At 53.9% G+C, this 70,369-nt stretch overlaps 3 protein-coding genes across 5 annotated transcripts in view; 2 read left to right on the forward strand and 1 right to left on the reverse strand.

The window, feature by feature from the left end:
- Nucleotides 1-5,181: 5,181 nt before the first annotated feature.
- LOC120747695 (uncharacterized) lies at nucleotides 5,182-13,110 on the forward strand. The gene is made up of 2 exons (XM_040053716.2): nucleotides 5,182-10,944; nucleotides 11,427-13,110. Exons 1-2 carry the CDS (start codon nucleotides 10,900-10,902, stop codon nucleotides 12,459-12,461), a joined length of 1,080 nt encoding a protein of 359 aa, XP_039909650.1. The 5' UTR covers nucleotides 5,182-10,899; the 3' UTR covers nucleotides 12,462-13,110.
- Nucleotides 13,111-16,549: 3,439 nt separating this feature from the next.
- Nucleotides 16,550-30,138, forward strand: LOC120747691 (class I histocompatibility antigen, F10 alpha chain). Of its 3 annotated transcripts, none has more exons than XM_058424326.1 (8): nucleotides 16,550-16,940; nucleotides 24,493-24,756; nucleotides 26,845-27,120; nucleotides 28,202-28,474; nucleotides 28,560-28,664; nucleotides 28,763-28,798; nucleotides 28,918-28,950; nucleotides 29,861-30,138. In XM_058424326.1, coding segments are annotated over exons 2-8 (924 nt in total). In that variant the 5' UTR covers nucleotides 16,550-16,940; nucleotides 24,493-24,557; the 3' UTR covers nucleotides 29,863-30,138. The 3 variants fall into 3 exon arrangements, with proteins under 3 accessions (XP_058280309.1, XP_039909647.1, XP_039909646.1); XM_040053713.2 differs by lacking the exon at nucleotides 16,550-16,940 and adding an exon at nucleotides 18,896-18,986; XM_040053712.2 differs by lacking the exon at nucleotides 16,550-16,940 and adding an exon at nucleotides 21,836-21,930.
- Nucleotides 30,139-58,371: 28,233 nt separating this feature from the next.
- Nucleotides 58,372-70,369, reverse strand: part of LOC120747694 (zinc finger protein 239-like) — a 15,082-nt gene continuing 3,084 nt past the window's right edge. Inside the window, exon 2 of the mRNA XM_058424327.1 lies at nucleotides 58,372-65,192. Coding sequence (XP_058280310.1) covers nucleotides 64,173-65,165 — 993 coding nt within the window. The 5' untranslated portion in view covers nucleotides 65,166-65,192 and the 3' untranslated portion in view covers nucleotides 58,372-64,172. The remainder of the gene's footprint in view (nucleotides 65,193-70,369) is intronic.

Raw genomic sequence — 70,369 nt, forward strand, 5'->3', positions numbered from 1 at the left:
TCTGCCCCACGTCCTGCCTCGCTCCGAGCGATTGAAGCTGGCGGCAAAACCCGACGTCTGTAAAATGCTGCCAAGTTGAAGAGCAGTTTGTCCAGCTCTGAGTCGTAACCACTTTTTCTTCAGCAAAGCTGCAGTTATTATGAGATGTACTCAGGGTTATATTTTCATTTGATGTAAATGTTGATAGAATTACGCACAGCAAAGCTTTATTATACTTAGACGTGAGTTAAGTTTTATTTTAGTGTTTTGTCAGTGTTAAGTTCAAACATGAATAATTCTGTTAAATCTAAGTGTGGTTTAGTTTAAGCAAGGTTCAGTTTAAATATTGCTTCATTTTAATATGTTATTTTAAGTTCTGTTACGTTTGGGCACTGTTACGCTTAGGTTAAATTTAAGTTTAATTTTTATAAAATTCAGATGATATTAGATCTATATCCTATTTATTTAAAGTTCTATTACATGTAAGTTTTATTAAGCTAATTTAATTTAAGATCCTTTTTTGCCAAAATTTATTTCCCGAAGGGTTTTATTGTTTATTAGAACCTCTGCTGTTTTATCTTCCACAGATAACACAGAAGAGTCAGTAACAATTTTATTTTGTGGCCGTTATCTGTTGTAAGCTGTTTTAGTGTTTTTGTTGTTTTACCTCAAGGCCACAAGCACATGAGAGTTTGGAAAGGTGTTACCTCAACTCCCTAAGATGATTGGTGCTGATATATTGATCACACGACGTGAATTTGTTAACTTTCTATATTCATAGTTGACTTCTTACGCGCTTTAACATTTCTTTTCTAATTATCCAAACGACGCGTGTCCTTTCAAGACTCTTCCTTTCATTTCCAAGCTGTTCGAGCATTTCATAACTGCTGTTGTTTAGGTATTGTTTTAAAAATGTGTTAAGGGACATCAGTTGAGAGCTGGAGTCCCGGCCAGGCCCTGGCTCTGCCTGGACAGATGTTTTGCCATCAAGCCCAGATGTTCTCTGCATCCAAACCAGAGTCAAGCCGCTTTGACTTGGCAATTCCACCCTCTAAAACAACGACAGCTGGACCGATTTTTGGAGCGGTCCCGAGCACCTTGTCCAGGACGGGGAATCCGGGCCCTCGCTGAGAAGAGGTTTGTCAGCTGTTTGCAGGCTCTGGGGTGATGAGACAGCGTTTCGGTGATCCATAATCATCCAACTTCACGTGTGCTGTCGTTAGTGGTCATTGATTACGCCAGTCATCTGAGATGTTCTTAGTTGTTGTACCCGAGTTTTCCTGATGGCTGTCAGCTCTTACCGAGAGCCGTGCGTGTTCTCATCGGCATTCCCGCGCGCTCACGCCATGGTTTGTGTTTCCAGGGATCGAGCTCAGGCAATCGTAAATACGTGCCCGGTCTGCCCGCTGGCGCGACGTCCCGCATCCGCAGGAGCCGTCGGCCCGCGAGGATCGCAGAACTCGCGGTCCCAGCGAGCGGATTTTACTGAACGCACGCCTTTTGAGAAATGCGAAAACATCCGTCCGTCATCGGATGTCTCCCTGTTTCTGTCCCATCTGGGGGACGGCGAGTTGTTTCTGCCCATCCCGGAGACGCCAGTTGTCGGGGGCTCTTTTTTTTAGGAGTTTAAATTCCCCGGCATTCAGGTGGTCTTAGAGTCCTGGCCCTCCGCAAAGCTCTGTGCCAAACGCAGGAAAAGACGGAGTCTTGAAGGTTACACGCTTCGTTTATTAGTTCTTATCTTACAATTTTCTCAGTGTCCAAAAGATGTTTGCCGCGGCTCGGACATCTGGTGACTCCCCCCATCTCTGGGCTGTCCTTATCTTTTATACTAATTGCTACGTATTCTTTATTTACTATTTATTACCAATGTCTATCACTGTTACTAAAAAGGTCATCTTTACTCTGACCCAATCCTCACTAACTACTTTGTGCCACCGTCACTGCGGAAATGGAGTGAGGGAACGAGAAGGAAGAAGAAAGGGACAACGCCTTAAATTCCCCATCTTGCCCCATTCACTTCAATGCCAAGAATCCCAAACTCACTGTTTTTTTACCCTGTGATATACTAAACTACTATTTTTACACTCTTGTGGCCTGCAATGCTTCCTGCAGTGCAAGAAGCCTCTCCCACGGACTGAGATCAAAGCCAGTGTCTCTCTGAGCTCTGAGCTCTGGGCTGGGGTCCCAGACCCCCCTGCCCAGGTCCCTGACCCTCCAGGGCAGCCAAAGGAATGCTCTGGACTCCAACATCTCCCTAAGTGCAGTTTTACGCGGGTGCGCCGTCACCGAGACACAAAAAGAAATCACACACAGACAAGGGATTTTCGCAGAGGTCCTTCCGATCCAGCTCACAGCTGAGAGAGTGGAGAGAAGAGAGCCCCTTTGTTTATTTTTACTTTTTATACATTTGTGGGTCTAGCAGAAGATTGGCTTTTGGGGGTTTCCACCCCTCAGCCTCAGTGGCCAGACCAATTGTCAGTTACAGTTGTTTTCAGGTTAGAAATATGCAAACAAAGGACAGAGAATGAAAAACAAAGGATTTGTTTATGTTACATCTGTGGGAAAGGGCAGAAAACGGCTCTAATATTGTACAGTAACTAAAAGATCTGACTCCATTTCAAAAGGCTTTAAAATCTCAGAAAAACCAAGGTAACAGTGCCCGCAGGGAAAATGAAAAGAAGATCCTTCGGCTTTGTCGGGAAACCCAGCGACAGCACAAGCTGAAGGTGCGCTTCCTGCAATTTCTGCAATAAACCCTGCCGATCTCTGCAATCACCTGGCACAAAGGGCTGGCTGGAGTTCCTCCGGGCGCAGGACCCGGGTGGGTTCCAGCGAAGGACGTGGAGCCGTTGTCACGCACAGAAACGCTCCGACAGCTCCGAGGGCAGGGGAGCGAGCGCGCGGACGTGAGCCGCACGCGGACCGCGGCTGGGGGCAGACGTCTTCTGTCCCACGCGCAAGAACTGCGAGCCCTGGGGTTTGTGCCCGTGTAAAAAGGGTGGGAACCGTCGGGATCGTGGAGCTCTGCTGGCACAAGCGTGGTGCGCATCGCGCCGTGATTTAGGATCCCAAACTAACCACAGAGACGTGGAATTTTTAGTTGCGGAGGGTCACGAAGAAGAAAATAGCCGCCGTCTTCCTATTCTTATGGGGGAATGTGGAAGGGAATTTTTGACAGAATCGAAAGAGATTCAGATTTGCAGAGTTGAATGCAAACAAATTCATTTAGTGCCTTATAGTTGGCTAGTCCCAGAAAAAATTAGTGGGGAAAAAACAAAAGGAATGTGCTCAAATATTTGATTGGAAATTAAGAATGAAAGAAAAAGTGCCTTAAATCAAAAAAAAATAACCAAAGAAAAAGCACGACGTTAGATCAGGTATCATGTTTATAACTTATTTTGTTTGCCTCCAGCAACGCAACCTTACCTGTCAACCGACCAAGGACCAAAGCTTGGGGATCAATAAAGTTGTACAATTCCTTTGTCCGATCGCAGTTTAAGGGAAATAACGGGGCTCTATCAAATGTTATGCCGATGCTTTCTGCCTGCTCGCTTTTAGTAGTGCAAATTTGCCAGTCAGCCAACCGAAAACAAATGCCCGGGTGTCTTTAGTGTCCTAGGGTAACTTTATGATGCCTGTATCCCCAATCGTCTGTTCTGTTTGTGCTCTATATTGAGTCCTGTGCCTTTAAGACTGCTTCTAAGAGCAAGGAGAAGCGCGGAGTTTGTTTTGAGAAAACTGCCTGACTCCTCCACGTTCTTCTGCGGACAGCGTGTTCGGCGGAGGCTTGGAGAGACTGCAGGACAGAGATCTTTTTTTTCTTTGCTTTTAGTTAGTTTCAGCTAGCTAGGGCAGAGAAGTTCCCTGGACTGGTTTTTTTTTCCTTTTTCTCGGAACTGTTTAAACCTGCTCTGGACTGGAAACCCAGGGGAGCACTGGGGGCTGCACCTGCAGCCCACCGGGGCCTGGACCTCGGCATTTTCCAGCAGCGCCGGAGGGACTGGGACTGAGGAGAGGCTGAGAGAGAGCCGAGCTACACCCACGGCAAGGACTTTCTCAATTTGCCATCTCACTTCAGAAGGAGAGGTTTTATTGTTTCATACTATTCATTCTTTATACTTGTATGCACTTCATTTGTTTAGTAAAATAGTTTTTTCCACTTTTCTCCAAAGAGGGTTTTGGGGTTTTTTTTCCGGACCGGTTGGAGGGAGGGGCCACGTGGGTTTGCTTCCTTAGAGGGATCCTATACAAGGGTTTTCTCCCAAATTTGTCCCAAACCAGGACATTTAGCTAACGCGTCGGATTTAAATATCGTACGGATTTCCTGTACAACCCCAGAAAAGGCGTTTTCCACCGGTTCAGTCGGCGTGCCGGCGGCTGCTCGGCCAATCCCAGAAGAAATGTGACGGAGCCACTCAAGGGACACCCCCAGGATCATCCACGGGGGATCTTTGGTCCCCATAGAGGCACGGGACTGGTGGGTCGCTCACCTTCCCAAGGCATCTCCTGAACCGGGAGAATCGGACATCCTTGGTTCTGTAAACGCGGTTCTTTTTTCGTGCCAAATTTAACTACACGGGAAAAGATCAATCTTTGGTCAAGGATGTTTCTCCCTGCCGCTCTACATACAAAAATCAGATTAATTGGTGTAATCATACTTCTTTAATTCAATCCGGATTTAATGATTTCTCTTACCAGCACATGGACACGGGCCTGAAGATTTTGAAGGGAGGTGTTGTGTGGATTTGTCTCTCACAATCTCTTTCTAAGAGCGTACCACAACTTAAAGAAGGTGTATCAAAAATGAGAATCGATGATGGGATTTGGATAGATAGTCTGTTAGACAGATGGAATTTAAAATCACAGGTAAAAGAGCTTTAAATAAATTTAAAATCATGGATAAAAGAGCTTTAAAGAAATTTAAAATCACCGGTAAAAGAGCTTTAAAGAAATTTAAAATCACCGGTAAAAGAGCTTTAAAGAAATTTAAAATCATGGATAAAAGAGCTTTAAAGAAATTTAAAATCACGGATAAAAGAGCTTTAAATAAATTTAAAATCATGGATAAAAGAGCTTTAAAGAAATTTAAAATCTCGGGTAAAAGAGCTTTAAAGAAATTTAAAATCACGGATAAAAGAGCTTTAAAGAAATTTAAAATCACGGATAAAAGAGCTTTAAAGAAATTAAAAATCACGGATAAAAGAGCTTTAAAGAAATTAAAAATCACGGGTAAAAGAGCTTTAAAGAAATTTAAAATCATGGATAAAAGACCTTTAAAGAACGGGTCGATACATTTCAGTGATCATAAAAGTTGTGCAAATAACGGCGCCTTGTTTGCTCCAATGCATTCGACAAATTATTGATGAAGCCATCAGGGGAGTCTCTGTGGCTCCAAGAGAAGGGAGAGATGTTGCAGGATGAATCCCCCTGGGCCAAACCCACCCAGGCCCAGGAGCGCCCAGAAATGTGAGGACTGAATTAGAACCTTCGGAGAAACTAAAATCCATAGATGCACGCAGACACGAGGTAGAAATGCAAGTTTAGTCGTAAATAAATAGAGGATTTTAGGTGCCTTAGGAAATAAGAGATGGGATCCGTTAGCAAGAAGAAGCCCTAAAGCCTCGTCTAAAGTTCAAGTAACGTCGCCTTTTGCAAAGTTAGTTCAATTCTAGACGTAACCAAAATAAAGTCGCCTTGCTTAGCGTTCCTAGATAGAACAGATGAGGCTACAGACGTAGAATTTCCGTAAGAAATTACGAATATCGCCGCGCATCGATCTTATCTTAGGACAGGCCCAACAAGGCAATGCTGGGCTCGAGTTTCTACCTGATTGGCCTAAAACAGGATAAAACGCACGGCTTTGGGAACGCCGGCGGGTTCAGGGGAGACCGATCACAAACGGTGCCGTTGTTGCTTCTGCTTGGGACTTAGAGACTGGTGGGAATGCATTTCCACAGCCGGGCAAAAGATTCTGTTGAAGGAAAAACGTTTCGGTTGAGTTTTGAACATAGACTGAAGCCAAGCTAGAAAGTTCCGTGCCCTCGATACATCTTGGATTTCCACACCCGAGCAAATGATTCTGTTGAAGGGAAAATGTTTGGGTTGACTTTTGAACATAGAACGAAGCCGAGCTAGAAAGTTCTGTGCCCTCGATACATCTTGGATTTCCACATCCCACCAAATGATTCTATTGAAGCAAAAACGTTTCGGTTGACTTTTGAACGTGGAATGAAGCCGAGCTAGAAAGTTCCAGCCCTCGATACATCTTGGATTTCTACACCTGAGCAAACGATTCTGTTGAAGAAAAAATGTTCCGGTTGACTTTAGAACGTAGAACGAAGCCGAGCTGGAAAGTTCCATGACCTCGATACATCTTGGATTTCCACACCCGAGCAAACGATTCTATTGAAGGGAAATCGTTTCGGTTGACTTTTGAACGTGGAATGAAGCTGAGCTAGAAAGTTCCATGCCCTCGATACATCTTGGATTTCCACATCCCAGCAAATGATTCTATTGAAGGAAAAATGTTTCGGTTCACCTTGGGACATAGAATGAAGCCAATCTAGGAAGTTCTGTGCCCTTCCCATCGGCATCGGCCCAGTGCCAGCGCAGGGGCTCTGGTTGGGCCTTGGAGATGTTTCTCAGGATCTGTGGCTGCTGCTATTGGCAGCCAGCCAAATCGTCCCCCCTTAATCATCGCACACTCAGGAACGAGCTCAGGGGCGCTCGGGCGCTTTTTAAGGTGTCAGACTCCGACACCTGTGCTCGGCTTTTGTTTCCGTACCGTTTGCTGTTTTATCTTTTATCGAAACCTCGGCTTTACCGAACGCGCTCAAAGAGCTGTCTGGCAAACGTTATCCAGCCGCTGCGGGAGGTTGCTGGCCAAGCCTCAGGCTCGATACATCTTGGATTTCCACACCTGAGCAAACGATTCCGTTGAAGGAAAAACGTTTTGGTTGACTTTAGAACGTAGAACGAAGCCAAGCTAGAAAGTTCCATGCCCTCGATACATCTTGGATTTCCACATCCCAGCAAATGATTCCGTTGAAGGAAAAATGTTTCGGTTGAGTTTTGAACGTGGAATGAAGCTGAGCTAGAAAGTTCCGTGCCCTCGATACATCTTGGATTTCCACATCCCACCAAATGATTCTATTGAAGCAAAAACGTTTCGGTTGACTTTTGAACATAGAACAAAGCCGAGCTAGAAAGTTCTGTGCCCTCGATACATCTTGGATTTCCGCACCTGAGCAAATGATTCTATTGAAGGAAAAATGTTTCGGTTGACTTTTGAACGTGGAATGAAGCCGAGCTAGAAAGTTCTGTGCCCTCGATACATCTTGGATTTCCGCACCTGAGCAAATGATTCTATTGAAGCAAAAATGTTTCGGTTCACCTTGGGACATAGAATGAAGCCAATCTAGAAAGTTCTGTGCCCTTCCCATCGGCATCGGCCCAGTGCCAGCGCAGGGGCTCTGGTTGGGCCTTGGAGATGTTTCTCAGGATCTGTGGCTGCTGCTATTGGCAGCCAGCCAAATCGTCCCCCCTTAATCATCCCACACTCAGGAACGAGCTCAGGGGCGCTCGGGCGCTTTTTAAGGTGTCAGACTCCGACACCTCTGCTCGGCTTTTGTTTCCGTACCGTTTGCTGTTTTATCTTTTATCGAAACCTCGGCTTTACCGAACGCGCTGGAAGAGCCGTCTGGCAAACGTTATCCAGCCGCTGTGGGAGGTTGCTGGCCAAGCCTCAGGCTCGATACATCTTGGATTTCCACACCTGAGCAAACGATTCTCTTGAAGGAAAAATGTTTGGGTTGACTTTAGAACGTAGAACGGAGCAGAGCTAGAAAGTTCTGTGCCCTCAATACATCTTGGATTCCCACATCCCAGCAAATGATTCTGTTGAAGGAAAAACGTTTCGGTTGACTTTAGAACGTAGAACGAAGCCGAGCTAGAAAGTTCCATGCCCTCGATACATCTTGGATTTCCACACCTGAGCAAACGATTCTATTGAAGGGAAATCATTTCAGTTGACTTTTGAACGTAGAACGAAGCCGAGCAAGAAAGTTCTGTGCCCTCGATACATCTTGGATTTCCGCACCTGAGCAAATGATTCTATTGAAGGAAAAATGTTTCGGTTCACCTTGGGACATAGAATGAAGCCAATCTAGAAAGTTCTGTGCCCTTCCCATCGGCATCGGCCCAGTGCCAGGGCAGGGGCTCTGGTTGGGCCTTGGAGATGTTTCTCAGGATCTGTGGCTGCTGCTATTGGCAGCCAGCCAAATCGTCCCTCATTAATCATCCCACACTCAGGAACGAGCTCAGGGGCACTCGGGCACTTTTTAAGGTGTCACACTCCGACACCTGTGCTCGGCTTTTGTTTCCGTACCGTTTGCTGTTTTATCTTTTATCGAAACCTCGGCTTTACCGAACGCGCTCGAAGAGCTGTCTGGCAAATGTTATCCAGCCGCTGCGGGAGGTTGCTGGCCAAGCCTCAGGCTCGCTACATCTTGGATTTCCACACCTGAGCAAACGATTCTGTTGAAGGAAAAACGTTTCGGTTGACTTTTGAAGGTAGAATGAAGCCAAGCTAGAAAGTTCAGCGCCCTCGATACATCTTGGATTTCCACACCCGAGCAAACGATTCTATTGAAGGGAAATTGTTTTGGTTGACTTTTGAACGTAGAATGAAGCCGAGCTAGAAAGTTCCGTGCCCTTGATACATTTTGGATTTCCATACCCAAACAAACGATTCTGTTGAAGGAAAATTGTTTTGGTTGACTTTTGAACATAGAATGAAGCCAGGCTAGAAAGTTCCGCGCCCTCGATACATCTTGGAGGGGCTCATTGCGCACCGGCCACGTGCAGGAATGTATCAGAAACTCGCTGTCAGAAGGGTTCCTGCACACTGCTGCTGATGAGATGCCACCGCTTCTGCTGGGGACACGGGGACTTCACCGGCTCCAGCTGTGACAGCCTCCGTCTCTGTGAGGCCAATTTCACCCTGCAGTAAAGGACTTTGCTTTTACGACCGCGCGTCGCCGTAGGCTTCGATGGAGAAACCCAAAAATTTGGCGCAGGCAGCACCAAAGAGCCATCGAGGACATGCCGAGGCTGCTGCGGGCACAGCGACGTCCCGGCATCGGGGCGGTGACACCGCTGGGGACATCGCTGGTGTCACGGATCCTCTGCCCCCGTTCCCCGTGCAATGGTTGGGACAAATTTGGGGAATTTTCGGGGAATTTTCATTGAAACGGTCCCAAATCCTGATGGGAATTCTTAGGGTGATGTCACTGGGGACACTTGGGGACGCTTTGGGGACACTCAGGGATGCTCAGGGACACGGGGGCAGAGGGTGAATGAGCCCACTCAGTGCCTTTGAAGAGAGGCAGCAGACCCGCGTTATAAATACCAATATAAATGACAATATAAATGACAATATAAATGACAATATAAATGACAATACAATATTGGGTTCTGTATTCATCTATCAGCTTTTGCCCGTTGTTCTTGATCACAACAATTTTGGTGCAATTTATAATTCCTTTCAGCTGCTTTTTGGTATAACGTGATCTATCCGTTTATGCGTGCGCCATTCAGCCGACATAAATGGCAGCGTAATAAATCGATTTTACATCCTAGGTCTCAGTGAAATATTAAAAGAGACTTTGAAAGGCTAAAATGCTTTTCTATCACAACTATTATAACTAATTTTTCTATGATAAGTAATACAGAGAATGGTGTGAGACAATTCTGTTTTTTCCAACGTTTGCAGGCTGTTGATAAGAAAACAGTGACAGAAACCAGAGCGCCGGTGCCTTGGTTTGAAAGACAGGTATCTGCTAGGGAGGGGCGGGGCCTCTCTAGGAATGGAGAAATTCCAATCCCCTCCCTCTGAGTTATTATAATTTAGAAAATTAAAGGAGTTTTTCCAGGCGGAGCTATGGGGAAAGGAATAACAGTTCTTTACTAGTAAATATAACAGGACAAACAACCAGCAACAGCAATAATAATAATAATAAGCAGCACCAAGAACCCCGAGGGGCTTTGCTTCACAAACCCGGGGCAGTCTGATCCCTTGGGACCCCGAGAGCTCCAAGCTGGAGCTGTGGAAAACTCCGGGGCTGGTGGCTGGAAGGGCAGAGGATGTCCCGGCAAAGCGAGCAGCGCCGAAGAAACCGCGACCCCTGGACGGGGCTGGCCCAGCTCCAGCAGGGCAGGAGAAGGGGCTCCGAATTCCTGGGCGCCCCGGCAGATGATGGATGGTGGTGGAATTCCCAGGAGCGGACCCTCCGTTAGCAGCGGACTCCTCACGCAGTGAGCAGCCGCCCGACCGTGCCTCTCCGACCCTCCGCTCCGGGAGCGCTGCGCTTTTCCCTCCCACAAACTGAAGTGATCTTCCCCCACCTTTGGCCGCTTCTTTTGTGTGGGTCAAGCAGCCTCTAAGCGTCAGTGTTTACTCTCTTGGCAACTTACGGGGGACAAAAATTCTATAGGGGGGAAAAAAAGCAAAGAACAAAACCAAAAGTAACCTCCAAACAGGCGGAGAGGAATTTGTTCATTTACCAGGAAGTGTTCAAAGGGAGGGTGAGACGGCGAGAAGAAATAAAATACATGGATGTGAGTACGGGATATGAGTCAGAGGTTGGAACCAAATAAGAGAGACCCTGGAATAGAAATCCCTGCTCACTCCAGGAGAGTGCAGAGAGCTGTGCCCGCTGTCTCAGGTGCGGTGCCGTGCCTGCACACGCTGCCTGTGTCCCCTCTGTCCCCTGTCCCCCCTGGCTGTGACCCCGGCGGTGACAGCGGCGGGCGCGGGGGCCGGACCGGCGGGGGTTGAGGGGCCGCACCCGGACCCGCCCGTTCCTCCAGTGTCACTCGGGCGTGTCCCCCCTGTCCCTCGGAGTGTCCCCAGCGGCCATGGGGCCTCGAAAGATGCGACAGTCCCGGCGAGAGGAGAGAGAGGTGGGAGAGGGGACAGGGGGGACACGGGAGGTGGCCGGAGGGGACATGGGGGGTGGTCAAGGGGACAGGAGGGCGTGGCAGGAAGGGGGAGAGGGGACAGAGGGGACAGAGTGGACCGAAGGTGGCAGGGGGACAGTGGGGGTGGCACAGGGGATGATGAGGGTGGCAAAGGAGCAGTGAAGGGGACAGCAGGGGGTGGCCAAGGGGACAGGGGGGTTCACAAAGGGGACAGGAGGGCGTGGCAGGAAGGGAGGAAGTGACAGAGGAGTGGAGGGGACTGAGGGTGGCGGGCTGGGGGGGACAGGGGGAACAGCAGGTGGTGGCAGGGTGGTGGCAGAGGGGACAGGAGGTGACCAAGAGACAGAGGGGACAGCTGAGCCCTCCAGGGAGGGGACAAAAGGGACCCCGGGAGGGCACAGGGGCCACCCCAGGAGGCCACAAGCCCCAAGAGGTCCCTGCCACCTCCTCTGTCCCTTCCCCAGGCGCTGGAGTGGCCGGTGGCCGTGGTGGCCACCCTGGGCGAGCTGGTGGCCGCCGTGACCGCGCCACGCAGGAGCACGTGGCCACTCCTGTACCCACAGTCCATGCACCAAGACCTGAGGAAATTCATCCGGACCCTCCGGGACACCCTGGACCACGGCGGTGTCACCTCCCTGGGCCAGCGCGGTGTCACCCCCCTGGGCCAGGCTCTGGCCACCCCTGGGGCCACCTGGGCCGATGTGAGAGCCGCGGTCAGAGGCTGGCGGAAGTTGGTGGATGAGCTCGATGAGAACTGGGACAATCTGGTTGACGATGCTGCTGACCTCTTTGATGACTTGAAGGACAAGGCCACCACCAGGGCCACTGCCGAGGACACTGATGAGGAGATGGATGAGACTGACGAGGACACTGATGAGGAGACCGATGAGGAGACCGATGAGGAGACTGATGAGGACACTGCCACCGCCCGGGATGGGGACCTGATGGATGACAGCGCCGGCCAGGGGACATCTGGGGACAACCTGGTGGCCACAGCCCAGCAGACACCGACGGCTCGTGCTAATGATGAGTTTGACTTGATGCTGGAAGAGCACTATGCCCGGGTGGATGCAGCCAAGAAGACCATGATAGAGGCCATGGTGGCCGCCGGCCAGGCAGAGACGGCCACCAGGAGGGAACAGCTGGTGGCCGTGGGACTGCTGGGGCGCTTGGTGTATGAGTGTAAGAAAGCCTCCTGTCTCACCTTGGAGCTGGATGACCGGCTCAAATCCATCAAGACCGCCCTGGAGGGGACACAGGAGGCGTCCCCCAATGTCCCCGAGGCCTTGGTGGCCGCGGTGGCCGAATTCGAGCGGCTGTGGGACGCCAGCGCCCGCCTGACCACGCGTCACCTGCTGGTGACACTTGGGGAAATCGACTTCCTCCTCTCGAGTCCCGACGGCGGCTCCGGTGGCCCTCGTGGCCCCCGTGGCCGTGCGGTGGCCAAACGGTGCCAGAAAGCCATCAAGAGCATCCCGAGGCTTCTGAAGGGAAAGTGACATCACCAATGTGACGTCATAGGGACAGTGACGTCATCGTGGGCATCGCTGGTGTCACTCGTCCCCTCCCCACGTGGGATTTGCGACAGCTTATGTGTGCACGTATAGCCGGCATAAATACAGCGTAATAAATAGAGATTACAGCACAGGCCTTGGCAAAATATTAAAATAGAGACCGCGCAATTCTAAAAGGCTTTTATAACGATTGTAACGAAGTTTTTATTATAACTCCTGTAATCAGCTTTTATATTATAGCTATTATTACTAACTTTCATATTATACCCAGCTCAGGGAATGGGTGGAAACAATCCTGTTGCTTCCCAGATCTGCGGGCTGGTGATAGCAGTGACAGAAACCAGAGCGCCGGAGAAGAATTTATCAATTTCCCAGGGAGTGCGGGACGACAGGACGGGACCAGGAGAAGGAATAAAATACATGGACGTGATCTACGGGACGTCCTGCAGACAAGTCAGAGGTGGGAACCAAACTGGAGAGTTCCTGGAACATCAAAAACTCACAGGAATGTTTGAATGATGTCCAAACTCATGAACGTGTATGTGCCCCAGCACGGAGAACGTTGTTTTAAAACACCCCAGCGCTGGATATTGTCCCCTTTTTTATCCCTGAATAAACTGGTAACAATTTCAAAGAGTGAGCTTTGTTTTTCACACCCGGGTGAGATTTGGGGGGTCGGGGGGGGTCCCGGGCAGTCCCCACCACCCTCGATCACGGCCCCACTGCTCAGCACTGACCCCACCCTGGGGGAATCCCCAAAAATCCACACTCACAACCCTTTCAGTGGAGCTGGTGCCTGGAGAGGCTCCTGGAGCAGAGGCTGGACAGAGTGAAATGAACACAACAGGGATTTATTGGAAGGGTTCAAAGGATTCACCCGGGTCAGCACAAGAGCCCGGCCAGGGCTCCCCCTCAGGGCAGCGCTGATCTCACCAATGTCACCAACCTCACCAATCTCATCCTGCTCCTCCTCGCAGCCCCTCCAGCAGGAGCTGTCCGGCTCCGCTGACTCTGCCGGAATATCAGCTCTGCTCCCAGCAATCGCCATCCCAGAGAGCGCCGAGCCAGCCCGACCGCGCCGGGCGAGCCGGGCTGTGCCCGTGCCCGCCTTCCTGCCCTCATCTCCGGCGGCACCGCCCTGACTGCGGGAAACTCGCGCGGCTGCGAGGGGGAGAATCCCCGCTCCGGCCGTGGGAAGTTCCCTCCGCGCCCTCTGCGCAGAGAGCTGTGCCCGCAGGACGCCTGCACACGCTGCCTGTGTCCCCTCTGTCCCCTGTCCCCCCTGGCTGTGACCCCGGCGGTGACAGCGGCGGGCGCGGGGGCCGGACCGGCGGGGGTTGAGGGGCCGCACCCGGACCCGCCCGTTCCTCCAGTGTCACCCGGGCGTGTCCCCCCTGTCCCTCGGAGTGTCCCCAGCGGCCATGGAGCCTGGAGAGGTGCGACAATCCCGGCGAGGGGTGGGAGAGGGGACAGGGGGGACAAGGGGGGTGGCAGGAGGGGACAGGGGGGTCGAAAAGGGGACAGGAGGGCGTGGCAGGAAGAGGGGGAAGGTGACAGAGGGGACAGAGGGGACCGAAGGTGGCAGGGGGACAGTGGGGGTGGCACAGGGGATGATGAGGGTGGCAAAGGAACGGTGAAGGGGACAGCAGGGGGTGGCCAAGGGGACAGGGGGGTCACAAAGGGGACAGGAGGGCGTGGCAGGAAGGGAGGAAGTGACAGAGGAGTGGAGGGGACTGAGGGTGGCGGGCTGGGGGGGACAGGGGGGACAGCAGGTGGTGGCAGGGTGGTGGCAGAGCAGACAGGAGGTGACCAAGAGACAGAGGGGACAGCTGAGCCCTCCAGGGAGGGGACAAAAGGGACCCCGGGAGGGCACAGGGGCCACCCCAGGAGGCCACAAGCCCCAAGAGGTCCCTGCCACCTCCTCTGTCCCTTCCCCAGGCGCTGGAGTGGCCGGTGGCCGCGGTGGCCACCCTGGGCGAGCTGGACCAAGTCGGTCCCAGCTGTGCTCTGCAGGCTGACACTGCTCTGCCTTCAGAGGCGCAGCCTGTGCAGGAAAGCTCTGCTGGGCCCCCAAAGCTCCAGCCACAGCTCCCAGCAGAGAGGAAAAGCCCTTGACAGCTGCCAGACGTGCTGGGCGTGTTGACATCGACCTGTCCTGCAGTGGCCCTTTATGACACTACTAAAAGCCCTGGAGACAAAACAGTAAAGAAGAAGGAAGCAGCGCTTTAGACAGGCTGTGCACGTGGCAGGGACTCGCCTTCCTTTCCCTGAACTCTGTCATTTCTCGGAAACCTCGGCTGAGGAGCAGCTTTGGCGCTGGGCCCGGCCCGGGCAGGAGGCCAAGGAACCGCTGCCCTGAACCGCCGAGAGCTCGGGGTGAGCGGGACCTGAGAGCGCTGGGGGTGAGGCCGGGATGGAGCAGGGGATGCTGGAAAGAGGCCAAAACCTCTGTGTCACTTCCCTCCTCACCCTGGGGCAGGGAACATCTTATAGATACGGATTATAAAGTTGGCTTTTGGCGAATATTAGAATGAATGCTACACATAAAATGTTGGAGGGCTTTGCTGTATTAATATAGTCTCTTTCATTTCTGCTGTTAACACGGCATAGAAATGGTGGTGTGATAAATATATATTTCTTAGGTTATAGCATAATATTAAAATAGAAACTATGTGATGTAAGATGCTTTTTGTAGCTAACTCCTGAGAATGGTAAAGATAATCAGGAAATTCCCCACATTTTTGGATTATCCTATCTGGATGAAGATAACAGCCACAGACACCAGAACCCCAAAGGAAGAATTTATTGCCTCTCTGTTATCAGAGAGTGAGACGACAGAATAGAGCCACAAAGAGATTCATCTGCAAGGAGTAATAAAATGTTGAATTGATGAAATGGGGGCAGGTGTGAGGGAGGGGTGGGGTTGAAACCAGGAGAACATCTAAAACTCAAAGGAATGTGAATAAAAGGTATTTGAATATATAACATGCTGGTCCTTTTAAAGAAGAGTTCAGAGATGGTAAAGTGTGCTCTTGGCTGGAATGCCAAGTCACCCGGTCATAATTGTGGAACTAATTTGCTTTCTTCTATCTCCTAATTGTCCTTTTCTTAAACTTACACAATTTTACCAAGAAAGCGAACCTCGTTTTTCACAGAACACATAAGGAAAGAAAGGCTCGAGGGTCTGGATAAGGCTGGGGAGAGTTCAATCACTGCTCACGGGCACAGCACACTTGACTCGGGGAAATTAACCGAATTTATTATCAGACAAATCAGAGCAAGAGAACGAGAAGGAAAAGAGTTCCTACCAAAACATCTTTCCCCCCCACCACCTCTCCCTCCTTACCGGGCTTAACTTTATCCTCCATTCCCTCCCCACCCAGAGGCACAGGGGATGGGGGTCACAGTCAGGTCATGTCCCTGCTTCCCCCTCCAAGACAGGAATCCTTGTCCTGCTCCAGCCTGGGGCCCCTCTCACGGGACACAGCCCCTCAGAAACAGGCTGCTCCAGCGGGGATCCCCACGGGCTCACAAGTCCCGCCAGGAGCCACTTCCATGGCTCGGCAGGGGCTCCCCACAGGCTCGGGGCCTCCCTCAGGCATCCCCTGCCCCTGCCGGGGCTCCTGCCGGGGCTGCAGGTGAGTCCCTGCTCCATCCCGGCCTCAGCCGCCGCTCCCAGCGCCTTCAGGTCCCGCTCACCCCGAGCTCCCGGCGGTTCAGGGCAGCAGCGGTTCAGGGCAGCAGCAGTTCCTTGGCCTCCCGCCCGGGCCGGGCCCAGCGCCGAGGCCGCTCCTCAGCCGAGGTTTCCGAGAAATGCCGGGCTTCAGGGAAAGGGAGGCGAGTCCGTGCCGGGTGCACAGCCCGCCACTCGTCGCGATTGGTCGATTCCGCCGTCACTCGTCGTTCTGGCGCGCTGATTGGGCAGAGCGGGGAGAAGCGCGTCCCGCCCCCCGGGCTGCCCTGAGGGGGCAGAGCCGCCATTGGCGGAGCGTCTGTGAGGGCCCGGGAGCGGCGGCAGCGGCCGGAGCCCCGTGAGGCGGCGGCGGAGCTCGGAGGCGGCCCCAGCGCAGCGGGAACGGGGCAGCCGCTTCTGTCCTAGCCGCAGGAAGCGAGACGAGCCGGCGCTGCTCCGGCACCGGCTCCTGCCGAGGCCCCAGCGGCAAGGAGACCGCGGGCAGCCGCTCCCGCAGCGCCCTCAGGCCACGGGCAACACGGGGCGGACACGGCACAAGGAACCCGCCAGAGCCCCCGGACGCCCCCTCGGCCCGCAGCCAGCCCCGAGCCCCGGCACAACCCAGCGCGGCTCCCACGGACTCATTAAAGAAATACGGGTATTGATCTGGTATCGATACCCAACTGTGACGGACAAAAACTCTCTAACAGTTTCAAGTTAGGAAGTGCGTGTTTATTACGGCCGGGCAGCACGGCGGGATATTTCCCTAATTCGCACGGCGAAATTCACAGGTAATTACAAAGCCTTTTGTTTACAAAAGTGTTGAATACCCAAAATACAAATGCATATTCATACCCCTGCCACCTCCCATTCCTCGCTTCATATGCTAATTGGCAAAGAGGCGTAGTTTGTTTCCTGAAATGAGTCGGGGGTCTCTTCTGGAGAGGGGTCACCCAAAATGAGGAAGTAAGATGAGTCTTCCTCGTCCTGACCTTTCTACCTTTTCAATGCATTCGTGACAAATGAATCCGTGGTAGAACTTATAGTTTCCTGTGTTCAGTGGGTTCTCTAAGCAGGAAATCTGCAGCTGTCTTATATCTTATTTACCACATTTTGGTTTTTGTCACAACCACAGCTACATAAACATAAAAGTGACAAGCAGTGAGTTACTAAATGTGGGATAGCTTATCTAAGATTTAACTGCGAACAAAGCTTACCTATCTGCTTCAGCTAATTCAGCAACTTACTATCTTAACTTTCTTAAAAATCCTTAATTCTTTAAAATTAATGTCTCACCACCTGCGTTGGGGCCACCTCCGAGCTCCGCCGCCGCCTCAGCGCTGCTTCCCAGTCACCCCCTGGATGTTCCAAATCGCTCCCAGTAGGATCCCAGTTGCCCCCAACGCGGTCCCAGTGGCTCCCAGTCGTGCCCTGTATGGCTCCTTTCGCTCTCAGTCACTCCCAGTAAGAGTCCAGTGTGGCTCCAGTCAGTTCCAGTATGAGCCCAGTCACACCTTCTGTGGTGCCGTTTGCAGCCACTGTGGTCCCAGTTGGTTCCAGTGCAAGTCCAGTCACCTCCAGCATGATCCCAGTAACCTCCAGATCCTCCCAGTATGAGTCTGGTTTGATCCCAGTCACCCCCAGTATGATCCCAGTAACCTCCAGACACTCCCAGTATGAGTCTGGTTTGATCCCAGTCACCCCCAGTATGATCCCAGTCACCCCCAGCATGATCCCAGTAACATCCAGACAGCCCCAGTATGAGTCTGGTTTGATCCCAATCACTCCCAGTATGATCCCAGTCACCCCCAGTATGATTCCAGTAACCACCAGTCACCCCCAGTATGATCCCAGTCACTCCCAGATACTCCCAGTGTTATTCCAGTCACCCCAATGTGACCCTGCCAGTCCCAGTATGACCCCAGCATGGGCCCAGCTGCTCCCAGTACGATCCCAGTTACCCCCTGCATTATTCCAGTTCCTCCCATTCACCCCTACTACAGATCTGGTCACTCCCAGTATGATTCCAGTCAGTTCCAGTATGATCCAAACCACTCCCAGTCTCTCCCAGTATACCTCACTCATCCCCAGCACGCTCCCAGTAGCCCTCGGTGTGTCCCCAGTATATCCCAGTATGATCTCTGATGCCCCAGTTCTGCTCCCAGTGGGTTCTTCTCCCAGTCCTGGTGTATCCCGGTGTCCCAGCCTGTCCCAGTCCATCCCAGCCTGTCCCAGCACCGCTTCCCAGATCCTGTCCCCTCCTTCCCTGCCCCATTCCCAGGCACTGGGATCCCCCTGCACCCCCTTATCCTGCACCGACACCCCCTGCACCCCCTTTTTCCCGGGGATCCTCCTCTCCCAGCCCCTGGATCCCCTGTTTCCATCACCCCGGGCACCCCCGGACCCCCATTCCCGGCCATCCCGGGGCACCTCACCCCCAGGCCTCCCTTTCCTGGGAAACCCGAACAGGGCACGGGGCTCTCCGGCCGCTCCGGGATTTAGGATCCCCCGAAGGAAAGGAGGAGGGGGAAAAAAAATTGGATCCGCGGATCGCGGGGCTTCCCCCGTTTTGGGCCGGACCAGGGCCCGGGGGTCCCGCAGCGCGGGGCCGTGGAGGATCCCAAATGGATCCCTGAGGGATCCCGAGGGGTTCCAGGAGGGGATCCGGGTGCGCTCCCTGGAATTCCCCTTTTCCCCTCCCGCCCCGCTCCCTCGGGCACTTTCGCTTTCTGCAGCGCGGCTGCGATCGGGGACGGCTGCGATGGCTCCAGCGCTGGCTCTGGGGGTGCTCCTGGGGCTCCTGGGGCTCCTGGGGGAGCCGGGGGGCGCGACCAAAGGTGAGCGGGACCCCTCGAAACAGGGACATCCCTGAACCGCAATTCCCGGGCACCGGGACCCCCCTGAACCCCCTCATCTGGCACCGGCCGCCCCCATTCCCGGGCACCGGCGCTCCCTGAACCGCAATTCCCGGGCACCGGGACCCCTCCCGAACTTCCATGCCCGGGCACCGAGACCCCCCTGAACCCCCAATTTGGGTCCTGTGACCCCCTCGAACTTCCATGCCCGGGCACCGAGACCCCCCTGAACCCCCAGTTTGGGTCCTGTGATCCCCCCGAACTTCCATGCCCGGACACCAGGACCCCTCTGAACCCCCAATTTGGGTCCTGTGTCCCCCCTTCATTCCCTTCCCCAGCATCGAGACCCCCCTGAACCCCCTCATCTGGCACCGGGACCCCCCCTGAGCCCCCATTTCTGGGCACCAGGATCCCCTTGAACCCTGAATTCCGGGAAGGAAGCTCCCTGTTAACACGCATTCCCCGGCACGGGAAGCCCCTGAACCCCCATTTTTGGGCACGGGGACTCCCCTGTACTCCCTTCTCCAGCACCGCGACCCCCTTGCACCCCCTTATCCGGGACTGGGACCCCCCTGCAGCCCCGTCAGTGCTCTGGGACCCCCCTGCACCCGCTTTTCGGCCATCCCGCTTTTCCCAGACCCCAGACCCGCCCTTTTCCTCGGCTTTTGGACCCCCCAGATCTCCCAAATTTCTGCGTCCCCCCCAGTTCTCCATTCCCAGCTCTTCCCGGAAGGGGGTTCCAGGGGGTCCCGGGGGGTCTCAGCGGAGATCCAGTGCTCTCCAGATGAACTCCCTGGAATTCCCCTTTCCTCCCGTCTCGCTTTCGCGTCTCCCAAACTGCGCCTCCGGGATCCGCCCGCCTCTCCCAGCCCCAGACCCCCCCTTTCCTGTGACCCAGGGACCCCCTGGACCCCCATTCCTGCCTTTCCCACCTCCCACACCCCACTGCCCTCAACACCGGGGACCCCGGACCCCCTTTTGTGGGCACAGGGACCCCCCGGATCCCAGATCCCGCCTCTCCCAATCCCTTCCCTGGACCTTGGACCTTTCTCTGCTCTCCCAGTTCTGCTTCCTGACCCTTGGACGCCCCCAGACCCCCCAATCTCTGCATCCCCCCAGTTCTCCACCCCCTGTGCGTCCTGTGGGGGGTCCTGGGGAATTCCCAGGATTTCCTCTGTCCCCTCGCTGCGCTCCCCCGGTCACTTTCGCGTCTCCCGAGCTGCGGCACCGGCCCGGGGAGCGGTGACTGCCCTCGGCACCGGGACCCCCCCTGAACCGCAAATCCTGGGCACGGGGACCCCGCCGCACTTCCACTTCTTGGCGAATTCAGAAATCCTGGGCACAGAGACCCCCATGAACGTTCATTTCGGGGCACCGGGACCCCCCTGTACCCCCTTCCCCGGCCCCGAAAAACCCTGCACCCCCTTATCTGGAACCCGGAACCACCTGAACCCCCATTCCTGGGCACGGAAACCCTCCTGGACCCCCATTTCTGGGCATCGGGACCCCCCTGAACCCCCATTCCCGGCCATGGAAACCCTCCTGGACCCCCATTTCTGGGCATCGGGACCCCCCTGAACCCCCATTCCTGGGCAAGGAAAGGCTCCTGGACCCCCATTTCTGGGCACCGGGACCCCCCTGAACCCCCATTCCTGGGCAAGGAAAGGCTCCTGGACCCCATTTCTGGGCACCGGGACCCCCCTGAACCCCCATTCCTGGGCACGGAAACCCTCCTGAACCCCCATTTCTGGGCACCGGGACCCCCTGAACCCCATTTTCAGGGGTCGGGACCCCTTGAACCCCGGAATCCAGGAAAGGACCCCCCCTTGAACCCCATTTCCAGGCCATCGGGACCCCCCATAACCCCCATTCCCGGGCACGGAAAGGCTCCTGGACCGCCATTTCTGGGCACTGGGACCCCCTGAACCCCATTTTCAGGGGTCGGGACCCCTTGAACTCTGGAATCCAGGAAGAGACCCCCTCCGAACCCCATTTCCCGGGCACCGGGACCCCCCATAACCCCCATTCCCGGGCACGGAAAGGCTCCTGGACCCCCATTTCTGGGCACCGGGACCCCCTGAACCCCATTTTCAGGGGTCGGGACCCCTTGAACTCTGGAATCCAGGAAGGGACCCCCTCCGAACCCCATTTCCCGGGCACCGGGACCCCCCATAAACCCCCATTCCCGGGCACGGAAAGGCTCCTGGACCCCCATTTCTGGGCACCGGGACCCCCCTGAACCCCCATTCCTGTGAACGGGGACCCCCTTCCCAAACTCCCGATCCCCGCCGCGCAATTTTCTGGCACCGGGTCTCCCCTGAACCCCGATTTCCGGGAACGGAACCCCCCCGAACCCCCATTACCGTGAAGGGAACCCCCCTGAACCCCCAATTCCTGGGCACAGGGACCCCCTGGACCCCCATCCCGCCTCTCCCAGTGCCCTCACCCCCCTTTCCTTGACCCCGGGACCCCCCTAAACCTCCGTTCCTGGGCATGGGGAGCCCCCTGCACCCCCTTATCCAGGACCCCCCCAGTTCTCCACTCCCGGCGCATTTCAGGGGGTCCCGGGTGGTTCTCAGAGGGCCCCAGGGTGGTCGCAGCGGGGATCCAGAGGGATCCAGAGGAATTCTCCGGAATTGCCCCGTCCCCTCCCTCGAGCTCTTTCGGCTCCGCGTCCCAACCTGTGAGAGCGGGATCTACCCGGCTACCGGTGATGTCACTTATAGTCGGGTCGCTATTGGTCAGCACAAAATATTCTGGCCAATGGCGGGGCGGGAGGCGGCTCCGGGGGCGGGCCCAGAGCTGGCAGCGGGTCCGGGGCTCGGAGCGCGGCGGGAGCGGAGCAGCGCGATGGCCGCAGCGCTGGGGCTGGGGCTGCTCCTGGGGGTTCTGGGGCTCCTGGGGGAGCCGGGGGGCGCGAACAAAGGTGAGTGGGACCCCCCCCGAAACCGGGACCCCCCTGAACGTCCATTCCCGGGCACAGGGCGCCCCCCCATAGCCTCCAGTTTGGGTCCTGTGACCCCTCTCCATCCTCTTCCCTACCATCGGGACCCCCCTGTACTCTCTTATCTGGCATCGGGACCCTCCTGAACCCCCATTTTGGGTCCTGTGACCCCCCTCCATCCCCTTCCCCACCATCGGGACCCCCTGTACCCCCTTATCTGGTATGGGAACCCTCCTGAACCCCCATTCCTGAGCAGGAAAATCCCCCTGAACCCCAATTCCTTGGCAATGGGACACCCCTGAATCTCCATTTCTGGGCACCGGGAACTCCCTAAACACCTATTTTGGGTTCTGTGACCCCCCTCAATCCCTTTCCCCGCCACCGGGAGCCCCCTGTACCCCCTCATTTGGTACCGGGATCCCCCTTTACCCTCTCATCTGGTATGGGAACCCTCCTGAACCCCCATTCCTGAGGAGGAAAACCCCCCCTGAACCCCAATTCCTTGGCACTGGGACACCCCTAAACCCCCATTTTGGGTCCTGTGACCCCTCTCCATCCCCTTCCCCACCTTCGGGACCCCCCTTTACCCCCTTATCTCGCAGTGGGCCCCCCCCTGCACCCCCTTTTCGGCCATCCCGCTTTTCCCACACCCCAGACCCGCCCTTGTCCTTGACCTTTGGATCCCCCAGATCTCCCCACTTTCCGTGTCCCCCCCTTTTCCTCTCTCGCCACTTCCCTAAACGGGGTCCCAGGGTGTCCCGGGGGTTTCAGGGGCGTCACAGTGAAGATCCAATGGGATCCAGATGAACTCCCTGGAATTCCCCCTTTCCCCCACCGCGTTCCCTCGGTCACTTTCTCTTTCCCGCTGCCCAGGCTGCGCCTCCGGGATCCGCCCGCCTCTCCCAGCCCCAGACCCCCCTTTGCCGTGACCCAGGGACCCCCTGGACCCCCATTCCTGCCTTTCCCACCTCCCACACCCCACTGCCCTCAACACCGGGAACACCTGGACCCCCTTTTCGTGGGCACAGGGACCCCCTGGATCCCAGATCCCGCCTCTCCCAGTCCCTTCCTTGGACCTTTCCCTGCTCTCCCAGTTCTGCTTCCTGACCCTTGGACGCCCCCAGACCCCCCAATCTCTGCATCCCCCCAGTTCTTTACCCTGTGCCTGGGGGGCCCCAGGGGTCTGGGAGGGTCCCTGGGGGGATTCTGGGTTCTGGGCCCCCCTGAATTTCCATCCACGGACACTGGGACCCCCCTGCACCTCCTTATCCTGCACCAATCCCTTTCTGCACCCCTTTATCCTGCACCAATCCCCCCTGCACCCCCTAATCCTGCACCAATTCCCTTTCTGCACCCCTTTATCCTGCACCAATTCCCTTTCTGCACCCCTTTATCCTGCACCAATTTCTCTCTGCAGCCTCTTATCCTGCACCAATTCCCCCTGCACCCCCTTTCCCATCCATCCCACCTTCCCCAATCCTTTTTCCTTGACCCTAAGACCCCCTGGAACCCTGTTCTTGCTTTTCTCAGCCCCCAGCCCCCCCCATCCTCTGCATCAAGGACCCCTGAATCTCCTATTCCCAGGTCTCCCCACCTTGTGACCCCTCTTTCCTTGGCCCTGGGGATACCTGTACCCCCTTTCCTGGGACTGGGGATCCTCTGGAAACCCCATCCCACCTCTCCCAGTCCGTGCAAACCCCATTATTCCATAACCCTGGAACCCCTGAGCCCCCTTTCCTTGAGCTTGGGATCCCCAAACCCTTTCCCAGTTCTCCCAGTCCCTGCAAGCCCCCTTATTCCATAAGCCTGAAACCTCTTGCTCACCCTTTCCTTGAGCTTGGGATCCCCAAACCTCTTCCCAGTTCTCCCAGTCCCTGCAAACCCCTTTTTCCATAACCCTGGAACCCCCTGAGGCCCCATTCCTGGTCACTGGGACCCCTCCCCTGCCCACCCTTTCGTTGGCCCTGGGATCCCCAAACCCTTTCCCAGTTCTCCCAGTCCCTGCAAACTGCCTTTTCCCATAACCCTGGAATCCCCTGAGTCCCCTTTCCTTGGCGCTGGGATCCCCAAACCTCTTCCCAGCTCTCCCAGTCCCTGCAAACCCCCTTCTTCCATAACCCTGAAACCTCTTGCTCACCCTTTGCTTGAGCTTGGGATCCCCAAACCTTTTCCCAGTTCTCCCAGTCCCTTTAAACCCTCTTATTCCATAACCCTGGAACCCCCTGAGCCCCCATTCCTGGACACTGGGACCCCCCTGCTTGCCCTTTCCTTGGCCCTGGGATCCCCAAACCTTTTCCCAGTTCTCCCAGTCCCTGCAAACCCCCTTATTCCATAACCCTGAAACCCCCTGCTCGCCCTTTCCTTGGCCCTGGGATCCCCAAACCTTTTCCCAGTTCTCCCAGTCCCTGCAAACCCCCTTATTCCATAACCCTGGAACCCCCTGCTCGCCCTTTCCTTGGCCCTGGGATCCCCAAGCCCCTTCCCAGCTCTCCCAGTTTCCCCTTTCACTGATCCATGACCCCCCAAATCCCTGTGTGCCCCCAGTTCTCCACTCCCTGCATTACTTGAGAGTGGCAGTGTCAGAGCCTGGCCCAGGGATCCCCCAGTTCATGGAAATGGGGTTCGTGGATGGGATCCCCTTCACACGGTACGACAGCGAGCGGGGCCGGACGGAGCCGCTGACACAGTGGATAAAGGATGGAGTTGAGCCGGGATATTGGGATAGCGAGACCCGGACTGCTGTGCAGAACCAGCACGTGAATGTTGTGGACCTGGAGACACTGCGGGGCCGGTACAACCAGAGCAGGGGTGAGTGGGGGGATCCGTGGGGCTGGGATGGGATCCGTGGGGATGGGGATCTGTGGGGCTGGGATGGGATCTGTGGGGCTGGGATGGGAACAGTAGGGCCGATATGGGATCCATGGGGATGGGATGGGGATCTGTGGGGCTGGGATGGGAACTGTAGGGCTGGGATGGGATCCATGGGGATGGGATGTGAACTGTCAGGATGAGATGAGATCTGTGGGGCTGGGATGGGAACTGTAGAGCTGGGATGAGATCCATGGGGCTGGGATGGGATCCATGGGGATGGGATGGGGATCTGTGGGGCTGGGATGGGAACTGTAGGGCTGGGATGGGATCCATGGGGATGGGATGTGAACTGTCAGGATGAGATGAGATCTGTGGGGCTGGGATGGGAACTGTAGAGCTGGGATGAGATCCATGGGGCTGGGATGGGATCCATGGGGATGGGATGGGGATCTGTGGGGCTGGGATGGGAACTGTAGGGCTGGGATGGGATCCATGGGGATGGGATGTGAACTGTCAGGATGAGATGAGATCTGTGGGGCTGGGATGGGAACTGTAGAGCTGGGATGAGATCCATGGGGCTGGGATGGGATCCCTGGAGATGGGATCTGGGGCTGGGATCTGTGGGGCTGGGATAGGGATCCATGGGGCTGGGATGGTATCTGTGGGGCTGGGATATTATCTGTGGAGCTGGGCTGGGATCCGTGGGGCTGGCATGTGATCTGTGGGGCTGGCATGTGATCCGTGGGGCTGGGATGGAATCTGTGGGGCTGGGATGGGATCTGTTGGGCTGGAATGGGATCTGTGGGGCTGGGATGGAATCTGTGGGGCTGAGATCTGTGGAGCTGTGATGTGATCCATGGGGCTGGGCTGGGATCTGTGGGGCTGGGATAGGAACTATGGGGCTGGGATGGGAACTGTGGGGCTGGGATCCTATCTGTGGGGCTGGGATGGGAACTGTGGGGCTGGGATCTGTGGGGCTGGGATGGGAACTGTCGGGCTGGGATGGAATCCATGGGGCTGGAATGGGATCCCTGGGGATGGGCTGGGTTCCATGGGCATGGGATCTGGGGCTGGGATCTGTGGGACTCAGATGGGATCCATGGGGCTGGGATGGGAGCCGTGGGGCTGGGGTGTGAATTGTGGGGCTGGGCTGGGATCTCTGGGGCTGGGCTGGGATCCATGGGACATGGATGGGATCTGTGGGGCTGTGATGTGATCCGTGGGGCTGGGCTGGGATCTGTGGGGCTGGGGTGGGATCCAGGTGGATGGGATGCGTGGGGCTGGAATGGGGATCCCTGGGGCTGGAATGGGAACTGTGAGGCTGGGATGGGAACCGTGGGGCTGGAATTATATATGTGGGGCTGGGATGGGAACTGTGGGGCTGGGATGGCATCCATGGGGCTGGGATGGGATCCCTGAGGATGGGATCCATCGGGATGGGATCTGTGGGGCTCAAATGAGATCTGTGGGGCTGATATGGGATCCGTGGGGCTGGGATGTGAACTATGGGGCTGGGATGGGAACTGTAGGGCTCAGATGGGATCCATAGGGCTGGGATCTGTGGGGCTGGGATGGGATCTGTGGGGCTGGGCTGGGAACTGTAGGGCTCGGATGGGATCCATGGGGCTGGGATCTGTGGGGCTGGGATGGGATCCGTGGGGCTGGGATCTATGGGTCTCAGATATGGATCCATGGGGCTCCAAGGGGCTGAGGTGGGGATCCATTAGAGTGGTTTGGGATATCTTGTGATCCATGGGGTTGGCATGTGGATCCATGGGGCTGGGCTGGGATCTGTGGGGCCAGGTTGGGATCCATGGGGTTGGAATGTGGATCCATGGGGCTGGGCTGGGATCTGTGGGGCCAGGTTGGGATCCATGGGGTTGGAATGTGGGTCCGTGGGGCTGGGCTTGGATCTGTGGGGCCAGGTTGGGATCCATGGGGTTGGGATGTGTATCCACGCGGTCCAAGGGGCTGGGATGCAGCTCTGTGGGTCCCCATCAGACTCAGGAGCTCCATAGGGCTGGAATGTGGCTCTGTGGGTCTGGGACACAATTCCATGGGTCTCTGTGCGTCCAATCCCCCCAGGTCTCCATACAAATTTGCGAGTTTACGGCTGTGACCTCCTGTCCGACGGGAGCGTCCGTGGATCCTACCGGGATAGCTACGACGGGCGGGATTTCATCTCCTTCGACCTGGGATCCCGGAAATTCGTGGCGGCCGACGCCGCTGCTGAGATCACCCGGAGGCGCTGGGTAGATGAAGGGAACGAGGTTGAGGGTTGGACAAATTACCTGGGGCACGAGTGCCCGAAATGGCTCCGGGAATACGTCGGATACGGGGAGAAGGAGCTGGAGCGCAAAGGTGGGTGGGGATTTGGGATTTGGGAATGGAGGATTGGAGAACACGGTGATTCCTGTGGGAATTCCATGGGCAGATCTCACTCTTATCGCATTCCAGTGGGAATTCCATGGTCAGGTCTCACTCTTATCGCATTCCAGTGGGAATTCCATGGGCAGATCTCACCCCCATCCCATTCCAGTGGCAATTCCATGGGCAGATCCTACTCTCGTCCCATTCCTGTGGAATTCCATGGGCAGATCTCACTCTCATCCCATTCCATTGAGAATGCCATGGGCAGATCTCACCCCCATCCCATTCCAGTGGGAATTCCATAGACAGATCTCACTCTCATCCCATTCCTGTGGAATTCCATGGGCAGATCTCACTCTCATCCCATTCCAGTGGGAATTCCATGGGCAGATCTCACCCCCATCCCATTCCAGTGGGAATTCCATGGGCAGATCCCACTCTCATCCCATTCCAGTGGGAATGCCATGGGCAGATCTCGCTCTCATCCCATTCCTGTGGGAATTCCATCGGCAGATGTCACCCACATCCAATTCCAGTGGGAATTCCATGGGCAGATCTCACTCTTATCGCATTCCAGTGGGAATTCCATGGGCAGATCCCACTCTCATCCCATTCCAGTGGGAATTCCATGGGCAGATCCCACTCTCATCCCATTCCAGTGGGAATGCCATGGGCAGATCTCACTCTCATCCCATTCCAGTGGGAATGCCATGGGCAGATCTCGCTCTCATCCCATTCCTGTGGGAATTCCATCGGCAGATGTCACCCACATCCCATTCCAGTGGGAATTCCATGGGCAGATCTCACCCACATCCCATTCCAGTGGGAATTCTATGGGCAGATCTCACTCTCATCTCATTCCAGTGGTAATTCCATGGGCAGATCTCACTCTTATCGCATTCCAGTGGGAATTCCATGGACAGATCTCACCCACATCCCATTCTAGTGGGAATTCCATAGACAGATCTCACTCTCATCCCATTCCAGTGGGAATTCCATGAGCAGATCTCACCCCCATCCCATTCCCATGGATTGAATTCCACGGTCGCGTCTCACCGTTATCCCATTCCAGAGCCCCCTGATGTCCATGTGTCCGGGAAAGAGGAACACGGGACGCTGATCTTGTCCTGCCACGCCTACGGATTCTACCCCAACACCATCGCCGTCAACTGGATGAAGGGAGACGAAATCTGGGATCAGGAGACGGAGTGGGGCGGGATCGTTCCCAACAGCGATGGCACCTTCCACACCTGGGCCAGGATTGAGGCGCTGCCGGAGGAGCGGGACCTGTACCGGTGCAGGGTGGAACATCCTGGAATGCTGGAGCCCGGGATCTTCGCTTGGGGTGAGGCTGGGAATGCGGGAATTGGGAATTTGGAATTCCCAAATGGGGATTCCCATTCCTCTCCTCACTATCCCTCATTTCCCAGAGCCGACATCTGGCGGGAATCTCACCGTGGTGGTCGCTGTGTGTGTCGTCGCTGCCATCCTTGTCATTGCCCTCATTGGATTAATTGCCTGGAGGCTCCAATCCGGTAACACACGGGATGGGGTCGGGAAAGGGGCATGGATCCACCCGGCACCGTTCCGGGAATCCTGTGCCACTGACGCTGATCCCACTGTTTTTCCACAGGGAAGAGGGACAGGAGTGGGTACAACATGGCAGCCGGTGAGTTCCAATGGTGGATCCAGCTCTGGATCCCCTCTGTGCAGATCCCAGGATGGATCCTGGGGTTAATCCTGGTCTGTGATCCACGCTGGAATCTCATGGATCTTCTCTTTCTGCAGGGAAAGATGTGGGAACCAATGGCGCAACCGCATGTAAGGAGTGGGATCAGAGTGGGATTCCAGAGGGAGATCGGGGCAGGATGGACGGACAGGGATCAGGGAAGGATTCTGGATCAGAGCAGGGTCCAGAGCGGGATCAGATGGAATTGTAGAGTGGGATTGGGGCTGGATTCTGGAGTGGGACCAAGTGGGATGGATGCAGTAGGATTGGTGTGGAATGGACAGAGCGGGATCAGGGCTGGATTCCAGAGGGGGATTGGGAAGGATGGAATGGAGCAGGAGGAGTGGGGCAGGATCAGGTGGGATTCTGGATCAAGGCATGATTCCAGTGTGGGATCGTTTGGGATGGATGGAGTGGGACTGGGACACGATGGATGGAGTGGGATCCGGTGGGATGGATGGAGCAGGATTGGTGCGGGATGGATGGAGCAGGGTCAGGTTGGGATTCCAGAGAGGGATTGGGGCAGGATGGATGGAGCAGGGTCAGATTGGGATTCCAGAGAGGGATTGGGGCAGGATGGATGGAGCAGGGTCAGGTTGGGATTCCAGAGAGGGATTGGGGCAGGATGGATGGGGCAGGGTCAGGTTGGGATTCCAGGGAGGGATTGGGGCAGGATGGATGGGGCAGGGTCAGGTTGGGATTCCAGAGAGGGATTGGGGCAGGATGGATGGGCAGGATTAGGTGGGATGGATGGAGAAGAACTGAGGCAGGATTGGGGCAGGATGGATGGAGCAGGGTCAGGTTGGGATTCCAGGGAGGGATTGGGGCAGGATGGATGGGGTGGGATTAGGTGGGGTGGATGGTGCAGGATTGAGGCAGGATTGGGGCAGGATCAGTTGGGATTCTGGAACAGCTCCCACTCTCCATGGGCTCCAGCCAGGTCCATCCTGTGGGGTGGGGACAGGGACAGGGTGACACCGTGACCCTCTCTCATCCTGGCAGGAATCACCGCCTGAGCGATCCATGGAGCTGTATCCAGCCTTTTCCCTCTTCCCAGGAAATGCCGAGAGTTCCTGCCAGAGCTCATCCTGCTGCTCCCACTTGCAGCCATTGCTACTGGATCCATTTCCCACTGCTCCCACCCACCTGCAGCCATTGCTACTGGATCAATTTCCTCTTTTTCAATGTTTTAAAGCTAAGAACAAAAAAGATTTCCGATGCTTTAGTTCTAGTATGAAATTATCCTGCTTGGGGCAATAAATCCTGCTTGGGGCAATAAATCCGGGTTCCCTCCTCCAGCATCTGTCAGTTCCTCTCTGGGAGCCCGGAATGGGGATGATGGGGACAGGGGTGGGTACACCAGGAGCAGGCTGGGAATACCAAAATCAGGTTTTGGTCACCAGGAACAGGGTTGAGACACATAAATAGGAATGGAGGCACCAGAAGCAGGATGCGGCGTTGCCAGCCACACCGAGCTCCATCCCATTAATTTCCAGCTCCGTGTCCCATGTCCGAGGTGACTCCAGGAGAGGTTTGGCTGCGTTGGGCTCTTGGAGGAGCTGTGGGATAAGGGGAGGAGTCAGGCCAGGCCTCATTGTCCCCAGCGGTCCTTGAGCGTCCCAAAATTGGGGCTCAGGATCTCAGAGATGTGCTCTGGTCATGACCACATCCATGACACGAGCCATGGCCGTGAGATGAGAGTGACCATGAGTGACACAACCCTGAGATGACCATGACCGTGAGATGACCACGAGTGTGACCATGAAGGTCACATTTTAATTTTATATTTGCATTTTGATCTCGTGGGAAGGAGAAAGAGCGAAATGGGAACAAAATTCACCATCCAGCAACCTGCAGCAGGAAGTTTAAGTTCATTATATCCTTGATGAAAATGGTGTTTTCTAAGGGGAAATTAAAGGTTTTTGTTTGTTGGGTTTTAAAGTATTTTACAGATATTACGCAGGCATCAGTTTAGTTGGTCAAGTTTTGGGACAATGTTGGGAACAAGTTATATGTTCTACAAAATGAAAGGGATTCTTGGCTTGGAAAGTTTTATCCGATTTTTTGTTCTATTTATGAAGTGATTGAGGGTTTGGGGGAGAGTTTGGGCACTGTTAAAAAGTTCTTGTCCCAGATGTCGTGTTCCTCTCCCCACGTTCTTGCCCCCTCATCCCCTCGGGAGAGATCTGGAGATGGAAACGGCCAAAAGGCACAGAATTTCCACCCGCCTTCTGCCACCTCTCGTCCCCTTCTTTCCCCTTCTCAGGATGGTGCTGATCACCCCGCCCTGAGCTCTAACCACGCCCTCCTCCCCGTGCCCATTTACCCATTTCCTTCATTGAGTTCCATGACTCAAAATGGCGCCGTGAGGGCATCCGCCATTTTGGGGGAATTGGGGCCAAATTTTCCCGCTGCTGCTACACAAAATGGCACCTCTGACCCTCCTCCACTCTCCTGCTCCTCCATCGGGCTCCACCCTGTTGTCACCCAGGATTTTCTGAGTTTCCTTAAAGCCTTCTGATTGTTCATAAGCTGGAGTCAGTTTCTGATTGTTCATAAGCTGCTGTCAGTCTCTTTAGCTTCTGCACAATATTAGGAGCAGTTTTCCCTTTTTTTTCTCACAGATGTAACATAAAGAAATCTTTTGTTTCTCATTCCCTGTCTTTTGTTTGCATATTTCTACTCTGAAAACCCATTTACCCATTTCCTTCATTGAGTTCCATGTCTCAAAATGGCTCTGGCCCCGTGAGGGCATCCGCCATTTTGGGGGAATTGGCGCCAAATTTTCCCCCTGCTGCTACACAAAATGGCCCCTGTGACCTTCCTCCACTCTTCCACTCTCCTGCTCCTCCATTGGGCTCCACCCTGTTGTCACCCAGGATTTTCTGAGTTTTCTTAAAGCCATCTGATGGTTCATAAGCTGGAGTCAGTCTCTGATTGTTCATAAGATGGAGAGAGTCTCTTGAGCTTCTGCACAATATTAGGAGCAGTTTTCCCTTTTTTTTCTCACAGATGTAACATAAAGAAATCTTTTGTTTCTCATTCCCTGTCTTTTGTTTGCATATTTCTAACCTGCAAACCCATTTACCCATTTCCTTCATTGAGTTCCATGTCTCAAAATGGCTCTGGCCCCGTGAGGGCATCCGCCATTTTGGGTGAATTGGCGCCAAATTTTCCCCCTGCCACTACACAAAATGGCGCCTGTGACCTTCCTCCACTCTTCCACTCTCCTGCTCCTCCATCGGGCTCCACCTTGTTGTCACCCAGGATTTTCTAAGTTTTCTTAAAGCCTTCTGTTTGTTCATAAGATGGAGTCAGTCTCTGATTGTCCATAAAATGGAGTCAGTCTCTTTAGCTTCTGCACAATATTAGGAGCAGTTTTCCCTTTTTTTCTCACACATGTAACATAAACAAATCCATTGTTTTTCATTCCCTGTCCTTTGTTTGCATATTTCTAACCTGCAAACCCATTTACCCATTTTCTTCATTGAGTTCCATGTCTCAAAATGGCGCCGGCCCCGTGAGGGCATCCACCATTTTGTGTGAATTGGCGCCAAATTTTCCCCCTGCTGCTACACAAAATGGCACCTGTGCCCTTCCTCCACTCTTGCACTCTCCTGCTCCTCCATCGGCCTCCACCCTGTTGTGACCCTGGTTTTTCTGAGTTTTCTTAAAGCCTTCTGATTGTTCATAAGATGGAGTCAGTCTCTGATTGTTCATAAGGTGGAGTCAGTCTCTTGAGCTTCTGCACAATATTAGGAGCAGTTTTCCCTTTTTTTCTCACACATGAAACATAAACAAATCCTTTGTTTCTCATTCCCTGTCCTTTGTTTGCATATTTCTAACCTGTAAACCCATTTACCCATTTTCTTCATTGAGTTCCATGTCTCAAAATGGCGCCGGCCCCGTGAGGGCATTCGCCATTTTGGGGGAATTGGCGCCAAATTTTCCCCCTGCTGCTACACAAAATGGCGCCTGTGATCCTCCTCCACTCTCCTGCTCCTTCATCGGCCTCCGTCCTGTTGTCAGCTAGAATTTTCTGAGTTTTCTTAAAGCCTTCTGATTGTTCATAAGCTGGAGTCAGTCTCTGATTGTTCATAAGATGGAGTCAGTCTCTTGAGCTTCTCCACAATATTAGGAGCAGTTTTCCCTTTTTTCTCACTCACGTAACATAAATCTTTTATTTTTCGTTCCCTGTCCTTTGTTTGCATATTTCTAACCTGAAAACCCATCTACCCATTTCCTTCATTGAGTTCCATGTCTCAAAATGGCGCTGGCCCCGTGAGGGCATCCGCCATTTTGGGTGAATTGGCGCCAAATTTTCCCACTGCTGCTACATAAAATGGCGCCTGTGACCTTCCTCCACTCTTCCACTCTCCTGCTCCTCCATTGGGCTCCACCTTGTTGTCACCCTGGTTTTTCTGAGTTTTCTTAAAGGCTTCTGATGGTTCATAAGCTGGAGTCAGTTTCTGATTGTTCATAAGCTCCTGTCAGTCTTTTTAGCTTCTGCACAATATTAGGAGCAGTTTCCCCTTTTTTTCTCACACATATAACATAAAGAAATCTTTTGTTTCTCATTCCCTGTCCTCTGTTTGCATATTTCTAACCTGCAAACCCATTTACCCATTTCCTTCATTGAGTTCCATGACTCAAAATGGCGCCAGCCCCGTGAGGGCATCCGCCATTTTGGGTGAATTGGTGCCAAATTTTCCCGCCACCGCTACACAAAATGGTGCCTGTGACCTTCCTCCTCTCTCCTGCTCATCCATTGGGCTCTGCCCTGTTGTCACCTGGTTTTCCTGAGTTTTCTTAAAGCCTTCTGAATGTTCATAAGATGGAGTCAGTCTCTTGAGCTTCTGCACAATATTAGGAGCACTTTTCCCTTTTTTTCCTCACACATGAAACATAAACAAATCTTTTGTTTCTCATTCCCTGTCCTTTGTGTGCATATTTCTAACCCGAAAACCCATTTACCCATTTCCTGCGGTGTGTTATGTCCCTCCTCCCCTCACCCAGGGATCTTCTCCTGTGGGAATCCGCTTGGAAAATACAAGAAGCATTATTTAAAAACTACGGGAGTGAGGATGGCCGGGCCCATTCGACTTTAGAGCAATGAAGTGGGGAGGGTGATTTTGGAAAGCCACAAGACCAGGCACAGGACATCCCCTGGGCAGTTTTGGAGGACATAACAAACACTGCCCAGGATGCTTTATTCCAAACACCAGGCACCACCCCACAACAAAGTTTTCCTGATATTTGCCATGGTGTTGATGAGACATTTATGAAGTTTATAGATGGGCTCAGAGACATTACTGATGAGCAAATTGACCGTCATGGGGCAAGAAAGAGCTGCTCAGCAAGCCAGCAGTGTCCAATGGTGATGCCGAATGCAAGAGAATTATAAGAGCGCTCCCTCTAGACCCCGAACCCGCCGTTCAGCAAACGGTAGCAGCCTGTACCCGTCTCACAACTGCACAGCACACGGCAGCCCTGGCAGTCAGCTGAAGCTTTGGTGGCACAGAATAAAGCATGAGATGCTTTAAGCGCGCTGAGCTGGGCCGCCTCCAGGTGGAACGTGATGAGGACTTTCTGCAGAAACGTCCCTCCGCTGGTCGTCCCTTCACCTCCTGCCAAGACCGTAATGAATGTTTTAATCGCTGCCTGTTGGAGTCCAGGGCATTCCTTTGGTTGCCCTGGAGGGTCAGGGACCTGGGCAGGGGGGTCTGGGACCCCAGCCCAGAGCTCAGAGCTCAGAGAGACACTGGATTTGATTTCAGTCCATGGGAGAGGCTTCTTGCACTGCAGGAAGCATTGCAGGCCACAAGAGTGTAAAAATAGTAGTTTAGTATATCACAGGGTGAAAAAACAGTGAGTTTAGGATTCTTGGCATTGAAGTGAATGGGGCAAGATGGAGAATTTGGGGCGTTGTCCCTTTCTTCTTCCTTCTTGTTCCCTCACTCCATTTCTGCAGTGACGTTGGCACAAAGTAGTTAGAGAGGATTGGGTCAGAGTAAAGATGACCTTTTTAGTAATAGTGATAGACATTGGTAATAAATGGTAAATAAAGAATACGTAGCAATTAGTATAAAAGATAAGGACAGCCCTGGGGCAGGAGGAGTCGTCAGATGTCCGAGCCGCGGCAAACATCTTTTGGACACTGAGAAAATTGTAAGATAAGAACTAATAAACGAAGCATGTAACCTTGAAGACTCCGTCTTTTCCTGCATTTGGCACAGAGCTTTGCAGAGGACCAGAACTCTAAGACCACCTGAATGCCGGGGAATTTAAGCTCCTAAAAAAGGAGCCCCCGACAACTGCCGTCCCTGGGATGGGCAGAAACAACTGCCGTCCCTGAGATGGGACAGAAACAGCTGCCCCCAGTTTTGGTATCGCCGGTAGGTTCATCAGCATCTGTCTGAAAAATTCTGGCCGAGCGCGGGGCTGCCCCACGCTGTGACACCAAATGCCGGGCCGTTCCGTCCCTCTTTCCCCACCATCTTGGAATGTCGAGGCATTGAGGGATCATCTCTGATGACACCTAATATGAGAGGGAATGCCGACTCTCTGGGGCTGACCAACAGGTTCAGGCAGGGACACAAAGCTCACTGGTAATCGCCGTTTCCGTCCAATTTGACGATGAGGGGGTCTACCAAATTCCAGCTGGCAAATTTGGACCACCGGATGGACCAAGGGACATTTTAATCATAGGGGACTCCATTAATGGACCAGACAATTTAAATTGTTTACTTCCAGAGGTCCGAACTGCAGGATCAATGGATGAGATTACTGTCACAGTCATAAGTGTGGACCCACCTCGGTTTTTGCCTAAGGGCACATCCATCTACCAAACTGGATCGATGTTATGCCGGAAAATCCTGTGGCCTTTTAGGCAGAGATCGTGGACCAGGACCAACCTCTTAGAGAGTGTGGCTTGTCTAACAAAGGGGACAAAATTTATCTTCCAGGAGTTGCAGATACCGGGGTGGATGTGGCCGTCATCACCTGCTCTGGGAACCGGTGCCAGCCAATGGAGTCATCTCTGGGGTTGGAGGAGCTGCCACCTCTACGCGGAACAAACGGACAATCCTCACTGAGGGTCCTGAACCCCAGGGTGGATTTGGGGTCCCCAGGATGGATTGGGGGTCCCCTGACCCCCCCCGTCCCCCCCTCCCCCAGGCGTGGTGGGCGTGTCGTTCGAGGAGTTCTCGGCGCCGCCGGGCTCGGAGCTGGCGCTGGAGCTGCTCTTCGGGGGGAACATTCTGGAAAGCGAAGGGGAACGTGAGGGGGGGCCCAAGGGCGGGCCCAAGGGGGGCGGGGCGGCGCCGCCCCTCCCCCCCAGCCCCACCCCCGCCTCGGGGGGAGCCACGAGAGGGGGGAGGGGGAGGGCGGCGAGAGCCCGGAGCTGCAGCGGCGCCGGATGAAGCTGCAGGCGCTGGGACGGAGCTCCCGGGAGATCCGACAGGTGAGGGCGCGGCACGTGCGCATGGGGGGGGGGGGCCCTCACAAAATGGTGGGTGCGCCCACAAAATGGAGGACGCGCCCACAAGATGGTGGACGCACCTACAAAATGGCGGAGGTGTCCACAACATGGTGGACATGCCAATAAAATGGTGGGTGCGCCCACAAAATGGCGGGCATGCGCACAAGATGGCGGAGGTGCCCACAAGATGGAGGCACACCCATCAAAATGGCCGACACACCCACAAAATGGTGGACACGGCTACAAAATGGCTGACAGGTGTGCAAAATGGCGGACACACCCACAAAATTATGGACATGCCTACAAAATGACTGACAGGTGCACAAAATGGCTGACAGGTGCACAAAATGGTGAACATGCCTACAAAATGGCTGACAGGTGCACAAAATGGCTGACAGGAGCACAAAATGGTGAATGCTCCCACAAAATGGCCGACAGGTGCACAAAATGGTGGACAGGTGCACAAAATGGCTGATGCACCTACAAAATGGCCGACAGGTGCTCAAAATGGTGAACACACCCACAAAATGGCTGACAGGTGCACAAAATGGCGGATGCACCCCTAAAATGGCTGGCAGGTGCACAAAATGGCCAAGAGGTGCACAAAATGGCTGACAGGCACACAAAATGATGGACACACCTACAAAATGGCCGACAGGTGCACAAAATGGTGGACGCACCCACAAAATGGCTGACAGGCACACAAAACGGCGGATGCACCCACAAAATGGCTGACAGGTACACAAAATGGCTGCCACACCTCCAAAATGGCTGAGAGGTGCACAAAATGGTGGACACACCCACAAAATGGCTGACAGGCACACAAAATGGCTGCCACACCCACAAAATGGCTGACAGGTGCACAAAATGGCGGACACACCTACAAAATGGCCGACCGGTGCACAAAATGGCGGACACCCACAAAATGGCCGACAGGTGTTCAAAATGGTGGACACACCCACAAAATGGCCAACAGGTGCACAAAATGACCGACAGGTGCACAAAATGGCCAACAGGTGCACAAAATGGCCGACAGGCGCACAAAATGGCCAACAGGTGCACAAAATGGCTGACAGGCACACAAAATGGCTGCCACACCCACAAAATGGCTTACAAGTGCACAAAATGGCTGACAGGCACACAAAATGATGGGCACACCTACAAAATGTCCGACAGGTGCACAAAATGGTGGACGCACCCACAAAATGGCTGACAGGTGCACAAAATGGCAGATGCACCCACAAAATGGCTGACAGGTGCACAAAATGGTGGACACGCCTACAAAATGGCCGAGAGGTGCACAAAATGGTGGACACGCCCACAAAATGGCCGACAGGTGCACAAAATGGTGGACGCACCTACAAAATGGCTGACAGGTGCACAAAATGGCAGATGCACACATGAAATGGCCGACAGGCACACAAAATGGCCGACAAGTGCACAAAATGGCTGCCACACCCACAAAATGGCCGACAGGTGCACAAAATGGTGGACACGCCTACAAAATGGCTGACAGGTGCACAAAATGGCCAACAGGTGCACAAAATGGCCGACAGGTGCACAAAATGGCCGACAGGTGCACAAAATGGCCAAAAGGTGCACAAAATGGTGGACACACCTACAAAATGGCTGACAGGTGCACAAAATGGTGGACAGGCACACAAAATGGCGGATGCACCCACGAAATGGCCGACATGTGCACAAAATGGCCGACAGGTGCACAAAACGGCTGCCACACCCACAAAATGGCCGAGAGGTGCTCAAAATGGCGGATGCACCCACAAAATGGCTGACAGGTGCACAAAATGGTGGACACGCCTACAAAATGGCCAACAGGTGCACAAAATGGTGGACACACCCACAAAATGGCTCCCAGGCACACAAAATGGCTGCCACACCCACAAAATGGCCAACAGGTGCACAAAATGACGGACACACCTACAAAATGTCTCACAGGTGCACAAAACGGCTGACAGGTGCACAAAATGGTGGACACGCCTACAAAATGGCCAACAGGTGCACAAAATGGCGGACGCACCCACAAAATGGCCGGCAGGTGCACAAAATGGCCGACAGGTGCACAAAATGGTGGGCACACCCACAAAATGGCTGACAGGTGCACAAAATGGCTGACAGGTGCACAAAATGGCTGACAGGTGCACAAAATGGCTACCACACCCACAAAATGGCCAAGAGGTGCACAAAATGGCTGACAGATGCACAAAATGGTGGATGCACCTACAAAATGGCTGACAGGTGCACAAAATGGCGGATGCACCCATGAAATGGCCAACAGGCACACAAAATGGCCAACAGGTGCACAAAATGGCTGCCACACCCACAAAATGGCCGACAGGTGCACAAAATGGCCAACAGGTGCACAAAATGGTGGCCACGCCTACAAAATGGCCGACAGGTGCACAAAATGGCTGATAGGTGCTCAAAATGGTGGACGCACCTACAAAATGGCCGACAGGTGCACAAAATGGTGGACACACCCACAAAATGGCCAACAGGTGCACAAAATGGCTGACAGGTGCACAAAACGGCTGCCACACCCACAAAATGGCGGATGCATCCACAAAATGGCCGACAGGTGCACAAAATGGCCGACAGGTGCACAAAATGGCTGCCACACCCACAAAATGGCTGACATGTGCACAAAATGGACGACTGGTGCACAAAATGGCTGCCACACCTACAAAATGGCTGCCACACCCACAAAATGGCCAACAGGTGCACAAAACAGCTGCCACACCCACAAAATGGCTGACAGGTGCACAAAATGGCTGCCACACCCACAAAATGGCTGCCACACCCACAAAATGGCCGACAGGCGCACAAAATGGCGGACAATGGCAGGGTCAGGTTGCCACCGTGAGACCGTGTGTGCTCATGGCGCCCATCTTTTTATGGGGCAGGGAGCCATTGCCCAATGTGGAGCCAGGCTGGAAATTCCCCCGCCGCCGTGGGATTCCTGCCCGAGGCTGCTGCAGAGCATCCCACGGGAATCTGAGGAGTGCGGGTGGATGAGTGGCTCCTTTCAGATCCCACCACTCCCACGGGAATCTGAGTGTGGGTGGATCAGTGGCTCCTTTCAGATCCCACCACTCGCACGGAAATCTGAGGAGTGCGGGTGGATCAGTGGCTCCTTTCAGATCCCACCACTCCCACGGGAATCTGAGTGTGGGTGGATCAGTGGCTCCTTTCAGATCCCACCACTCCCACGGGAATCTGAGGAGTGTGGGTGGATCAGTGGCTCCTTTCAGATCCCACCACTCACACGGGAATCTGAGGAGTGCGGGTGGATCAGTGGCTCCTTTCAGATCCCAGCACTCCCATGGAAATCTGAGTGTGGGTGGATCAGTGGCTCCTTTCAGATCCCACCACTCCCACGGGAATCTGAGGAGTGTGGGTGGATCAGTGGCTCCTTTCAGATCCCACCACTCACACAGAAATCTGAGGAGTGTGGGTGGATCAGTGGCTCCTTTCAGATCCCACCACTCCCACGGGAATCTGAGGAGTGCGGGTGGATCAGTGGCTCCTGTCAGATCCCACCACTCCCACGGAAATCTGAGGAGTGTGGGTGGGTCAGTGGCTCCTTTCAGATCCCACCACTCCCATGGGAATCTGAGTGTGGGTGGATCAGTGGCTCCTTTCAGATCCCACCACTCCCACGTGAATCTGAGGAGTGCGGGTGGATCAGTGGCTCCTTTCAGATCCCACCACTCCCACGGGAATCTGAGGAGCGTGGGTGGATCAGCGGCTCCTTTCAGATCCCACCACTCCCACGGAAATCTGAGTGTGGGTGGATGAGTGGCCTGTTTCAGATCCCACCACTCCCACGGGAATCTGAGGAGTGCGGGTGGATCAGTGGCTCCTTTCAGATCCCACCACTTCCATGGAAATCTGAGGAGCGTGGGTGGATCAGTGGCTCCTTTCAGATCCCAGCACTCCCACGGGAATCTGAGGAGTGTGGGTGGATCAGTGGCTCCTTTCAGATCCCACCACTCCCACGGGAATCTGAGGAGTGTGGGTGGATCAGTGGCTCCTTTCAGATCCCACCACTCCCACGGGAATCTGAGGAGTGTGGGTGGATCAGTGGCTCCTTTCAGATCCCACCACTCCCATGGAATTCTGAGTGTGGGTGGATCAGTGGCTCCTTTCAGATCCCACCACTCCCATGGGAATCTGAGGAGTGTGGGTGGATCAGTGGCTCCTTTCAGATCCCACCACTCACACGGGAATCTGAGGAGTGTGGGTGGATCAGTGGCTCCTTTCAGATCCCACCACTCACACGGAAATCTGAGGAGTGTGGGTGGATCAGTGGCTCCTTTCAGATCCCACCACTCCCACGGAAATCTGAGTGTGGGTGGATCAGCGGCTCCTTTCAGATCCCACCACTCACACGGGAATCTGAGGAGTGTGGGTGGATCAGTGGCTCCTTTCAGATCCCACCACTCACACAGAAATCTGAGGAGTGTGGGTGGATCAGTGGCTCCTTTCAGATCCCACCACTCACGTGGAAATCTGAGGAGCGTGGGTGGATCAGTGGCTCCTTTCAGATCCCACCACTCCCACGGGAATCTGAGGAGCGTGGGTGGATCAGTGGCTCCTTTCAGATCCCACCACTCCCATGGAAATCTGAGTGTGGGTGGATCAGTGGCTCCTTTCAGATCCCACCACTCCCACGGGAATCTGAGGAGTGTGGGTGGATCAGTGGCTCCTTTCAGATCCCACCACTCACACGGGAATCTGAGGAGCGTGGGTGGATCAGTGGCTCCTTTCAGATCCCACCACTCCCACGGAAATCTGAGGAGTGTGGGTGGATCAGTGGCTCCTTTCAGATCCCACCACTCACGTGGAAATCTGAGGAGTGTGGGTGGATCAGTGGCTCCTTTCAGATCCCACCACTCCCATGGAAATCTGAGTGCAGGTGGATCAGTGGCTCCTTTCAGATCCCACCACTCCCACGGGAATCTGAGGAGTGCGGGTGGATCAGTGGCTCCTTTCAGATCCCACCACTCCCACGGAAATCTGAGTGTGGGTGGATCAGCGGCTCCTTTCAGATCCCACCACTCACACGGGAATCTGAGGAGTGTGGGTGGATCAGTGGCTCCTTTCAGATCCCACCACTCACACAGAAATCTGAGGAGTGTGGGTGGATCAGTGGCTCCTTTCAGATCCCACCACTCACGTGGAAATCTGAGGAGCGTGGGTGGATCAGTGGCTCCTTTCAGATCCCACCACTCCCACGGGAATCTGAGGAGCGTGGGTGGATCAGTGGCTCCTTTCAGATCCCACCACTCCCATGGAAATCTGAGTGTGGGTGGATCAGTGGCTCCTTTCAGATCCCACCACTCCCATGGAAATCTGAGGAGTGTGGGTGGATCAGTGGCTCCTTTCAGATCCCACCACTCCCACGGGAATCTGAGGAGTGTGGGTGGATCTGTGGCTCCTTTCAGATCCCACCACTCCCATGGAAATCTGACTGTGGGTGGATCAGTGGCTCCTTTCAGATCCCACCACTCCCATGGAAATCTGAGGAGTGTGGGTGGATCAGTGGCTCCTTTCAGATCCCACCACTCACACGGGAATCTGACTGTGGGTGGATCAGTGGCTCCTTTCAGATCCCACCACTCCCACGGAAATCTGAGGAGTGTGGGTGGATCAGTGGCTCCTTTCAGATCCCACCACTCACACGGGAATCTGAGGAGCGTGGGTGGATCAGTGGCTCCTTTCAGATCCCACCACTCCCACGGAAATCTGAGGAGCGTGGGTGGATCAGTGGCTCCTTTCAGATCCCACCACTCACAGGGGAATCTGAGGAGTGCGGGTGGATCAGTGGCTCCTTTCAGATCCCACCACTCCCATGGAAATCTGAGTGTGGGTGGATCAGTAGCTCCTTTCAGATCCCACCACTCCCACGGAAATCTGAGGAGTGTGGGTGGATCAGTGGCTCCTTTCAGATCCCACCACTCACACGGAAATCTGAGGAGCGTGGGTGGATCAGTGGCTCCTTTCAGATCCCACCACTCACACGGAAATCTGAGGAGCGTGGGTGGATCAGTGGCTCCTTTCAGATCCCACCACTCCCACGGGAATCTGAGGAGTGTGGGTGGATCACTGGCTCCTTTCAGATCCCACCACTCCCACGGGAATCTGAGGAGTGCGGGTGGATCAGTGGCTCCTTTCAGATCCCACCACTCACACGGAAATCTGAGGAGTGCGGGTGGATCAGTGGCTCCTTTCAGATCCCACCACTCCCACGGAACTCTGAGGAGTGTGGGTGGATCAGTGGCTCCTTTCAGATCCCACCACTCCCACGGGAATCTGAGGAGCGTGGGTGGATCAGTGGCTCCTTTCAGATCCCACCACTCCCACGGGAATGTGAGGACCGTGGGTGGATCAGTGGCTCCTTTCAGATCCCACCACTCCCACGGAAATCTGAGGAGTGTGGGTGGATCAGTGGCTCCTTTCAGATCCCACCACTCACACGGGAATCTGAGTGTGGGTGGATCAGTGGCTCCTTTCAGATTCCACCACTCCCACGGGAATCTGAGGAGTGTGGGTGGATCAGTGGCTCCTTTCAGATCCCACCACTCACGTGGAAATCTGAGGAGTGTGGGTGGATCAGTGGCTCCTTTCAGATCCCACCACTCACACAGAAATCTGAGGAGTGTGGGTGGATCAGTGGCTCCTTTCAGATCCCACCACTCCCACGGGAATCTGAGGAGCGTGGGTGGATCAGTGGCTCCTTTCAGATCCCACCACTCCCACGGGAATCTGAGGAGTGTGGGTGGATCAGTGGCTCCTTTCAGATCCCACCACTCCCACGGAAATCTGAGGAGTGTGGGTGGATGAGTGGCTCCTTTCAGATCCCACCACTCCCACGGAAATCTGAGGAGTGTGGGTGGATCAGTGGCTCCTTTCAGATCCCACCACTCACACGGAAATCTGAGCGTGGGTGGATCAGTGGCTCCTTTCAGATCCCACCACTCCCACGGGAATCTGAGGAGCGTGGGTGGATCAGTGGCTCCTTTCAGATCCCACCACTCCCATGGACATCTGAGGAGTGTGGGTGGATCAGTGGCTCCTTTCAGATCCCACCACTCACACGGAAATCTGAGGAGCGTGGGTGGATCAGTGGCTCCTTTCAGATCCCACCACTCACACGGAAATCTGAGGAGCGTGGGTGGATCAGTGGCTCCTTTCAGATCCCACCACTCCCACAGGAATCTGAGTGTGGGTGGATCAGTGGCTCCTTTCAGATCCCACCACTCCCATGGAAATCTGAGGAGCGTGGGTGGATCACTGGCTCCTTTCAGATCCCACCACTCCCATGGGAATCTGAGGAGTGTGGGTGGATCAGTGGCTCCTTTCAGATCCCACCACTCCCACAGAAATCTGAGTGTGGGTGGATCAGTGGCTCCTTTCAGATCCCACCACTCCCACGGGAATCTGAGGAGTGTGCGTGGATCAGTGGCTCCTTTCAGATCCCACCACTCACACGGAAATCTGAGTGCGGGTGGATCAGTGGCTCCTTTCAGATCCCACCACTCCCACGGGAATCTGAGGAGCGTGGGTGGATCAGTGGCTCCTTTCAGATCCCACCACTCCCATGGACATCTGAGGAGCGTGGGTGGATCCGTGGCTCCTTTCAGATCCCACCACTCCCACGGGAATCTGAGGAGTGTGGGTGGATCAGTGGCTCCTTTCAGATCCCACCACTCCCACGGAAATCTGAGGAGTGTGGGTGGATCAGTGGCTCCTTTCAGATCCCACCACTCACACGGGAATCTGAGGAGCGTGGGTGGATCAGTGGCTCCTTTCAGATCCCACCACTCCCACGGGAATCTGAGGAGTGTGGGTGGATCAGTGGCTCCTTTCAGATCCCACCACTCCCACGGAAATCTGAGGAGTGTGGGTGGATCAGTGGCTCCTTTCAGATCCCACCACTCACACGGGAATCTGAGGAGCGTGGGTGGATCAGTGGCTCCTTTCAGATCCCACCACTCACGTGGAAATCTGAGGAGCGTGGGTGGATCAGTGGCTCCTTTCAGATCCCACCACTCACACGGGAATCTGACTGTGGGTGGATCAGTGGCTCCTTTCAGATCCCACCACTCCCACGGAAATCTGAGGAGTGTGGGTGGATCAGTGGCTCCTTTCAGATCCCACCACTCCCATGGGAATCTGAGGAGTGCGGGTGGATCAGTGGCTCCTTTCAGATCCCACCACTCACACGGAAATCTGAGGAGCGTGGGTGGATCAGTGGCTCCTTTCAGATCCCACCACTCCCATGGGAATCTGAGTGTGGGTGGATCAGTGGCTCCTTTCAGATCCCACCACTCCCACGGGAATCTGAGGAGTGTGGGTGGATCAGTGGCTCCTTTCAGATCCCACCACGCCCACGGGAATCTGAGGAGTGTGGGTGGATCAGTGGCTCCTTTCAGATCCCACCACGCCCACGGGAATCTGAGGAGTGTGGGTGGATCAGTGGCTCCTTTCAGATCCCACCACTCCCGTGGAAATCTGAATGCGGGTGGATCAGTGGCTCCTTTCAGATCCCACCACTCCCATGGAAATCTGAGTGCGGGTGGATCAGTGGCTCCTTTCAGATCCCACCACTCACACGGAAATCTGAGGAGTGTGGGTGGATGAGTGGCTCCTTTCAGATCCCACCACTCACATGGGAATCTGAGGAGTGTGGGTGGATCAGTGGCTCCTTTCAGATCCCACCACTTCCACGGGAATCTGAGGAGTGTGGGTGGATCAGTGGCTCCTTTCAGATCCCACCACTCACACAGAAATCTGAGGAGTGTGGGTGGATCAGTGGCTCCTTTCAGATCCCACCACTCCCATGGGAATCTGAGGAGTGTGGGTGGATCAGTGGCTCCTTTCAGATCCCACCACTCCCACGGGAATCTGAGGAGTGTGGGTGGATGAGTGGCTCCTTTCAGATCCCACCACTCACACAGAAATCTGAGGAGCGTGGGTGGATCAGTGGCTCCTTTCAGATCCCACCACTCACACAGAAATCTGAGGAGTGCGGGTGGATCAGTGGCTCCTTTCAGATCCCACCACTCCCACGGGAATCTGAGGAGTGTGGGTGGATCAGTGGCTCCTTTCAGATCCCACCACTCCCACGGGAATCTGAGGAGCGTGGGTGGATCAGTGGCTCCTTTCAGATCCCACCACTCCCACGGAAATCTGAGGAGTGCGGGTGGATCAGTGGCTCCTTTCAGATCCCACCACTCGCACGGAAATCTGAGTGTGGGTGGATCAGTGGCTCCTTTCAGATCCCACCACTCACGTGGAAATCTGAGGAGTGTGGGTGGATCAGTGGCTCCTTTCAGATCCCACCACTCGCACGGAAATCTGAGTGTGGGTGGATCAGTGGCTCCTTTCAGATCCCACCACTCCCACGGGAATCTGAGGAGTGTGGGTGGATCAGTGGCTCCTTTCAGATCCCACCACTCCCACGGGAATCTGAGGAGCGTGGGTGGATCAGTGGCTCCTTTCAGATCCCACCACTCCCACAGAAATCTGAGGAGCGTGGGTGGATGAGTGGCTCCTTTCAGATCCCACCATTCCCACAGAAATCTGAGGAGTGTGGGTGGATCAGTGGCTCCTTTCAGATCCCACCACTCCCATGGGAATCTGAGGAGCGTGGGTGGATCAGTGGCTCCTTTCAGAAGGAAAGTTTAAGGAACTCAAGTCCCTCGTGCAGGAGTTGTCCAAGGGTCACATTGTCCCATCCATCAGCCCTCGGAACTTTCTTTGTCATTCGAAAACCAGCCAAGGACAGGTGTGAGACGTTAATTTTGAGGAACTAAGGATTTTTTTAGGAAAGTTAAGATAATAAGTTGCTGAATTAGCTAAAGTAGATAGGTAATCTTTGTTCGCAGTTAACAGAAGCCGGATCTTAGATAAGCTACCCCGGATCTTGTAACTCATTTCTTGTCAGGTTTGTGTTTATGTAGTTGTGCTTGTAATGAAAAACAAAAATGTGGTAAATAGGACATAAGAGAGCTGCAGATTTCCTGCTTAAAGGACTCATTGAACACAGGAAACTGTAAGTTCTACCAAGGATTCATTTGTCACGAATGCATTGAAAAGGTAGAAAGGTCAGGACGAGGAAGACTCATCTTACTTCCTCATTTTGGGTGACCCCTCCCCAAAATAGACCCTCGACTCATTTTAAGAAACAAAGTACGCATGCTTAATAGCCTTTTTGTCAATTAGCATATGAAGCGAGGAATGGGAGGTGGCAGGGGTATGAAAATGCATTTGTATTTTGGATATTCAACACTTTTGTAAACAAAAGGCTTTGTAATTACCTGTGAATTTCGCCGTGCGAATTAGGGAAATATCCCGCCGTGCTGCCCGGCCGTAATAAACATACACTTTCTAACTTTAAACTGTTAGAGAGTTTTTGTCTGTCACAGTTGGGTATCGATACTAGATCAATACCCGTATTTCTTTAATGAGTCAGGTGGAGGCTCCTGCAAGACCTCAGGAAGATCCGTGAGGTCATTGAGGCCCTCTGCAGCCCGGCCTACCCTCATCCTCAACGCTCCCAAGAGATTGGAGGTTAGCAGTTATTGACATTAAAGATTCCTTCTTTAACATCCCTCTCCGTGCCAGAGATGCCCCAAGATTCACGTTCTCAGTCCCGTCATTAGACGAGCCCCTCTAAAAAGGTATCGTTGGCAAATTCTCCCCCAAGGGACGAAGAACTCTCCATCTCTTTGCCAAATGTTTGCTGCCCTCGTTCTTTCGCCCATCTGAGAGAAATTCCCTGACTCTGTTATTCTTCATTACGTGGACGAGGTTTTGATGTGCTGTGAAAACGACTGTTATTGGGAGCCTGTTCTCAAAGAGACTCCCCGAGCAATTGAAGGGGCAGGATTCGAAATCAACACGGAAAATATTCAGTGCTCCTGCCCGTGGATCTACTTTGGAGTCGGGATTAGTGAGTGGACCATCGTAACTGTGATAGATGTCCTACAGTTAATTCGTGTTAAAAGATGTAAGATGTAATTCAACCCCTATAAATATAAGTTTTGTTTCTAATCCAGTATACCAAGAGTTAACTCAGACGAAAGCTGCACAGAGAAGAGCGCGGGAATTTCTTTTGCCAGAAAAGACCTAAGAGGGACACGAGGAAACTATGATCGGAATTACCCGAAAAAGGGACACGAGGATACCTCTGCCGGGAATCGTTAAAGGGAGAACAAAGACAACGGAAAAGGGAGATGGGAGCCCGGAGAACCAGATGATTACATCAGATCGATATCTCATCCGTCTCCTCCTGAAATTAACACCTCCACACCACACCTGGACCCGACGATTAAAGGCATTGTCCTCTCGAGCAACCCTATTCAGAACCCCAGAACTGGAACATGAATGTCTAATGAGGCTGCCTCAGAAGGAGGAACCTCGAAGTCCCGAGTTTCTCTCAGCGATCCAGTGTATAAAAAGAGACGGCTCCAAGCCAGAAATGTGAACTTGGGGGGTGACATATTAGCTAAGCATGTTGCTGCGTTCACCCAGCACCGATCCCGGGCTCGACGCTGTCCTTTTAATTGTGGCTGTCCGAGACTGTCATTTCGTCTCTCAATAAAATTCCAAAATCTTGATTTATCGAATTTGGTGAATCGTATTTATTACAGTAACCCAGCAGCTCACCATCAAGGACGACCCGAGGATCCTAAGAGACCTTCACCCGTTGTGCGGCAGCATCAGTTGGGCCCGTCCACTGCTGGGGATCACAGCTGAGGACCTCGCACCGCTCTCCAACCTCCTGTGAGGCTGTGACAACTCTGACTCACCGCGAGCCATCACACCGAAGGCCGAGGTAGCGATCCAAAAATCATCGGAGGCAACTTCCACGAGGAAAGCTCATTGTGCTGACCCGACCCGGACTTTCCAATCTGTTGTCCTGAATAAGTCACCCAATGTCACGGTGCGTCCGAGGTGTGATACATGACCTAAAGTTAATTCCTGTTAGGAAACATGATATGTAATTAAGTCACGGTGAAATGTAGTGATACGCAATATAAAATTGATCTGCGTTCAGTCTGATTTAAGATCTGTAAACCTAAAGTGTGTTTAGGGTTAACTGAGACTAAAGCTGCACGAAAGGGACACGGGGCTTGGGGAAAGAAAGAATTTCTGCCGGGAAAAGCCTCAAGAAAACCAACACCCGGAGATGGGCGTGCTAACGATCGAACGATTTGGAAAAGATCGGTATCTTATCTGTTCCGGCCCAATTTAACATTTCCAAACCTTCTCCAGACCCGGCAATCTTAGCATTGTTCCACTCCGAGAATCTATTCAACTGACCCCGGACCTGAACGTGAATACCTAATGAAGCTACCACGAAGCAAGAGCTCTACGGCCACCGTCCACTCTCAGCGAAAGGCTGTATAAAAACCCGGCGGTGCTGGGCACAATTTGTGAGCAGAGGGGGTTACGGAGCGATAGGGTCCCCACGTTCACGCAGTGCCGAAACCCCGGGGTTCGACGCTCTCCCTTTCAATTGCAGCTATTAGCGACTGAATTTAAGTCTCAAAATAAAATTCTGAATTTTGATTTACTGAATTTAGCTTGTCAATTGATTACACTAGGTCGCAATGTAAGATGTGCCCAAGGTATGTGCTCTATCACCGTCCTCATGAGCTCTTGAAGCTAGGTTGGGCGGTGTTTCTCTTCCTGCTTCTCTCCAGACTATCTTCTGTTAATGGCCCATCAATGCCCTGCTGCCTATCTCGGTTTAATGGGCATCAAGGACCCATTGCAAAACTGATAAAATTATATCAGCCCATTGTGAGATGCTCCGCCCAGGGGGAGGAGCCAAGCATTCCCACCTGGATATAATCTGGGCCTTGGGACAGCACAGGCAGCCTTACCCACTGGATTCCCAGAGGACAAGAGCTACCAGAACTTTCTACAGGAGCACTGCTTCAACAAGACCACTTCATCTGGGCTGCTACCACCACGGTGCCAGGTTGTATTCTGACTCTGTCAGTGAACTTTTGTACCATTGCATGTGTTTCATTTATTTTATTCTACCTTTTTTTTTTTTTTTTTTTTTTTTTCTCTCCTATTAAATTGTTTTTTCTGACTTGGAGCCTCTCGCTGGTTTTGCCTTCAAGCCAGCACAGGGTGGTTGTGAGCGGTAGTGCCGCAACCTTCCCAGAAAACCATCTTTGAAAAGACGTCTTGGGTGCACAGGAATGACTCATTAAAGAAATACGGGTATTGATCTAGTATCGATACCCAATTGTGACGGACAAAAACTCTCTAACAGTTTAAAGTTAGAAAGTGGATGTTTATTACGGCCGGGCAGCACGTGGGATATTTCCCTAATTCTAATTTCCCTAATTCACAGGTAATTACAAAGTCTTTTATTTACAAAAGTGTTGAATATCCAAAATACAAATACATATTCATACCCCTGTCACCTCCCATTCCTCGCTTCATATGCTAATTGGCAAAAAGGCTATTAAGCGTGCGTAATTTGTTTCCTAAAATGAGTTGAGGGTCTATTTTGGGGAGGGGTCACCCAAAATGAGGAAGTAAGATGAGTCTTCCTCGTCCTGACCTTTCTACCTTTTCAATGCATTCGTGACAAATGATTCCTTGGTAGAACTTACAGTTTCCTGTGTTCAATGGGTCCTTTAAGCAGGAAATCTGCAGCTATCTTATGTCCTATTTACCACATTTTGTTTTTCATCACAAGCACAACTACATAAACATAAACCTGACAAGAAATGAGTTACAAGATCCGGGGTAGCTTATCTAAGATCCGGTTTCTGTTAACTGCGAACAAAGATTACCTATCTACCTCAGCTAATTCAGCACCTTATTATCTTAACTTTCCTAAAAAATCCTTAGTTCCTCAAAATTAACGTCTCAGGCACGTTACGCTCTCTCCGAGCGATTTCAGCTCCGAGCGACGCAGAAGGAAGGGACGGAGCCTTTGTGTGGTGTTGGAGGCGATGAAACAGGAAAGCCTTACAAACCTGACTGCTTAGCAAAAGATCAAAGAGTATAAAACCTGTAAGCGAAATAGAAATAGAAGCAAGCTTTGAGATGTAGGACGCCAAGCCGGAGGACAGTGATTGAGTTAGCTAAAGGAAAAATCCCCGATGGTTGAGCAATACCCCTGGCAGATAAAGGGATGCCGAGGGTCCAACGTCACAAGGAATAAGTGTTACCCTGGTTTTTCTGAGTTTCTTTATTAGCCTTTTGATTTTCATAAATGGAGTCAGATCTTTTAGTTACTGTACAATATTAGAGCAGTTTTCTACCTTTTCCCACAGAAGTAACATAAACAAATCCTTTGTTTTTCATTCTCTGTCCTTTGTTTGCATATTTCTAACCTGAAAACAACTGTAACTGACAATTGGTCTGGCCACTGAGGCTGAGGGGTGGAAACCCCAAAAAGCCAATCTTCTGCTAGACCCACAAATGTATAAAAAGTATAAAAATAAACAAAGGGGCTCTCTTCTCTCCGCTCTTTCAGCTGGGAGCTGGATCAGAAGAACCTCTGCGAAAATCTCTTGTCTGCGTGTGATTTCTTTGTGTGTCTCAGTAACAGAATATGAGTCTAGAAACGCGCTTTTAGGGTTTGGAATGTGGCACGGTATGGTGATACAGTAGTTCCTGTAGGCTGTATGTAAATTCTGTAGGATTTGTGTCTTGTACTGCTTAGTTTAAATTAGAATATTCAGCACAGAAGGAGATATAATGTATTGTAACAAGAAATGAGCTCTCTTTGTGCACACTTTTAGCTGTGGCTGGCAGCTTAAGCAAAGCTCTTGCACCAACGACCTATGCAATAAACCACGTGTAGCTCTGGCACCAACGACCTATGCAATAAACCACGTGTAGCTCTGGCACCCACGACCTATGCAATAAACCACGTGTAGCTCTTGCACCAATGAGCTATGCAATAAACCACGTGTAGCTCTTGATCCAACGACCTATGCAATAAACCACGTGTAGCTCTGGCACCAATGACCTATGCAATAAACCACGTGTAGCTCTTGATCCAACGACCTATGCAATAAACCACGTGTAGCTCTTGCACCAACGACCTATGCAATAAACCACGTGTAGCTCTGGCACCAACGACCTATGCAATAAACCACGTGTAGCTCTGGCACCAATGACCTATGCAATAAACCACGTGTAGCTCTGGCACCAACAAACTATGCAATAAACCACGTGTAGCTCTGGCACCAACGACCTATGCAATAAACCACGTGTAGCTCTGGCACCAATGACCTATGCAATAAACCACGTGTAGCTCTGGCACCAATGACCTATGCAATAAACCACGTGTAGCTCTGGCACCAATGACCTATGCAATAAACCACGTGTAGCTCTTGATCCAATGACCTATGCAATAAACCACGTGTAGCTCTGGCACCAATGACCTATGCAATAAACCACGTGTAGCTCTGGCACCAATGACCTATGCAATAAACCACGTGTAGCTCTTGCACCAATGACCTATGCAATAAACCACGTGTAGCTCTGGCACCAACGACCTATGCAATAAACCACGTGTAGCTCTGGCACCAACGACCTATGCAATAAACCACGTGTAGCTCTTGATCCAATGACCTCTGCAATAAACCACGTGTAGCTCTGGCACCAACGACCTATGCAATAAACCACGTGTAGCTCTGGCACCAATGACCTATGCAATAAACCACGTGTAGCTCTTGCACCAACGACCTATGCAATAAACCACGTGTAGCTCTGGCACCAATGACCTATGTAATAAACCACGTGTAGCTCTGGCAACAATGAGCTATGCAATAAACCACGTGTAGCTCTTGCACCAACGACCTATGCAATAAACCACGTGTAGCTCTGGCACCAACGACCTATGCAATAAACCACGTGTAGCTCTTGCACCAACGAGCTATGCAATAAACCACTTGTAGCTCTTGCACCAACAAACTATGCAATAAACCACGTGTAGCTCTTGCACCAACGACCTATGCAATAAACCACGTGTAGCTCTTGCACCAATGACCTATGCAATAAACCACGTGTAGCTCTGGCACCAACGACCTATGCAATAAACCACGTGTAGCTCTGGCACCAACGACCTATGCAATAAACCACGTGTAGCTCTTGCACCAATGACCTATGCAATAAACCACGTTTCAAGAGCTGCCCTGGACTCCAGAGATCTCTCATCGCCATCCCCACTGTCTCCTACAGGGTGGGGTTCCACGGAGAGACTTTACTGAGCTCTTGCCGTGAAGGGGTCTGTTACCCTGGTTTTTTCTGAGCCTTTCGATTTTCATAAATGGAGTCAGATCTTTTAGTTACTGTACAATATCAGAGCAGTTTTCTACCCTTTCCCACAGATGTAACATAAACAAATCCTTTGTTTTTCATTCTCTGTCCTTTGTTTGCATATTTCTAACCTGAAAACAACTGTAACTGACAATTGGTCTGGCCACTGAGGCTGAGGGGTGGAAACCCCAAAAAGCCAATCTTCTGCTAGACCCACAAATGTATAAAAAGTAAGAAATAAACAAAGGGGCTCTCTTCTCTCCGCTCTCTCGGCTGGAGCTGGATCAGAAGAACCTCTGCGAAAATCTCTTGTCTGCGTGTGACTGCTTTGTGTGCCTCGGTGACGGGTCCAGGCCCGAAAATTCGGAAAGCCAGAGGGAGCAGGATTTTATATGAGGGTAGCGAGGGGCGGGGCAGAACCTCAGAGCCAATAATCTTCGGGTACAAGGGGGAAGGGCCAATGGGATACAAAGAATCTACATACTACAGAAAGGCATGCTGGGAGAAGCTTTTTTCCACGCCTTATTGCTTAAGGCTTTTCCCTCCAGGGGAGCGTGGCGAGCTCATCCTCAGCGGGCCTACCGAGCTCCACAGCCCGAGTTTCCTGCGCTCATTTTCCAGTGGGAACCCGCTCAAAAGGATCAGCTGTTAACCGTGGAGCCGGTGTTCCAATCCCATCAACCGAACAAGGCGATCACAACACCCCAGGAGCTGACGGCTCAACGCTTCATAAAGGCCAGAACACGCCTCCGGACCCTGGTGGGGTGTGAGTTCACGCGCATTTCCCTTCCATGGACACTGGGCAGTCTGGGTGCTTTGCTCCAGACCGATGAACACCTCCAGTTCGCTCTCGACAGCTACCCCAGGTCAAATTTCCACCCACCAACCACAACACAGATTGTTTAATGCGAGTTTTAATTTGGTACCAAAATCGCCAAGGAGTCGAACTCCTCTAAAGGCGCTGACTGTTTGTTCTGACGGCTCCGGAGGATTCCACAAGTCAGTTACGACTTGGAAAAATCCTGGCACTCAAAAGTGGGAGTCTGATACTCAGGTTGTTCAGGGACCCCCACTAATTAGCAGAATTAGCAGCTGTTGTCAGAACCTTTGAGAATTTCAAACAACCCTCGAATCCGGTGGCTGATTCCGGCCTGTGTTGCTGAGATAGCCGAGCATAGCGTCACCCCACGCCGGGGGCACCCCCGAGATCCCGCGCACCTGCGGACACAATTCCGGGCACACCTGAGCTCCCACCTGCCCCGCACCCCGAGGTTTCCCCCATCCCCCAAAAAAAAAACCCCGGCGCGGGGCCGCTCAGCCAATCAAAACACAGCCGGGGAGCGCTGCAGCCAATGAGAGAGCGAGTTGGTGACACATCACCAGTTGCCGGGTAGAACCTCTGGAAAATCGGCGCCCAAAAGCGCTCTCGGCCAATCAGAGCGCGCGAAGGGGGAAAAGGGGGGAGCCCAAAATGGAAGGGGGAGGAGGAGGGGACCCCCCCAAAGGAAGAGCGGCAGGGGCTGAGGGCTGGGGGAAGGTGAGGAAGGGGCGGGAAAGTGGGGAAAAGGGGAGTGGGGGGGAGCGGGATGGGGATTGGGGAAATGGTGTTTAAAAGGTTTGGAAAGGGGAAAAAGGGGGGAATGGGACCCCAAAAGTGATTTGGGGAGAGGCTGGAGGTGGGAGGGGAAAGGCGGAATGGGGTGAAGGGTGGAAGAGAGGAACTGGGAGCGCGGGAAGAACGAACCCATGGCTGCCGTGGGGCACTGGGGCTGCGGAGTCGGGGCTGCCCCGGAGCTCTTGGCTGCTCTGGGCTGCTGGGGGCAGCCCCGCACCTGTGTCCTGCACACACAGGGCTGTTCCAGGAGATGCTGAAGTGCGGCTGGCACTGCATGAACGGCACCGAGCGGGGGAGGGTCGTGGACAGGAACAGCGACAACCGGGAGCAGCTCCTGCCCTTGGGCAGCGATGTGGGGCTATAGGTGGGGGACACCGCCTGTGGGGAGAAGGTGCCAGGTCCTGGAACAGCGACCCGCGATGGAGGGAGTACAGACGGGCTGCGGCGGACAGGCACTGCCGGCACAACTACGAGTTGTCCAGCCCGTTCCTCGTGGAGCGCGGAGGTGAGCGTGGGGCAGAGCGTGTCCCGTGGGGCCCTGCCCTGGCAATGACCCTGGAGCGCCTCAAAACCTGCCTGGGAATCAGCCCAGAGCCCTCAGCCCTCCTTGTGTCCATCCCCGGGGCCTCCTGCCCCTCTCAGAGACACCCGTGGCTCTCCCAGTCCATCCCAGTCCGTCCCAGTCTCTCCCAGTTCTCCCCCGCGTGTCCGTCCCGGCCGTGCGTGGAGCTGACGCCGCTCAGCCAATGAGAGCGCGTCTCTGTGATGACTCATCAGTTGCCAGGCAGACCCGCAGCGCCGAGTGCCCCGCGCTCGATTCGGCCTCCCAGTGCCGCGCGCTCCATTCCCAGTTCCTCCCAGTCCCTCCCACTTCCTCTCAGCCCAGTCCCAGTCCATTCCCAGTTTATTCCCAGAGCTCCACCCTCTCTCTCGGTGTCCCCGATCCTCTCCCATTTCTCCCACCCCAGTCTCTCCCAGTCCATTCCCAGTCCATCCCAGTCCACTCCCAGTCCCTCTCAATGCCACACCACCCCTCCCCTCTCTCTCCCAGTGACCCCCAGCGTTTCCATCTCGCTGCTGCCCTCCAGCTCCCAGCCCGGCCCCGGCCGCCTGCTCTGCTCCCTGATGGATTTCTACCCTGCCCACAGCCAGCTGAGCTGCTTCCAGGGCCAGCAGCAGCTCTCGGGGCACGGGGTGGCACCGCCGTGGTCCCCAACGGGGACTGGAGCCAGCAGCTGCTGGTGCTGCTGGAAACCTCCCCGCGGCGCGGGGTCACCTCCAGCTGCCAGGTGGAGCACGTCAGCCTGGAGCAGCCCCTGAGCCGGCACTGGGGCACGGGGGAGGCACTGGGGGGGAACTGGGAGAGGCACTGGGATGTGCTGGGAGGAACTGGGAGGAAGCTGGAGAGAGCCTGGTTTCAACTAGGAGAGGGGCTCGGGTGTCTTGAAGGGCTGAGAAGGAGTTTGGAGGATGCTGGGGAGGGTGGGATGGGGTTCTGGGGGTGCTGGTGGGCACTGGGAGGGAGTTTGGGGGTGCTGGGTGTAACTGGGAGGGATTGGAGTGAGCCTGGAGGGGCTGGAAGGAGATCGGGGATTGGAAAGCAGGGATTGGGATGAGGTTGGTTGTGCTAGGAGGAGACCGGGAGGAGTCTTGGTGAGTCCTGGTGGGGCTGGGAAGGGACTGGGGGAGGGTTTGGGGGTCCTGGGGAGGTGGGGAGGCAATTGAGGAGGTTGTGGGATCCTGAGAGGGACAGGAGGGGCTTTGGTGGGTCCTGGGGAGGCCACGAAGGGATTGGGAGGAGGTTTCAGGGGATCCTGGGTGGGCTGGAGGAGACTGGGAGGAAGCTTGGAGGGGCTTGGGGTGTCTGTGAGAGGTTTTGGGGGGTCCTGAGCCCTGCAGACCCCCCAGAGATGCTGTCGGACACTGCCCACAGCAAGATGCTGATGGGGATTGGGGGCTTTGTGTTGGGCTTTGTCTTCCTGGCACTGGGGCTCAGCTTCTACCTGTGCATGAAGTTGAGGGCGGTCCCGGGGGTCGTGTCCCCCCTCCCCCAGAGCGTGTGTGCTCACCCCAGGGCCCCCCAGCCCGGTGTCACCCCCTTTTCTCTGCCCACAGAGCTCCTGAGCTGGTAGCGGTCGCAGCCCCTCCCCGTGGCCTCGGGCCTGGCCGGGACCCCCTGCTCCGTCCCCGAGATGATTTTGGGGGGATCGTGTGTCCCCCCAGCCCTGCTGTCACTCTGTCCCCACCCAGCTGCTCCCAGTGTTCCCAACAAAGCTTCCCAGTTCACCCCAGTCCTGTTTACTGGGGACAGTGGAGAGGGACTTGGGGGGACCCTGCAGGGGGACCATGATTCGGGTGGGGACAGAACGGGCCCCAGGATGGATCGGGAATGGGGACCCCAGTGTGTCCCCCCTGTGTCACCCCGCTCTGGGGACTCCTTGGGAGGCACCTGAACCCCAGCACAGCACCCAGCCAACACCAAAAGGCGCCTGGGCACCCTGAAGCTGCCAGGGGAATTTGGGGAGGGGGCGCATGGGGGGGTGCCCAAGCCAAGCCCAGAGTCCAGCACTGCCCCAGCACCATCTTGGGGATTAGAAAGGAGGAGGAGTGGGACCCTTCCCAAAGCAATTTGGGGGTTCTAGCCCCCTCTTCCTCCCTGCTCTTCCACCCCTTCCCCTCTGCCCCCCAATCCACCAGCCCTGTCCATCCATGCTTGGTTTTGGAGGTTCCAGGCCCCTCCTGCTCAGTCTGAGGTCCCATCCCCCTTTCCCTCAATTCAGGCACCTCCTGACAGCTTGTTCCTGGGAGGAGCCCTGAGTTTGGGATTTTTGGGGTGCAGTTCTGGAGGGGGACAGCTCTGTCTGGCTTTCCCCTCCCTGTTGTGGCCTCTCAGCTGCCCCCAATACCCTGGGGCTGCTGGGATTTCCTTCCTGGGGACAAGGACCTTCATTCCCTTCCAGGAGCCCAATGCCCACCTGGGGGTCCAGCTCAGGGGCTCCTTGAGCAGCTGCCCCACAACCTCTGCCAGGGTCTCCCAGCTCTGGGCTCCCCAAAGCCCTCAGCAAGCCCCAAGTCCCTCCCAGGAACCCTCAACTCCCTCAAACCCAGCATCCCCCACAGCCCCTGCAAGTTCCCCCCATGGCACCGGCCACGGCCATGTCCCCACATGTCACTGGCCATGTCCCACCATGTCCTCACCCATGGCTGTCTCCCCACCACAAATCCATCCCTGTCACTGTCCCCCACATCTCCAGCTGTGCCCATTTCCCCTCATGTCCCCATGAATGGCCACATCCCTGTCCATGTCCATGTGTCCCCATGTCACTCTCCATGTCTATGTCCCACCATGTCTATGTCCCCCATGTCCTCACCCATGTCCCAGTTCAACGTCTTTATTTTTACTTCAGAGTTGGATATCTTAAAGGGATGAAGAGAAATGAAACGGAAATCGAGACCAAAAGAAAAGGATTGCTGTGTCTGTGCCAGCTGAGGATCCATGTGCTTGGCTGGGAGGGAAGAACCTTTTTTGGAGGGGTTTCCACCCCACTGTCTCCAAAATCTTGGTTCCTGCACTTCATCTTCACTATTTGGCTGTGCAAGACACATTTGGGCAACAGGAAATCAAAACCGTGGAATCCCTGATGTGGTGGTGTGAAAAGTGGTTTTGTTCTGTGTTTAGATGTTTTCCGTAAAACCTGGCGAAGGATTTATCCTGCAATGGGTTGTTCCGATGTACCCCCGTCCCACGCAATGGTTTCTCCCCCGGAGAGTGTGTTATCTAACAGTTCGTTTTTTGTCAATCATCCCCCTCCTCCACCTCTGTTGGGAAGGATGAACCCAGAAAGCCCTATAAATATGATTGCTTAGATTCTGAGAATGTGAAACCTGTAACTGAGATAGAATTGAAAGTTAAGTTTTGATGTTTGAGATGTCCTAGCTGCTGGATGCCTGTGGTGGTTTCAGGGGCAGATTTTGGGAGAAACCCTCCCATGTGGCCCCCCTCCCCTCCTCCAACTGGTTTGGGAAAAAAGATTTCCTCAGAGAGAAGTGGAAAAAACCTGTTTATTAAACAGGCAAAGCACTCCCAGCACAATACCCGATGACAAGAGCTTCGTGCCGCTTACGGAGGGATAACAAACTTAAAGAAAGTCTCCTCGAGGGTCGTCACTGTGCTCCACCGCTCCGTCTCTGCTGACGCTGGGAGAAAAGGAGATGTGCAGGGCTGGTCTTGGTGGGGTGGGTCCCCTCTGGAGGCCCCCGGTGCTTCCCCAGGTCCTTAGTCCGGAGAGGTTGGAACAGTTCTGAGGAGAGGACAAAAAAAGCAAAAAGGAAGGAAAAAAGGACAAAAAAAGAAAAAGAAAAAAAAAAAAAGCAAAAAGCTTCAGCTATTCTACAGCGTCTAACTACGCTAGCACTAAACTAACTAACTGCCGGGGCGAAAAAACAACAGAGCTTCTTTCGTCTTGCCGTGTTCCAGCTCCCCCGCTTCAAGGTCACTCCGATGAGCAGAGTTTTCCTGGGGAAAAACAAACCGTGCTTGCCCTCCCCCCTGCACCCAACAGACGACTGGGGATACACAGTCACCCCAGGACAATGCCTGCGAAAACCACCCCCAATGTATGATTCATCCCACACTTGTAACACCCCCCTGAAGTATCAAGTATCTGTAACCCCATTGGCACAACCCTGTTACAGCCCACCTTGAGACCCCTTATCAGGGGGCTGCGAGAGTGGGCCTCCCTTCTTCTTCTCTCTCTTGTCTCTTTGTTCTCTTCTCCTTTGCTCCTCTCTCTTGCCTCTTGCATCTTGCTCTTGGAATTTCTTTATCTCTCACTGCCCCCACCTTCCAAGGCCATGCCACAGCTGCGCCTGGTGGCTCCAAGCAAGGCCTCACGTCCCATACAATAAACCTCTTCTTCTAAAACCCAGCTTCAGAGATCTCTCATCTACATCCGTCTACACCGTCCTGAAGTCCTCAGCAGCAGCAGGAGGAAGTATTTCTACACACCTCCACCTGTCAATCCCCTCTCTCTCCTCTTGGGCGCCCTGTCCGTCACTTCGGGGCCCTTCCCTGGTTTCTGGAAAGATCCGGGGAGGGCGTCGAGTGATAGGCTGGTGCCTGGGAAATCCCCTACCCCCGTCTGGTTATAGGGTCTCGGTTTTAAGGTTAACACCCCCTGTTACACCCACGTTTCACCTCACTGCCTGATCCGTTGTCACCACCCCTGAACCCTCCCATGTTTAAAAGCCGGTGCACAGCATTGTTCGGGGCTCTCTTCGGGCAGCTGTTACCTGAGGCGGAGCTCCGTGCCAGACTAAACTTAGTAAAACACCTTCCCACCCTTCCCTGAGAGAGACGACTCCTTCTTCGCCGCCGCGGTCGCGACTCCGACTGCTCCTGTCGCTGGTGTGGGGGAACCAAGACCCCACGGGGAGGAGGTCGCTTGCCCAGCCTGCGACCCCGACCCGAGAGCGTTCGCCACAGTGTGTGAGGCTGAGCTAGCCTGTGGCCAGCGCCTGTCCGGCACAGCGGGCACTGCGACGCCCTGAGGTTCGTAAAGACCTCCGAGACCATCCAGTATTCCTTGATGCCTCCAGAAGATAGGACAATGCGACAGCGCGTCTGGCGCCCAACGTGGGGCACCCCCGGCGACCAGGCACGGATTGGAGCTGCCGAAGAGCCCGAAGAACAGTCCTTGGGCGTCGCGCTACCTCCCGTGGACGCGGCTTTAACCGAAGCTCGCTCCCGGGGCGTCGGGGGCTTCCCCGGCATTCAGGTGGTTTCAGGGTCTTTTTCTCTCCTGCACAGCTCTGAGCTAAGCTGAAGGAAGAGACGGAGTCTTCGGGTTTAGATTTTTCAAGGTTGCATTTTTCGTTTATTATTTCTTACCTTACAATTCTCTCAGAGTCCAACAAGATGTTCGCAGCTGCATGGACTTCTCACGTCTCCCCCCGAGCTGGGCTGTCCTTAATCTTTTATACTAATTACTACGTATTTGTTATTTACTATTTTTTACCAATGTCTGTCACTATTACTAAAAAGGTCATCTTTACTCTGACTCAATCCTCATTAACTACCTTGTATCACGTTACTACTGAAATGGAGTGAGAATGAAGGAGATGAAGAAGAAGGAGACAACGCCCCAAATTCTCCATTTTGTCCCCATTCACTCCCATGCTATGAACCTAAAATTACTGTTTTTTCACCCTATGATAAACTAAACTACTATTTTTCACACTCTTGTGGCCTGAAAACCTTCTCTCAGTGTAGGAAGTTTTTCCCACGGACTGAGATCAAATCCAGTGTCTCTCCGAGCTCTGGGCTGGGGTCCCAGAACCCCCTGCCCAGGTCCCTGACCCTCCAGGGCAACCAAAGAAATGCCCTGGACTCCAACACCGGGGGAGAAGAGGACAGCTCCGGAGCGCCCTCGGAGTCCTCTTCAGGCGGCGAACCGACGACCCCAGGTTTTACCAGTTCCAGGAGGGGGTAAGTATCTGCAAAAGCAGTGCTTACTTTTGGGTTTTTTTTTCCCAGGGAGAGGGAAACCCAAATTGGGAAGGAATCCTTTTAGGGGATTCTGGCTGCGCAGCCCAGGGGGTGGGGAGGTTAGCCCCATTCCCCTGTTGGAAACCCTCCTGTGGACCCCTTTTTAGTTCTCTTTCGTTATTTAACCTCTTAGTTTGGTGCGAATCAAGTCCACGTGGTGGCAGGTTGTGAGGGTTTTGTGACCACCGGTTTTGTTTTGCGGCTCCCCGAGTGTGTGGGAAGAGGGCCCCTACTCGGTTTTAGGAGGTTGCTCCGCAGTTGATTCTGGTTTTTGCTTTAGGTCCGCCTGGGTGTCAGTTGGGGGTGACGAGTTCCGGAAAGAGATGGGTGTGAAGCTCTCTGTCACCCAAAAGAGTGTGTTTTATAGTTTTGTTTCCATTGTTCAAAACGCCCAATTAAAGATCTCTAAGGGTGAGCTAAAAAAGTTTATCCGCTGGCTATTTTTGCACTTCCCTCAGATGTCCCCTGACCAAATCTACTCCGCAAAATTTTGGTTTTGAGCGGTGTAGAGAGAAAAATGGTTCAATTGGCAGGGTCAGGAGACAAAGACGCCCCAAAATATTTTAATTTGGCCGCACAGCTGAGTTCTGCTATTAAGTCACAAAAAGGAGTGCAAAAACAGCCAGGTTGCGGACAACTGTCCCCCTGTTCCCCTACATCTTCTCCCAAGTCCCCTCATCTCCAGAAGGGAATCTTGAAGGGAGCAGCAGGAACTTTGCCTGCTGGCTCAGGCTCCCCAAAGATTCCCGGATCCCCCCACCTGGCCGGACCGCTCAGGGCCTCTCGGGTAGCCCTGGCCAGGCAGCTCGAGAGTTCTCTCCGTCCCTTCCTTCCCCAGTTATGAAACCTAAAGTTCGTTTTAGTTGAGAGGGCGAGATCCAGTCGCAAGATGGCTCCCCTTTCCCCTGGTCTCAAAATGGCGGAGGCCGCACGGCGCGGTCCTCCCCATGCCCCGTCCTTTCTTCTTCCCTCAACCCATTCCTTCCCGCCAACCCTTCGCCCAACCCCTTTTTACCCACGGCTCCTCCTTCCCGTGAAGCACCTCCTTTCTCCCCGCCTTCCCCAAAAGCTCCTCCCAAAACTCCTCCCTACTGCCCTGCCCAAGTTACCGCCCCCACGACATCATCATCTGCCCAAACCACTCCCCCTCTCGGAAGGCGGGCCTCTTGGGCTTCCGGTTCCCACGCCCCTCCTTCCGGTTCCCACGATGGGAACTAAACCCGCAGAGCCGCCTCAGCTTTCTCCTGTCCCATCCCTCGCTCCGGTTGTGAATAAGGGCTCCCGCGGAGGGCACAACGTGCGTGCTATCCACCACCCCTTCCCACAGTCTACCATCCGCGACCTGTGCAAGGCCCACCGAGATTATGGGAGGGAGAGCCCCTATTTTAGGTGTTACCCTGGTTTTTCTGAGTTTCTTTATTAGCCTTTTGATTTTCATAAATGGAGTCAGATCTTTTAGTTACTGTAGAATATTAGAGCAGTTTTTCTACCTTTCCCACAGAAGTAATATAAACAAATCCTTTGTTTTTCATTCTCTGTCCTTTGTTTGCATATTTCTAACCTGAAAACAATTGTAACTGACAATTCGTCTGGCCACTGAGGCTGAGGGGTGGAAACCCCAAAAAGCCAATCTTCTGCTAGACCCAAAAATGTATAAAAGTAAAAGAATAAACAAAGGGGTCTCTCCTCTCCGCTCTTTCAGCTGGGAGCTGGATCAGAGGAACCTCTGCGAAAATCTCTTGTCTGCGTGTGACTGCTTTGTGTGTCTCGGTGACATCAGGGGCCTTCTCCGCTCTGATCTTGGCGGAACCGCAGTCGTTCCAGCGGATTCTCAGGCAACCGTTTTCATGTCAAATGAACTCCACAGGGTTCAAACTCTGGGAGGTGGTATGGACGCAGTTGTTAAGAGATGCCTTGCCAGGTCTCCTCACCGACCCTGAAACCACGGTCGATGGGGACGGGAATGCCCTCACCTTTGAACATCTAGCAGGTGAGGGGCATTGGGAGTCCCCGGCAGATCAAGCCGCGTCTATTCCACTCAAGGCCCTCCAAATAATAAGGGACTGTGCCCTGACAGCGTTTTTTGGAACGGTGCCTGACGGCCCAGTGGTCCCCTACTATAAGATTGTTCGGGGACCAAGGAATCCTTCACCGGGTTTGTAGAGCGGCTCACCCGAGCAATTGAGATACAAGCACCAGATGCATCGGTGAGGGAGGGGATTCTAAGGGAGATGGCGTTCGCAAATGCTAACGCCATGTCACGAACTGTGATCTTGAGTCTCCCCTCAGACCCTCCTCCGACAATCCAGGAGATGCTGCGGGTGTGCCAGCTCAAAGTGCCATTCACGCAGGCTGGGGACGCAGACCAACGTGGCAGGATTCCAAAGGTCGCTGCACTCGATGGCGCCCGGCCGTCTGAGACACCAGTTCCGAAAAGGAGACCTTATGTACCCAACAGACAGCGGTGCTACGTCTGCGGAGATGCGGGACATTGGGCATCCCAAAGTCCTTTAAAGGAGGAGATTGAGGCGCCGAAAAACAGAAAAGGGGGAGGCGGGGAAGATGGGTCGTTGGGCCAGAGGCCCAACCAAAAAAAATAGAAAGGGAGCGCAGGTCCACCCAGCGTGATGAAAGAAATAGGACGGACCGGGCAGAAGGGGGAGAAAAGAGGGGGAGGAGCGCCTATGATACGCTGCCAGATTCAACAGAGGACAAAGAAAGACATTTACTGGACGTGACAGACCTTACTGACCATGTCACCTTCCCACCCTGCCTGAGAGAGACGACTCCTTCTTCGCCGCCGCGGTCGCGACTCCGACTGGTCCTGTCCCTGGTGTGGGGGAACCAAGACCCCACGGGGAGGAGGTCGCTTGCCCAGCCTGCGACCCCGACCCGAGAGCGTTCGCCACAGTGTGTGAGGCTGAGCTAGCCTGTGGCCAGCGCCTGTCCGGCACAGCGGGCACTGCGACGCCCTGAGGTTCGTAAAGACCTCCAAGACCATCCAGTATTCCTTGATGCCACCAGATGATAGGATTGAACGCAAAAGATTTTCTGGGGTTGAAAGTCAACAGATCTGCTCTGCCCAAGGAATTCCCAATGTCGGTCTGTGTCTCGATGGATGTTCCTGCCACCTGCATTGATCCAGGTGCCCACAGGGAGCCAGGAAGATGTGGAGCATCCCAGCCAGGTGTCTTCCCAACACAGATCACCAGGACCACGGATCAGCAGGGCTCTGCCCAACGGGGGTCACTGGGGATCATCCAAGGCCGATCCTCCCACGGGGGATGGAGCTGGAGCAGCACACGAAGCTCTTCCCGCTCTCGGGGCACTCGCAGCGCTTCCCTTAGTGGTGCCTCCGTTGGTGTTGGGTCAAGTGAGAACCCCTGGAGAAGCTCTTCCCACACTCAGGACACTCGTAGGGCCTCTCCCCAGTGTGGATGCGCTGGTGCCTGATGAGGTGTGAGTTGTGCTTGAAGCCCTTCCCGCAGTCGGGGCAGCGGAAGGGCCTCTCCTCTCTGTGAATCCGCTGATGTACGAGGAGACTGGAGCTGGTGTGAAACCTCTTCCCACACTCAGGACACTCGTAGGGCCTCTCCCCAGTGTGGATGCGCTGGTGATTCCTCAGGTTGGAGCTTGATCCAAAGCTCTTCCCACATTCCAAGCAGGTGTAGAGCCCTTCCCCAGTGTGGATCACCTGGTGCTGGATCAGGCTGTAGCTGTCTCTGAAGCTCTTCCCACATTCCCCACACTTGTAGGGCTTCTCCCCAGTGTGGATCACCTGGTGTCTGCTCAGGTCGGAGCTCTGGATGAAGCTGTTCCCACACTCCCCACACTCATAGGGACGCTCCCCTGTGTGGATCCTCTTGTGCTGGATCAGGTGGGAGCTCTGGCTGAAACCCTTCCCACATTCCAAGCACTTGTGGGGCTTCTCCCCAGTGTGGACCACCTGGTGTCTCCTAAGGCTGGAGCTACACCTGAAGCTCTTCTCACACTCCCCGCACTCAAAGGGCCGTTCCCCAGTGTGGATCCTCTTGTGCTCGATCAGATTGGAGCTGTCTCTGAAGCTCATCCCACATTCCCCACACTCATAGGGCCGTTCCCCAGTGTGGATCACCTGGTGCCGGATCAGGTTGGATCTCCAGCTGAAACCCTTCCCACATTCCAAGCACTTGTGGGGCTTCTCCCCTCCATGAGCCTTCTCCACCAGCTCGGAGCTCTGGCTGGATCTCCGGCCGCCCTCCTGGCACAGGGGGGGTCTTTGCTCCTCGCAGCTCCCTGCGCTGGGTTTGCAGCCCCTCCTCGTGCGGCATCTCCGGGGCTTTTCCTCCTCCTCCATCCGGCCACTCCTTGGGAATGAAAAATCCTGGTTTGGGGAGAAAACAAGAGGAGAGCGCCTTAGGCTGGGGGTTCTTCCTTGCACAAGTTCATCTCAGGAAGTCATTGGCAATGTAAGAATTGCCACATTGGTCTGTAAGAACCTCCAAAAGAAGATTCATCCCAAAAGTCCTCCAAACATCAAGACACAGATCAAAAACTCCCCAAACATCAAGACTCAGCCAAAACCTCTTCTAAAAGATTCAGCCCCTTGCAAAAACCCAAAGCATCAACATTTAGCTCAATCAAGCTCAGAAACACCAAGATTCACTCCCATGAAAATCATGGATTCCCCTCCCCGGTCACCTGCTGCATGTGGGGAGGGAAACACTCCTGGGGCTGGGGGGAGGCTGCAGATACAGGGAGGGCTGGAACCTTGTGGTGCCTCCTCTTCCTGCTCCTCACACTCCTGTGTCCCTACTCTTCCTCACACTCCTCTTCCTCCCACTATTCCTCTTTCTCCTGCACAATCCCACCTTCTCCTCCCACGTGCATCAACATTTTGTTCTTCAACCCTGCTTCTCCTTCCCTTCTCCTCCTGCCCCCAGGCCCAGCACCCACTGCCGGCTCCCTCTTCCCCCCAAACCCACAGCATCCCACCGCAGGGGCAGGGATGGAGCTGGGGCAGGTCGGGCTGGGGCAGCGCTGGGCTCTCGGCCGCTCCCGCCCGCACTCGGTCCCCGCTGCAGCCGCTCCCGCCAGGACAGCGCGGGGGGGCCCGGCCTTGGCGCTCCCCCCTCCCACCTCCCCAAATTCCCCTCACGGCGGTGCCCCATGCTCTAGGGGGAATGTCCCGCAAACGGGGCACCCCCAGGAAAGGAAGAAGAGCAAAGTGTCTTTACAAACACACGCTGTCAATCTGCTTGGGGATAGGGCCAGGCACTTGTACAGAAGGAAGGCACAGAAGAAGCCATCAGCTCCAGAAAATGTTATGAACTGACCACACAGACTGCTGCTCAGCCAAGGGCCTGATAAATTCATGAACTTCGAGAAGAAGAACAAAGACTTCACAGAGCTGTGAATATCGTTACCTGTGCAGAAGTGGGGTGCATAATAAGGGGGTATGTAGTAGGGGGATTGGGAAGTCTGTACCTCTCAAATACTTCAGCCAATGGGGAAAGGAAGAGAGATGTAGCCAGGAAAATTAGGAGGAGAAGGAGGCTGCATCCTACAACAATTGGAGAGGCCCCATGGGAAATGTCCCATGGCCTCTCCCTTTTTTTATGAATAAAATTACTTTTACAGGACTCCTCTGTCTTCTTTGTGGACACAAACCTCTGGTGATGTCAAGTTTTCCACACACCTTGGGGCTCCTCTGGAATTCCTTCCACCGTCTGGGACAGCGGGCAGTGAGTGGAGCTGAAGGTGCCTCACCCAGTTTGGGTGATCGGCTCCCTTGGGTGGCGGCGGCACCGGGGATTGATTGGGTACCCGAGAGTGTCCAGGAGACAGACGAGTGACAGATCAGGGGGGCTGTGAAGAGTCACCAGGGAGAGAGCACTGAAAATCTCATCAGTGAGGACACTGGCATCTTCAGGGAGCAAACATGGCAGGGAACACATGGAGGGTGGAAAAGGGAAAGCCAGGAGAGCGTCCTGGCCAAAGGGATGATGATCCCAAAATATCTCTGAAGGGTCCCTTGGGAGAATGTTGAGGCAGTTTGCACATTCTCCCAGAGGTAATTGAAGGACATGGACACCCAGAGGGGCAATAAGGGAAGTGGAGAAGGGATTTAGACAACCGGGGATGGATGGTGTTGGTGTGCTGGGAAGGGTTAGGGTGAAGGTGAGTGTGCAGGAATACGGTTAAGGCAAGAAGCAGCAGGAGGAATCTCTGTGGTAGGAAAAAGGATGATGGAAAAGAGGAGGAAGAGAAAAATACTGAGGACTGGGATGTTTTTCAGGAGGGTCTTATCCTCTAAATTTGCCAGCTGACCCAGATCCTTTGTATCCCCGGTTTCCAGGACAGGGAAACAAGGAGGTCAGGATTTCAGGGGGTTTCTCTGTGCTGGGGAGCAGCAGGAGCGGGCGCAGAGGTGCGGCACCGGGAGCACGGGCTGGGGGCCTGTGGGGAGCTGCGGGGCCGGGCCGGGGCTGTGGGGCAGCCGGGGCTCAGCGCCGGGCGCTGCCTGACCCCACCACCCCCCGGGCAGGGCCGGCAGTGGCCCCCGGCCCCCAGGAGGCTGCGGGACGCCCCGGCCGCTGCCCGGCCCCGTGGAGCTGCCGGCCCTGCCCGCCGGGGGAGCCGCCTTGGGACACTGCGGCAGGACAGGCACCGCCTCTGGGATACGGGCTGGGGAGGGCAGGGCGAGCACAAGGACCAGGAGCAGGAAGGAACAGCTGGGAAATGGGGGTTATTCCTGCAAGGATCAAGATCATCTTTGAAGGATTTTGTTTGGGTCACTGCAGAAAGGAATGCCCTTGCAGAGAGCTCAGCAGCTGTCAGAGGATGAGCACCCACAGGCAGTCAGGGGGGCTGCAGCAGTGGCACAAGAAGCCCCTGGAGCAGTTGGTCACAAAGGCACAGCAGGTGAACGCCAAGAAGGGGTGAGGAAAAGGCCAAGGTGAAGCCAAAGGCCATGGCAGAGTTTCTACAGCCCCTGAGGGATGAACCCCAGGGCCCAAGGGGGCCCCAGCACCCAGGGGACGGGCTCGGCCACAAGCACCTGGCAGAGGCATTGCCATTGCTACTTCTGGGGTACCTTTGTGTCAAATGTCTGACAAGGCCGATGCTGAAGTGAACCCAGAAGTGTGGGCAGCCCCAGGGAAATAGGGAAAATCAGACACCCAGCCTCTCCAAATTACTCTCAAGCAACCAGGACAAGTGGTGTCTAAAAGCAATACCCTATTCCAAGGGAGGGAAGGAAGGGCTCACAGCCTGGCATTGAGCCCCTCTTAAAGGCAGGGCTTTTGGAGCCTGGGATCTCTCCCTGGAATGCTCCAATGCTGCCAATCAAGAAACCAGATGGAATCTATAGAATGCTGCAGGACCTAAGAATAAGAAATGAGATTATTAAACCGAGGCACCCCACAGTCTCAGATCCTTACACCATCTGCAACCAGGTTCCCTCCTCACACTGCTCCCATTCAGCACTTGATGGAAAAGATGCTTTCTGGGGATGCCCACTTACACAGGATGCTGAACAGGAGTTGGCCTTTGACTGGGAACAAGGGTTAGAAGGGAAAATGGGAAAGACATGGATGGTCCTTTTGTAGGGATGCACAGAAGCACCAGCCTTATTCGGGCCAGCCTTGCAGAAAATATCCAAAGAATTCACCTCACCCCCAGGAACTGAGTTAATGCAGGATGTGGATTATTTGCTTCAATCAGGAGGACAATTAGAGGTGGTAGAAGCAGCCTCTGTGAAATGGCTCGATTTTCAGGCTAAAAAGCATCTTGGAGTATTTAAAAAATATAGAGAAAATGGTGGAGAAAAAGGTTAAATACATGGGACATATTTTGACTGAAGGTTTGTGGTGTATTGACCCAGAAAGGGTCAGGGGAATCTCAGAAGTAACGTCACTCAGGACTAAAAAGGAGCTGAGACAATTCTGAGGATTAACAGGGAATTGCAGGACCTGGATTGAGGATTCTCTGTTCTAGCCAGAACATTGTATGACTTTCTAACCCCAGACAGCCTCAATGTTATGGTATGGACATGAGAAAGACAACAAAACTTGAGAAAATTTAAAAAACCCAAACTGATTGATGCCCCAGCCATGGCTCTTCCAGACTCAGAAAAGGAATTGGAATTGTATGTGAATGTTAAACAGGGCCATGCCAAAGGAATCCTTGTGCTACAATATTTAACCCACTGGCCAGAGTGGCCCCCTCATTGTCTGCACAATTGTGCAGCCACAGCTCTAAGGGGACCTGAGGCCTGAACACTGACAGCACAAGGAGCTCCTGTTGTTCAAGTCTGGCATCAAGTTCAAGCTTTGATAACCAAAAGAGCCGTGCTCGGTTATTACAGTATGAAACTTGTTCAGTGGCACAGGAGGATGCAGAATTGAGGACAGGGGAAGGGTTTAACCCAGCCTCCTGTTTCAACAGCCTGGACAGGGGCTGGCAAGAAACCCAGGACTGCATTCAAGTGACAGAGCTCCAGACCCAGCCTAGGAGAGATTTAGGAGACATTCCCTGGCCTGAGGGAGAAAATCTGGTTATGGATGGGTCTTCAAGGGCAGGAGAAGGGAAAAGAGTTACAAGACAGGCTGTTATTTAGGAAAGGGAATTAGACAAAGCTCAGGTTACCGCCCACATGGTCAGCTCAACCGGCAGAGCTGTGTGTGCTTGTGAGAGCCTGGGACTGAAATGCCCTGAGCAGGAAGGCTCAAATATCTTCTGCTAACACCATGTCACCTAACAGGGTGCCAAAAGCAATTCTGACTTCTTCAGTAATCACTGCATCACTTAGTAAGGTAATTCTAAAATAAATAATTCCAAGAGAAGGGATTGTGGAAGCAATAGACTCAGATAGGGGAACTCATTTTCCAGGAAAGATCCTTCAGGGGCTTATGGCAGCTTTAGGAATACAATGGGACCTCCACAACCCCTGGCAACCCCAGAGCTCAGGTCAGGTAGAAAGAATGAATGGGGAAATGAAGAAAAACCTTTGGAAACTGGTGAGAGAAACCAAGATGCCATGGGTATGGCTTTTGCCATTGACTTTAGCAAGAACAGGAGCCAGATCCAGGGCAGATATTCAATTATCTCCCCAGTAACTGAGCTTTGGAATTCCTTACCTTGCTAATTCTCCACCAAGTGGGGTAGTGGACATAAGGGATGTGTATTTAAAGCAGTCTGTGGCCAGAATCCTGTCTCTGGTGAAATCTCTCCCACAGGAAGCTCGGCTGGCACAGACCCTGCCTTGGGACTTTGCTCTTCACAACATCCAACCAGGACATCGGGTCCTGCCTAAGGACTGGGAAGAAGCAGCACTGGTGGCCAAGTGGCGTGGCCCATTCCAAGTGTCCCTGAGCACAGAAACAGCCCCAGCACAGCTGAACACGGGGGGACCCCTCACCCTCGGCTCAAGGTCTCTGAAGCCCCGGAGATTTGGACGTCCCGGCTGCAGGAGGAGGATGGGAGGCCACGACTGACCCTGCACTGAAGGCAAGGGAGCAGCAGCCAGGGCTCCACAGCAGGGGAAGCCCCTGTGCCTGC

This window comes from Hirundo rustica, unplaced genomic scaffold (genome assembly GCF_015227805.2).
Source record: "Hirundo rustica isolate bHirRus1 unplaced genomic scaffold, bHirRus1.pri.v3 scaffold_164_arrow_ctg1, whole genome shotgun sequence".
Classification (NCBI taxonomy): domain Eukaryota; kingdom Metazoa; phylum Chordata; class Aves; order Passeriformes; family Hirundinidae; genus Hirundo; species Hirundo rustica.

Excerpts from the sequence above, each read along its gene's own strand:
- LOC120747695 (XM_040053716.2), top strand. The coding sequence starts at position 10,900 with ATGGGGCCTCGAAAGATGCGACAGTCCCGGCGAGAGGAGAGAGAG. Across the intron at positions 10,945-11,426 it reads CCCGGCGAGAGGAGAGAGAG|GCGCTGGAGTGGCCGGTGGC; the intron begins GTGGGAGAGGGG and ends TCCCTTCCCCAG.
- LOC120747691 (XM_040053713.2), top strand. The coding sequence starts at position 18,911 with ATGGCTCCAGCGCTGGCTCTGGGGGTGCTCCTGGGGCTCCTGGGGCTC. Across the intron at positions 24,757-26,844 it reads CCGGTACAACCAGAGCAGGG|GTCTCCATACAAATTTGCGA; the intron begins GTGAGTGGGGGG and ends CAATCCCCCCAG. Across the intron at positions 28,475-28,559 it reads GCCCGGGATCTTCGCTTGGG|AGCCGACATCTGGCGGGAAT; the intron begins GTGAGGCTGGGA and ends CTCATTTCCCAG.